General features: G+C 36.9%; 2 protein-coding genes, 1 long non-coding RNA gene and 1 pseudogene across 8 annotated transcripts in view; 1 reads left to right on the plus strand and 3 right to left on the minus strand.

Moving 5' to 3' along the window:
* POP1 (ribonuclease Ps) overlaps positions 1 to 9,564 on the minus strand; it is an 11,399-nt gene extending 1,835 nt beyond the window's left edge. The window contains exons 1-5 of one of the 2 annotated variants that reach the window (XR_015211227.1): positions 9,045 to 9,564; positions 8,755 to 8,959; positions 8,469 to 8,669; positions 270 to 895; positions 1 to 93 (exon numbers count right to left, since the gene is read on the minus strand). The exon at positions 1 to 93 is cut by the window's left edge and continues 16 nt beyond it. Coding sequence is in view for 1 of the 2 variants with exons in the window: in XM_086589345.1 (XP_086445471.1) it covers positions 1 to 93; positions 270 to 895; positions 8,469 to 8,669; positions 8,755 to 8,959; positions 9,045 to 9,508 (1,589 nt within the window). In the remaining variant the exon portion in view is untranslated. The remainder of the gene's footprint in view (positions 94 to 269; positions 896 to 8,468; positions 8,670 to 8,754; positions 8,960 to 9,044) is intronic. The other variant, XM_086589345.1, reaches the window with a different exon arrangement.
* Positions 1,868 to 2,671, minus strand: LOC147516877 (ADP-ribosylation factor 2 pseudogene; annotated as a pseudogene).
* A 25,112-nt stretch (positions 9,565 to 34,676) lies between the features above and the next one.
* LOC147516878 (uncharacterized) lies at positions 34,677 to 36,182 on the plus strand. Its single transcript, XM_086593410.1, has 2 exons — positions 34,677 to 35,136; positions 36,106 to 36,182. The coding sequence occupies exons 1-2, from the start codon at positions 34,677 to 34,679 to the stop codon at positions 36,180 to 36,182; spliced, it is 537 nt and encodes a 178-aa protein (XP_086449536.1).
* A 6,291-nt stretch (positions 36,183 to 42,473) lies between these two features.
* On the minus strand, positions 42,474 to 48,733 carry LOC147516879 (uncharacterized). Of its 5 annotated transcripts, none has more exons than XR_015211230.1 (6): positions 48,435 to 48,733; positions 48,228 to 48,340; positions 48,033 to 48,127; positions 47,779 to 47,892; positions 42,947 to 42,981; positions 42,474 to 42,761 (listed from the first exon to the last, which is right to left on the minus strand). It is a non-coding gene; the product is annotated as an uncharacterized LOC147516879 (long non-coding RNA). The 5 variants fall into 5 exon arrangements; XR_015211231.1 differs by having other exon boundaries at positions 48,078 to 48,127; positions 48,435 to 48,732; XR_015211228.1 differs by having other exon boundaries at positions 47,987 to 48,127; positions 48,435 to 48,732.
* Positions 48,734 to 72,089: the final 23,356 nt, after the last annotated feature.

A 72,089-nucleotide genomic window follows, 5' to 3' on the forward strand; every position in this document is an offset into this window, starting at 1 on the left:
TGTTTCTCTCTCAAGCCAACTGGATGAGCTCCACGGTTAACAAAAGGAACCCAAAAAGCCTTGACCCAAGTTAACGGGAGAATGAGAGACCACCTGAAAGAGGATTGAAACTTACGCATTAATTTTTTTTTGTGAGGATCCATTGTCTTCAACTCAGATTTCAGATACTTAAAGTATTGAATACAGAAACAAGTTACAGTTATTTTGGACGCAGATTGTACTTTTTATCAAGAAACATTGACGAAGAAAGAAGGAAAATCGCAGCATACCCAACACATGATCCTCGTATGTTCCTATTCTTTAAGAGCAATATGGGGCATGAGCTCGAAGACTGTCCTTTCATTTCAGTCGCCGACACACCAGAGTTCATATCAAGGATATCAATGTTAAAAAAATCCATGCGCTTCTGATGCTTTTCCATGCAAAGAAGATTCTCCTCTACTGGAGGATTCACCGCATTACGAGCTTGCCACAAGTCTTTGCTGTCAGAGACTAAAACACTATTCGCTTTAGAGTTTGACCATAATGATGAAATAATTTCCTTTTCTTTGCCTTTAGATGCAGTCGAGGCAGAATGTTTGGTAGGCTCATCTTTTAATAAATCACCATCTAAACAAACAGAAGCTGCTTCCAAATTACTTTCTGGCTCCTTCTTAGGCAAATCCCGAGGATCTTTAACCAGTAGAGATAGAATCGCATGTGGAGGAAGGTGCACTGCGTGTTCAAGGATGAAAGAATTCTGAAGTTGAGAAGAAGTCCTATCCGCTAAAGAAGTCTCGGAAGTAGGATGTAATATCTTCTGAAGGATTTGAATGGCCTTTGAGCCCATTACTTCAAGTTTTGCAAGTTGACCCTCAAGAGAACAACAATTGACAGAGGCATCGGCTTCATCTCTCTGTAATATAAAGGAAAAGTTTTAGAAGAGGAAACAAATTCTGGCAAGAACCTTGCAACAAAGTAAAGAACACTAAAACTTAATAAAAAATTAGTATGCACTCTTCTAGAAGCAGGGCATTCGAGTACCATTTCAAACAAGCAGTGAACCCACACCCAAGCAAAAAACCCAACTCCTCATATAGCAATCGAGATCCAACTGAATACACAGCCATGGCACCCAACCCTCTTAACAATTCATTACCTATAACCTAACTAAACAGGACTTCTTTGACCTTAATGACAATGAGCTGCAATCATTAAGAATATTGTTGAAGACCCTTGTGTTACAATCTTTCCAACACAACACAGAAAATAGTATCACAAATGTATTGAACCAACCAACACACACACACACACACAGATATATATTTTCGACATAGCCGCCCCGATACATATATATATATATATATATATATATATATATATATATATATGTATCGGGGCGGCTATGTCGACATACTATTCTAACATACTATCTTGACATACCCAGCCAACCCTTAGATCAAACAAAATTTGACGTCCAGATATACTTCTAAAAAACCAAACAAATAATTAAAAAGAAATAAGGGCAAAAATGACATTTCATATTTTTCACAAAAATAACTGTTGTGGCTTTTCACATTCTTCTTCTTCCACATTTCTTCTTCTTTTTCACAAATAGCCTGCAAGTATAGTGACAACCAGAAAATATCAGTGCCCTCTCTTGAGTCCTGACGAATATTTTCGGCAGCTATGGCTATGAGTGGCGCTACTTTGTGAAACTGGTTATGAGCAAAAGGCGAATATTCAGAAAGCTCTTACGAGCCAAAGAAGAATATCATATGATTTCTTTGATGGGCTTTTGGAAATAGGAAGAAACACAAAGGGTGTTTTGGATGAGGCAAGCGCACAAAGTATACTTTTTTTTTTCCAATCAAATAATCCCCTATTAAAATATATCATCACCAAAACGTCATACATTTAAAACAAGAAAAAAATGAACAGAAAAAAAAAACAAATTCTAGAAAAGCCGCAACAGAAACCCCAGACCATCCTAACAAGTTCTACCGCTTGCCCCAAGCCCTGTTTGCAATATTGTTTGATAGCCAATCCAGACCCTCATAAAGACCTTCTCCAGAGGTCGCACATGTACTCTGTATGTACGGATGTACCAGTGGTGCTGACGGAGAGAGTGAAGTCCAAGCTTATCAGTAATCTCGGCAGCATTCATTGCATTTGGAAGATCTTGTTTGTTTGCAAAGACAAGCAACACTGCATCTCGCAACTTATCCTCATTCAACATTCTATGCAACTCATCCCTTGCCTCAACAACTCTGTCTTTATCATTGCTACCACCACAAATATGAGACCCTGCGTGTTTTGAAAGTAGTGCCTCCACAATGGACGGATCTTGTCCTGATCCCCAACATCCCAAACCGTGAAGCTGATGTTCTTGTATTCCACAGAGTCCATATTAAATCCAATGGTTGGAATTGTAGTCACAATCTCTCCAAGCTTGAGCTTGTACAAGATGGTGGTCTTACCAGCAGCATCAAGACCAACCACCAGAATACGCATCTCTTTCTTTGCAAAGAGCCGGCTAAAAAGCTTCGTGCAAGTCAGCCCCATGTTTTGTTTTTACTTTTTTACAGAGCTTTTGCTATCAGAATTTTAGGATCTCGAAATCACAAAGTATACTTTTGTACACTAGTATAATCCATCTTTCATGAAGTTATCGTATATTCTAGAAATATAATATGATCATCATGTTCAGGATTAAACTTTGCTTGTTATAATCATCGAAAATAAAATAAAAAATGAATACCAAGCAAAAGTTAAAAAAAATAAAAAAAAAACTTAAATTAGGTTCTTTGCACACAATTCAAGTGAGAGAGAAGTAGAGAACTAGAGCGAACTCTTTGTGTCTTGCTCTTGGTGGGAAAAAGAAACGTGGAAGAAGAAGAAGAATGTGAAAAGTCACGACAGTTATTTTTGTGAAAAATATGAAATGTCATTTTTGCCCTTATTTTTTTTAATTATTTGTTTGGTTTTTTAAAAATAGATCTGGACGTCAGATTTTGTTTGATCTAAGGGTTGGCTGGGTATGTCAAGATGGTATGTTAGAATAGTATGTCGACGTAGCCGCCCTGTATATATATATATATATAGTCCTTCTCTTAAAAGTAGCTATTTAAGCTAACTTTAAAATAAGTACGTAAATAAAACTTCACCTACAAAATGAATTTAAACCTATTTTTTTGTGGATATGATATACTCAATATTAAGATCATCTCTACAAAATTTCAGCTCATTTGGAAACCTCTAACATTGGCAAAAAACAATTACAAAAATTCAACATTTCTGGACCGTTAGATTTCTTTTTAAAGATGACAACAACTTTTATCTATATTAGAGGTTTCCAAATGAGTTGAAATTTTGGGAAGATAATCATTATAGTGAGTGCTTCATAACTACAAAAAATTAGGTTTGAATTTATTTTGTAGGTGAAGTTTTACGTACGGTACTTATTTTAAAATAACTTAAGTAGCTATTTTTTTTAGAGAATTCTTATATATATATATATATATATATATATATATATATATATATATATATATATATATATATATATATATCTGACTGGTGCTTAAGCGGACGTCCGTTCTGATTCCTTAAATAGTTGAGCCCCCTCGCGTGTTGACAAAAACTCTCTCGATCGAATATGCAATTTCTAACCGCAAATCGTGGTTCGGTCCTACCAGATGTGTAAATACTAAATAGAAGATATAAATAATAAAAAACAAAACATGTTCGAAAGAGTATTTGACAGAGAAACAAGTTTATCTTTTTCGCTTAAGAGGAGAGAGAGAAATGGTGCTAGCAGTATTTTCAATGGAGTTCTTTCTATGAGTGAAAATTTCAGAGAGAGAATGACTTCTCCCTTCTCAAGAGAATGACCTAGTATCAATCCTAAACAACAATCTCATATTTTAAGAGTGCAAAGTGAATATACACTACATAATTTATTACTACATGGTTCGGATTAATTGAGGGGATTGAATGAACTTGGAAGAAAACAGAAGGAAAGTTAATAAGAAGAGGGGGAAGAAGACACCTATGTGCCCATTCTCTCTCTCCTCTTTATGCCTCTCCGTTTTTTTTTGTTTATATCCTTTATTTATGGTGGGACCAACTACCCGCTATTTATGGTTAGGATAAAGATTTAGAGAGGATACTCTTTTTTGACACGTGAAAGAGTCCTTTTTTTGGCAATCCGTTTACAATTTATTTACGGGCGTCCATCTAAGAGGCTACCTATATATATATATATATATATGTTGCCCAAAACTATCCTAAGTGTCCCAGAAGTGTTGAGGGAGTATCCCGTTAAAAAAGCAATAAGGACACAAATTTTGAAGAGTCCAATATGTGTTCGACTAGAGTTCTATAGTCCAACACAGGCACGCAACCACCACTGAAGTGTCACTATTTTGCATTACACATTATGCAACTCCCGCAAAGAGCATTACAAAAGTTTAAAGGCGTGACATATCTTCCGTTTGCAATATACACAAACACACATATACTTCACAGCTAATTGTGCATTCTTTATGCTCAAGCACGTTAAACAAAGTAATACTAACCTCTTTCAGAGATTTATTTCCCAACTAAAGATCTTCTCAAAACAAAATATCATTACCAACTCCAAGTTTACACCTAATACTTCCTTTAATAATGGACAACACCTTCATGATCCCCCTCTAAACACCACAACCATAGGGACAGAGAACAAGACAACTCACTAAGTTGAGATTCACCAAACATCGACAAAACTACACTTATCCACAAGCTCTCCCTCTCTAAACCAAACCTCCAAAGTCATTTCCCAAAAAGCGCCAAACCAAAGGTGCGGCATTTGAATACGATGAATTTTGCAATCTTGTGGGGTGTTTGGATGGAATGCAATAGATGCATCTTTGAATGCCCAAGTATGGAGATTCAGGTTGTGTTAACCATCAAATGGCTTCTTTGTTATTGCCTCAAAGTCTTTGTGAACCTTATAAATATTCATTTTGAACAATTTGTAGCGAGATCGGAAGATATTGTACACAGATATTCTTGACTTGGAATGCAAGTCCTTTCCTTTTGGGTTGTCCTATTACTTAGCGTTGATTTCTACTTGTAGGTTATCTCGACCAACTTTCTTTGATCCAATTAGATTTATCTCTTCACAGAAAAAGAAAAATAAAGGAAAGAGAATAAAAGGTGGCTAAAGAAATGGTATCCAACGCGATTATCATCATAAATATTTGAAGAAAACCCTATTGGTAACTATGCAGTTAAATCGCTACTCGGTCGCTACTCGCTTGAAGAGCGAGTAGCGAGTAGGTGTAATCGGTCAGGAATTAATTGGACGATTTTTCATAACACTATATTTCTTTACAAATAATTATTAAATATATTTAACTTTGAAATACCAACATAATAAAGCCAATTAAAAACCCAACAATCAATAAACAATTAAAATACTCAATCAACTAAAATAAATATGATTAAAGTGTAGAACTTTACAAAATCGAGGGTTGGTCGAATCAGCGAAATGTCGAGTTCAATGTTTAACATTGAAATAGTGGAAATAGTGAACACAATTACTCGGCTAATCGGGCCTAATCGGCCGAGTACTCGGGGAGTTTTTGAGCCCGATTGTGATCAGGGATTAAATTGTTAGTCGGGTCGACTAAGCAGTGAGTAGCGAGTACTCGCCGAGTAAAACGATTTAATAGCCTAGATTGGTAAAACATGAAAATCAAAATTCACACTACCAGAAAATAAAAAAACAATAAGGACACAAATTTTGAAGAGTCCAACATGTGTACGACTAGAGTCCTATAGTCCGACATAGGCACACAACCACCATTGGAGTGTCACTATTTTGCATTACACATTGTGCAACTCTCGCAAAGAGCATTACAAAAGTCTAAACGTGTGACATAACTTCCGTTTGCAATATACACAAACACACATATAGCTAATTGTGCGATCTTTATGCTCAGGCACATTGAACAAAGTAATATAAACCTCTTTCAGAGATCTATTTCCCAACTAAAGATCTTCTCAAAACAAAATATCATTACCAACTCCAAGTTTACACCTAATACTTCCTTTAATAATGTACAACATCTTCATGATTCCCCTCTAAACACCACACCCATAGGGGGCAGAGAACAAGACAACTCACTAACTAAGGTGAGATTCTCCAAACATTGACAAAACTACACTTATCCACAAGCTCTCCCTCTCTATACCAAACCTCCAAAGTCATTTCCCCAAAAGCGCCAAACCAAAGGTGCGGCATTTGAATACGATGAATTTTGCAATCTTGTGGGGTGTTTGGATGGAATGCAATAGATGCATCTTTGAATGCCCAAGTATGGAGATTCAGGTTGTGTTAACCATCAAATGGCTTCTTTGTTATTGCCTCAAAGTCTTTGTGGACCTTAGAAATATTCATTTTGAACAATTTGTAGCGAGATCGGAAGATATTGTGCACAGATATTCTTGACTTGGAATGCAAGTCCTTTCCTTTTGCGTTGTGTTGTTACTTAGCGTTGATTTCTACTTGTAGGTTATCTCGGCCAACTTTCTTTGATCCAATTAGATTTATCTCTTCACAGAAAAAGAAAAAAAAGGAAAGAGAATAAAAGGTGGCTAAAGAAATGGTATCCAACGCGATAATCATCATAAATATTTGAAGAAAACCCTATTGGTAAAACATGAAAATCAAAATTCACACTACCAGAAAATGAAAAAACAATAAGGACACACATTTTGAAGAGTACAACATGTGTATGACTAGAGTCCTATAGTCCGACACAGGCACGCAACCACCACTGGAGTGTCACTATTTTGCATTACACATTGTGCAACTCTCGCAAAGAGCATTACAAAAGTCTAAACGTGTGACATAACTTCCGTTTGCAATATACACAAACACACATATAGCTAATTGTGCGATCTTTATGCTCAGGCACGTTCAACAAAGTAATATTAACCTCTTTCAGAGATCTATTTCCCAACTAAAGATCTTCTCAAAACAAAATATCATTACCAACTCCAAGTTTACACCTAATACTTCCTTTAATAATGTACAACACCTTCATGATCCCCCTCTAAACACCACAACCATAGGGGGCAGAGAACAAGACAACTCACTAACTAAGGTGAGATTCACCAAACATTGACAAAACTACACTTATCCACAAGCTCTCCCTCTCTAAACCAAACCTCCATAGTCATTTCCCCAAAAGCGCCAAACCAAAGGTGCGGCATTTGAATACGATGAATTTTGCAATCTTCTGGGGTGTTTGGTTGGAATGCAATAGATGCATCTTTGAATGCCCAAGTATGGAGATTCAGGTCGTGCTAACCATCAAATGGCTTCTTTGTTATTGGCTCAAAGTCTTTGTGGACCTTAGAAATATTCAATTTGAACAATTTGTAGCGAGATCGGAGGATATTGTGCACATATATTCTTGACTAGGAACACATGTCCTTTCCTTTTGAGTTGTCCTGTTACTTAGTGTTGATTTATACTTGTAGGTTATCTCGACCAACTTTCTTTGATACAATTAGATTTATCTGTTCACAGAAAAAGAAAAAAAGGACAGAGAAGAAAAGGTGGCTAAAGAAATGGTATCCAACGCGATAATCATCATAAATATTTGAAAAAAACTATTGATAAAACATGAAAATAAAAATTCACACTACCAGAAAATAAAGTTATTCTAGTGGATTCTGATATAAAAAAATTCAAAAAATGATTTCTAGGAAGATGAAAATGTAGGTCGAATTACATTTTTCAGACATTCAAAATGCCTAGGGCCCTAGAAACAATAAGGATATCAAGCACATGGTGTATTGAAGACATCTCCAACAGTTTTTAGTTCATAACATATTAGAGGAGGATGGTATGCCTCACATGTTGGAGAGGCAATGATAAAACGCTCAATATTTAATTTAAATAGGCTAATATCTATATATATATATATATATGCTAATCTTCTGCTTCGTACACAGACACACGATGATGTTGCCATACCGGGTACCGGGTTACTGTAGCAAGGATTGGCCGTGTATTTAAGTCAAACTAGGTAATTGAGAATTTTAAGTTTAAGCATTCTATGACTCCTAGTTGAAGAGCTTCAAAATAAGTTGTATTAAAATTTAGCAACTAGCTTTTACTACAATATAACTTTCTGAGTGGTTGACAAAAGTAAAGTAAGAATTTTATCTTTGTTATCCTAATTATCGTACTGCCCACTAGTTTTGCACATACACTCTAACATTATTGAACGTTTCGTTCAAAATATCAAACCATAGTCTAATAGAGAAACAGAACATTTGTTTCTAAATAGTTTGAAACAATTGACAATGATCACCATTGTTCCTCTTAAATGGAATCTCAGGAGCCAACAATATTTTAAACTCTCATGGAGCAATGTTCTATCATTAACACATAAGATAAGATATAATAGTTTGTTAAAATGTATCACCTGTTTTTGACAAGCAAGTCTAAGAGCCCCAAGTCCTTCATCCAAAGCTCCAGCATGTATCCAAACCCAAAGCTGGCGATCTGAGCCAGAAACAATTGGACTACTCCCTGCCTCAGTATCCACATCATGCCTAACATGAGGTCTCCACATATACTTCACTGGGCAAATCAGTTGAGAAAAAGGCGCTCCCACATGATGAAGCTGCAAACATAAATAGTTAAATACAAATCCCCTATTAAACTTTTTATTTGACTAATATATAAACACAAATGGTAAAAAAACATACCATGGCACAACCATAACTCATTCCAGAAAGGACAGAAGCCGACAATTTATCAACATCAACTGACGGCATTGGCACAAAAACCATTCTCAATATCGACAACAAAGCATCCTCTGGGCCCTCCAACTGGACAGCAGTATAATAACTAGCATCATGTAAAACTGCACCATTCCTAAACCACTTCAAAACTGCTCTTGACCCTTTTCCTCTACAATCATAATAACCAACAAATATGATGACATTGCAATAATAATACTAAAACAGTAAAAATAAATAAATAAATAAAAAATTACCTGCCATGTAGACCAAGAGGAATAAAGAAGCCCCATTTCTTAACTAACGTAAACCTCTTAGCATACCAAAGATGAGTACGTAACCTTTTAGTCCCATCAACCGAAGTAACAAAACCAGAATCTAGTAAATTTTTTCTGAGTTGAATTCTCCTACGTATTCTTCTAGGTAATAATAATAACCCATCCTCACTCTCATTCTTGTTTTTATTCTGAATTTGGTCATCAAATAGTTTGCGGCGTTTTTTCCAACGGTTTTTAGTAGAGCGGTTATCGAAACCGGTAGTACGGCGGCGTTTATTGTTTTGGGATTTGAAGTTGTTGTTTTGACGCGTGGAGATTATTGTGTGGAGTGATTCTAGTTCGCGTGATCGTGATTCTGCGAATCTATTCACGATGAGCATACGTGGCGGTAAAGTTGGAGTTGGAGTTTGAGTTTTTGGTCTTTGCTTTGCCATAGACTCCATAGTGAGTGAGTGTTTAGACAAAGTTTAGAGATTGAGAGAGAGTGGGGAAGAGGAGTGGGAGTTGAAAACGGGCCTCGGAACTAAGCCCGGCCCTGGAGTTACGGGTCAAAACCGTAGAAAGTCAGTATCTATGTTCTGACGCAGTCTTGGGCGAGAATCATTGGCAATTTGGAAATTAGAGGACATGGTAAGAAATTACACGTTCGTGGTTCGTGGTTCGTGGTTCGTGGTACTAATAGGCGAGAAAAAAAGTACGTGTACCAGTTAGAAAAAAATTATAAAGTTTATGGTACAAAATAGTTAGGATGCAACTGATATTATGTATTTGAGAATTTAAGAAGTATAGGGTTTTTTTTTTAAAAAGCAACTAGGGGTTAAGGTATACCCCAACCTTTATTAATTAACAATGAATTCTCTCATACATTATTCCAGACGCATCCCGCTTTAGAATATTACAAAGTTTTGTATCATATGGAGCTATGAAAAAACTCAGATGATCATTGACTTCCTTACTGCATGATAAACACCAAAAATTGTAGGTTAAACTCTTTAATAGTATTACATTTAGGCCAATTATGTTTATAATAAATAAGAGTTAGTATTGTTTACTTGTTTTTATATATTTCAAGTCTTGAAACCTGTTTATGTGCTTAAAGACGCCATTTTATATGAGAAACGAGTCAAGATGATTGCTAGAAAAGTTTTATGTTTAAAGCCCAAGAATCAAGAAGAAACAACTTTTTCAAGCCCATTCAAAGTCAATTCGAGTAGAAAAAGAATAGAAAAGTCAACAGAACTTCAAATGGGCGTATTTTTGGACTTGGGCCTCGGAATTGGGCCTATTTTATGTCAAAATGACCAGTTCAGAATAAGTTTTCCAATGGAACCGGCCTTATCCCCCCAATCAGAGCTGTAAAAGTGGACGCATGCAAAAAGTACTGAAGTAATTTTCAGCAGCTGTGACCTCTTTAAACTTAACCTAATGGACTTTAGGCTCACATTAGAGGCCCAAAGTCCTCCTTTTTAGCTTATGCATGAAAATGTAAAGAAGGTTAAGGCTAAACAAAACTTGGCTACTCTCTCATTAGTATAGTTTAGTTTTAATTAGGCATCTCTCTCTCTCCATTTTCTTTAGTTTAGTTTAGGTTTAGTTAAATAATTAGGGGTTTTATAGTTGTAGCCTCCAAACCTCAATTCAATTCAAGTTCTTTCTTATTAATGTCTTTTTATTATTATTTTAGTTTAATTAATCCAATAATACAAGGCTAAAACCTCAATTAGAGGGGGTTAATGAAGCCACGGGGGGATAATTTGTTAGTAGTTTAGTTATTATTTTGCATAAGAACTTCAAGTTCTTCGTTGTGAGTGTCTAGAGATAGAGCTCATAACGGAGAACTAGAGTTTAGAGCCACCATCAAAGAGATTTGTGGTGGAGCTAAACTCTCATGCTAGTGATGCCTTGATCCGAGACGACTTGGTGTTCACTAGGGATTAAACAAGCGATTCGATAACTAACTAATAGTCAATCGAATCGCGTGGTGAAATTTCCCCTCTCTAATCCTTTTTATCATCATTATATCTACTATTTTAGCATTTATTTTTTACTATTTTCATAGCATATTATTACTCTCTCATTAGTGCAATAGTTTGATTAGTCTAAATTCGTGTCAAGTACGTGCAAGCAAGAGTGGATCGAAAACGATTGCTCCTCTATATCAACATGTTTAGAAAGTATTATAATAACTTGATATGCATGATTTAGTATTAGTCTAAATTCGTGTCAAGTACGTGCAAGCAAGAGTGGATCGAAAACGATTGCTCCTCTATATCAACATGTTTAGAAAGTATTATAATAACTTGATATGCATGATTTAGTATTAGTCTAAATTCGTGTCAAGTACGTGCAAGCAAGAGTGGATCGAAAACGATTGCTCCTCTATATCAACATGTTTAGAAAGTATTATAATAACTTGATATGCATGATTTAGTACTGTAGAAACACTATTTTTACCTTATCAAAGCTTAGTTATCAAATGGCGCCGCTTGCCATCTTGCTTTGTTACGTATTGCCATCTTGCCACTATTGATGAGTAGTAAACTTTGGAGTACTCTAATGGGGGCCTTGAGTAGGAGAATAGGAGTAACATAACCTTACTATATCTCCATGATCGAGTGCACCTCAGTATTTCCTTTTTTAGCATTTAAATCTAGGAGCAACAATCTTATCTCCTTTTTTTCCCTCCCTTTCCTTCATTTTTAGGAAACTCTACAGCCCTTTCGATCTTAACTACCCCTTCAGCTCTAGTTATGGCTTCAGTATCATCACCTCTTCCTCCACAACCCTTTTCTCCCCAACCTTTCTTATGGAGCTCTCTTTTTCAGTTTTCAACTAACCGCCACTTATTCTTCAACCAATACTGGTTTAAGCAGCTGCTCTCCCATTATTGATGATGGGGCTGCAATAGTTCCTCAAGATTTGATTGAAGAAGGTATATCTGAATGGCAAGATGTTTTGATAGGATACTTTGTTGATAAACGGCTGAGTTACCCTTATGTCAAGAGCACCTTGGAAAAAACATGGAAACTCAAAGGCACTATGGATATCACAACTGATAGAGATTTATTTTTTATAAGGATGTCTACTCTGGAAGACAAGCAGATGGTCCTTGAAGGTGGCCCCATCTTCATTGCAGGTAAGATCTTTGTTATAAGACCTTGGTTTCCGGAGGCTGAAAATCACAGAAGCAAAGCCACGACTGTTCCAATATGGGCAAAGCTATCCAAAGTTTCCAAAGAGCTTTGGACTAAAAATGGATTATATCCTTCCTTGCAAGTCTTATTGGAGGACCTCTCTGTATGGATGGTGCTACTTCTATGAAGAAAAAACTGGACTTTGCTAAGGTCTGTGTTACCATTCCGTTAGATTTTGATTTCCCAAACTCTATTAAACTTAAAATTCGAGGTAAACATGTATATGTTGATGTGGAATATCCTTGGATACCCCCTTCATGCACTAAATGTTGCTGCTTTGGACATTTAACTGCCAAATGTCCAAGTGCCCCAACTCCTGTTTGGGTTCCAAGAACTAGTAATATATCTGTACAGAATGCTGCAGCTGTTGTTAGGGTCCCAAGAGCTAGTAATGTAGCTACACAGAATGTTGTGGCTACTGTGACTAACTCACATGTTATCTCTTCTGATGCTTCTACTAGTGTAACTTTGTTGGTACATAACTCTTATACCCTCGTTATAACTCCGATTATTGCCTCAGGAACCTACAAATGGGGCCTCTCATAGCAACCCCTGCTGCCTATCTTCAAGAAAGGAATTCTCCCCCTTCTGACAGGTCTACTCTTCACTTTATTCTAGGCAGTTCTCCTTTCTCTTTGAGAGCTTCTGGAAGTCCTTTGACCTTCATCAGAGACAGATCGAATGCCCTCAGACCAAACACCTCTATCACAGGCTGATGCAATGAAGTAGTGGTTTTTTCTGCACCACAAGTGCAACAGGCCCCGATTACTCAAGACGACAACATTCTTACTGAGGAGGAACTCTATAATTTTCAGGTAGAGTCCAACACTTACGCAGCTTTAGCGCTTGATGAGGATGGGATTGAATATGACATCTCTTAGCAACATGAGGAGCCCTTTGATGATCAGTGTGTGAATACCTCACTTATCTCTAGACTCTCTATGCCTTTTTAGGTCACTACTAGAGCTCAACTCCAGCGGCAGCAACAAAGCTCAGCTAAGAGAGGTAAAGGAAGGCCTAAGGGCATGGGAAACAAAAATAAATCGAAAAGATAATCATCATGAAGATATGTACATATAATGTTAGAGGATTAAATGATCGGACTAAAGCTAAAGATCTAAATAAGTTTAGGATAAAGAATAAACTTTCTTGTTTTTGTTTCCTGGAGACTAAAGTTAGAAGGGACAAGTTTTCTAGTATTAGCTCTATTTGTTGTCCTTCTTGGAATTTTGTACACAATTATTCTAGTGCATGCTCTAGCCATATTTGGGTCTCTTGGGACTCTTCTCTGCTGTCTATGCATAAGATTTTGGAGAGTGACCAATTTATACATTCTCAAGTAACAGTCTTGGCTACCTCTCAAGTTTTTTATCTCACAAGTGTGTATGCCAGCAATAGAAGATATGAAAAGATGGTACTATGGCAAGATCTTATTACCCTTCATGGGTCATCTTTCACTGGTCCTTGGTGTGTTGTGGGAGATTTCAACAATGTCATGTTCTCTCATGAAAGGATTAATTCTGATTTGGTGCATTCTAGGGAAACCATTCCCTTTGCCAATTGTCTAAACACTGTAAGTCTTTTTTATCACATTTTTAGTGGTTGTTTCTATACCTGGACTAACAATGGTGATGATAGACTCAAAAAATGGTCTCAGATTGACAGGTGTCTAATAAACCCTTCATGGGCATCTTTCTTTCCTTCCTCTAGAGTTGAGTTTCTACCATAGGGCCTCTCAGATCACACCCCAACGGTGATAACTTATAAGAACCCAAAACTGTAGTTTTAATCTCTTAATATCATTACAATTAGACCAATTATGTGTATAATAAATATGAGTTAGTACTGTTTACGTGCGTTTATGTATTTCAGGCATTGGAGTCAAATATATGAAGAAACATGTTACTTTTGCGAGATAAAGGAGCAAAGATTGGTTCCTAAGAAGTTCTATGATTAAAGGCCAAGATTCAAGGAGAAAAAGCCTTTTAAAGCCCGGTCAAAGCTGAAAAGTCAAAGTCAATGTGGGCAGAAATAGAGTAGAAAAGTCAACAGAACTTCTGCAGGCCGTATCTTTGGACTCAGACCTCAGAATTGGGCCTATTATATGTCAAAATGACCAACTCGGAAAGAGCTTTCTAACAGTCTAGACTTTGACCCAATCAGATGAGTAAAAATAGACAAAAAGATTGTTGTAGTAATTTCCAACAGAAAAGCCTTTTTTGGACTTATGTAATTAGGTTTTGGGCTTGATTTAAAGGCCCAAAACATGACTCCAAAGCCCATGCACAAAAATGTAGACCTAGCCTCTCTTATATAAAGAGGACTAAGGCAAAACTCTAAATATACTTAGACTTAGATAGATATAATTAATTAGAGCTAGATAGTTAGGATTTAGACTTAGTTATTAGTTTAAACCTTAGTTAATTATTGTTCTTCAGTATTCATTAGATTAATAAAAGTTCATTATTTATTCTTCATTATGTCTTCTTCTTATATATATGTTTATAATAGTCTAATGACATCTAGCTAAACCTCCATTAGAGGGGTTTGATGAAGCTTGATGAAGACTTGATATGTTAGTTATAATTATTGCTTGTAAAGAGTTTCACTCTAGAAGGATAGTTGATTCGCCATGAGATGGGTTGAACTTCCTCACATGCTAATTATTAGTTGACAGAGATTGCCATGAGTAATTAGGGATCAACACTTAATCTTATTTGATTAGGACTGCAATAATCGACACTAGCATATTAGGAATACATCAAGTGGATTCGAATCTCCCTAATCCCTTCTCCATATTCACATTTCAATATTCTATTATCATAGTATAAGTTAAACATCTTATTTAATTCAATTGCCATATTAGTGTAATTCAATTCATTACTCTCAACTGTTTTGTTAGTAGCAATTAAACTAGCAGAAACTTACGTTTAAAGGACTAGGAGTGGAACGAATTCTCTACTCCATTTATTGCATGATTCAAGAGAGTAGATAACTTTGATAGTCTAGAGTAAAATTACTATAGCTTTACTTATGTTTAAGTTTAATTAGTCAAGTAGGAGTAAAACAATAGTTTTTACATTTATCAAATGGCGCCGCTGCCATCTTAGTTCTGTTTAAATTCTTTTCCTTTAGAATTTTCGTCCTTACCAAAATCCCATTAAAACCCACCCACCCTTGTTTGGTTCTGACTGTGTTTGTTTGGCTCAGAAAATATTTTTTTCAGAAATCTACATGGAGCGCGCCCGCGCCCATAGTAGGCTATCGCGAGAGCGCGCGCCCTAAAAACACTGGACATTGGTTCAGGCAAGAGCGCGCACGCACCCTTCTACGCCTAGTTCCAAGCGCGCCCGCGCCCATTTTTGAATTTGCCTGATTTTCACAAGTTAGTTTCCAACTCATTTCATTTAAGTTAGTTATTCAGTGTTTCTAACTTCGTAAATACACTGTGATCGTGTATACAAGACGCTATTCAAACGCGTAGCAAAGAGGCATTCAGGTACTCCTTCTTCCGCTCCTCCCATCTCCTATTAGAGGATTTTTTTTCTAGCATATCAGGGTTGTTGGATTGTTTGTTTGTAGTTTGCTTTATATTGGCCTTAGCCTTCTATGAGACTAAGGTCTAGTACTAGTAAACCATCTTCTGTTATTTATCGCAAACGTTAACGCACACACCTATCTAGAATACCACACACTATACTTGCACCAATGGTTGACGAAATAGAGACTCCTCTCTCTGATTTTTATAAAGCCCTTAACGATAGCCCTAAGTCGTGCATCGTTCTTGCAGACCCAGTAGGGGATTTTTGAATCCCCCCGAATATATTTAATTTGTTACCAGTTTTTCATGGGTTAGACCATGAGAAGCCTTATTAGCATATGCGTAGGATAAAACAAGTTCTTACTACATTTCATCATCTTACTGTTGGTTCAAAGCAAATTAAATTGAGTGTGTTTCCTTTCACCCTCGCCGATAAGGCGGCATCTTGGTTAACTGCCTAAGCGCCTAATTCTGTGGACTCATGGGCCAAACTGGTTCAATTATTCATGGAACATTTTTATCGACCGCTAAAGACAGATGAAATGCTTCAAAAGATTCATTTCTTCCGCCAGAATCCTCATGAATCCTTTTCAGAGGTCTGGAATCGGTTCACTGATCTTCTCATTGAGTGTCCACATCATAACCTTACGAAAGACATGCTTGTTCGTGCCTTTTTCAAAGGGCTTTTACATCACCATAAAAGGGTTCTTGACATAATGAATGGGGGTAGTTTCCTTAGTAAAGGTGTCTCTGAGGCTTATAGGTTTTTGGAAGATCACTCTAAACGTCAAAATAAGCGGGGGTAATGACATCCCCTCTCCAGTAATTCTTCTTCCATAGTTAAGACTGCCAGTATGTTTGAGGTTAAATTTGATCCTGAGCTTAAAACTTTAATCGAATCTCTCAGTAAAATGGTAGAAGCCATTTTTGTCCAACAACAATCTACTCCTGTCATGAACGCCAACACTCCTCCATGTAATTTCTGTTACAACCTTGAGCATCCCGACTCCTATTGTCCTCTAGTCTATGAACAATCATCCACTTAACCAGACAATGTTTTTTCCATTAATAGCGAACCTAACGCGCCTTGGAGACAACATCCCAAATTCGGTTGGAAAAATAATCATCACGTTACACCTCCAGGGTTTAATAATCAAATGTTAGGCAAGTGCCAAATTACAATCAAGCTCTACTGAGACAAGGACAAGGACAAGGTAATTATAATAATTATAATGCTAATAAAAGTATCGTTCTGGTTACTAATAACTATCGCAACCCACCCGTTAATAATCAACGTGAGATAGTTCTAATCACACCACCTATGACCACTACACCTTCACAACCGGACCATCTCGACGCCTTCATACAGGTTAGCCAATAGCTTATACAATCCATGAATCAATCTAACCAACAAGTTTTATCTTTCCATCCAACAGTTAGCCCAAGAGAAAGCCCCACCAAAAGGTGTGTTTCCAGGTCAAGTCTTACCTAATCCTAAAATGCCAAACACAGCCTTTGAAGTAACCGGTAATCCTAGTACTAAAAATATAAATATAGGTGAGAAAAATGCCATCACCACTCTCTATTATGGCAGAGTGGTTGATAACGCCGTAACGATGCCTGTTATTACCCCACCAGTGGTCCATACACCTGATATTTTACTAGATACCGAAGTAGTAAGTGATGATCCTACTCCTGTAGAGGTACCAGTTAAACCTCAACCCAAGAGGAAAATGGCCAAGGTTAAAACTCATATTGATCCTTATGCTAAATATAGAGAGAGCCTATAGTTTCTCCAGAGACTAGCCATGTTACACAAGGATACTAACTTTGATAAGATTAGGGAAGTTTTTAAAAATCTAACAATTAACCTACCTTTTCTTGACGCTATTAAAAAGTTACCACAACATGTTAAGTTTCTAAAAGAGCTGTGCACTACTAGCCGGAAGACCAATATACCAAAAGACGCCTTTTTAACTAAACAGTTTTCAACTCTATATGAACATAATGGAATCGTTAAGTACAAAGACCCTGGTCGTCCTATTGTACAATGTACCTTGGGGGATACCCATACGATGACTGTGCTATTAGACATGGGGGCAAGTGTTAACTTACTCCCTTATTATTTATATAAGCAAATAGGTCTATAGGAGATGCAACCTACTAAAATGACGTTGCAATTAGTGGATCAGTCTATTAAGTATCCTAAGGGTGTTGTTGAAAACATGCTGGTTAAGGTTCAAGATATTTACTACCCAGCAGACTTCGTTATCCTAGACACAGAAGTCGCTAATGACTCTGTTCCTATCATTTTAGGGCGTCCTTTCTTGGCAATTGCCAACATGCTCATAAACTGCCGCGATGGTTTGATGCCCATGCCTTTTGATAATCTTTCTATTGAGGTAAATGTTTTCAAGATGATGAAATAGTTACCAGATTCGTCTATAGATGGGGAAGTTAGCATGATCGAGAGCCTAGCTCATGATTATTTCAATAATACGTTTCCAAAAAATTAGATGCACCAATTCCTTTCCTTCAGTAGCTCCGACTTCGATGATGACTCTTACTTAGAGGAAGTCAGCGCCCTTTTTGAGTCTACCCTTGTTTTAGATCCTTCTGATGCTCTACCTTCCAAGTTTGAAGACCTCTTACCTAAACAGGTCTTCACTACTCAAGACGAGGATCCTACGGAATCCTTTTTGCCAATTCCTCCCACCCCTGTGCTCAAACCTTTTCTTGGTGAGTTGAAATATATCCATCTTGATCCGGATGGTAGTCATCTGGTGATCATATCTTCTCAGTTATCTACTGATGAAGAAGCATGTTTGATTAGGGTGATTAGGGAATATCGTTCCGCGATCAGTTGGTCCCTAGACAACATTAAAGGGATTGACCCTAATGTTTGCATGCATCGCATCCATTTGGAGGATAATGTGAAGACTTCACGCGAACCTCAGCGTCACTTGAACCCTGCCATGAAAGAGGTGGTCAGGGAGGAAGTCTTATGGTTACTCGATGCGGGGATCATATATCCCATTTTCGATTGTGAATGGGTAAGTCCTATTCATGTAATCCCTAAGAAATTGGGGGTTACCATTATTCGTAATGCTACAGGTGAATATGTTTCCACGCGTGTTCCTATGAAATGGAGGATCTGTATTGATTACAGACGCTTAAACGCCATGACACGAAAGGATCACTTTCTTTTATCCTTTATAGATCAGATGCTCAAACGTCTAGCTGATCATGCTTATTATTGTTTTTTAGATGGCTATTATGGCTATTTTCATATCATTATTGATCTTGATGACCAAGACAAGACTACCTTCACATGTCCTTTTGGAACATATGCGTATAAACTGATGCCTTTTGGTATCTGTAATGCTCTTGGTACCTTCCAGCTGTGTATGTTTCATATCTTTAGTGACATGGATGATTTTTCTATCTATGGAGACTCTTTTAGTGAGTGCCTGTCTAACCTTTCCCAGGTGTTGACACGATGTGAGAAGAAAATTTTGGTTTTAAATTGGGAGAAGTGTCATTTTATGATAAAGAAATGGATAGTGCTAGGTCATATTGTATCTAGTGACAGCATAGAAGTAGATAAGGCTAAATTGGATAAGATAACGTCTTTACCTATACCACGGACTGTCCATGACATTAGATCCTTTTTAGGCCATGCAAGTTTCTATAGGCGTTTTATCAAGGATTTTTCGAAAATAGCTAGGCCTTTAACTAATCTACTTTTAAAGGATGCCATCTTTGATTTTAATTTTGACTGCAAGCAGGCTTTTGCAACTTTAAAAGACGCTTTACATTTGCACCGATTATACAACCTCCCGATTGGTCTAAATCTTTCGAGCTTATATGCAACGATAGCGATTATGCTATTGGTACTGTGTTAGGACAAAAACTAGATGATAAGTCGACTGTAATTTATTATGCTAGTAAAACTTTAAATGATGCTCAACGAAATTACACTACTACTGAAAAGGAATTTTTAGCTGTGGTTTATGCTTTAGATAAATTTCGCCCTTATTTGGTTGGTTCTATGACCTTAGTTTACACCGACCATGCAGCTCTTAGGTACCTTTTTGCCAAGAAGGATGCTAAATAGAGATTGATCCGATGGATTCTTCTCCTGCAAGAGTTTACCCTAGAAATTAAGGATAAACGAGGGGTAGAAAATGTGGTTGCAGATCACTTATCTAGAATTACCAATGACAGTGATAGTGATTCCGAGTCCATACCTGATTCTTTTCCTGATAAGCATCTTTATGCAATTTTTTTCTGCACCATGGTATGCCGACATTGTGAACTCTTTAGCTTATGATATTATTCCTGATATTTGGTCCAGAAATGAATGTAAGAGGTTTTTGACCAGAGTTAAGCTATACTACTGGGATGAGCCCTACCTTTTTAAGTATTGTGCGGATCAGATTATTCGTTGTTGTATTCCCCAGTGGGAATATAATGAGGTTTTATCCTTCTGCCATGACAAAGAGTGTGGTGGCCATTTTAGTGGTATGAAAACGGCAGCTAAAGTTCTTCAATGTGGTTTTTATTGGCCCACCCTGTTTAAAGATGCCCAAGTTCATTGCAAGACGTGTGTTCGTTGCCAACAACTTGGGCGTATTACTAAACGTAATATGATGTCATTAAATCCCATTTTGGTGGAAGAAATTTTTGATGTCTGGGGCATTGATTTCATGGGTCTTTTTCCTATTTCCCATGGTTTTGTTTATATTCTTGTTGCCGTGGACACGTTTCTAAATGGATAGAGGTCATGGCTTGCCGTAGCAATGACCATAAGACAGTTATGCATTTTGTTAAGGAATACATTTTCTGTCCGTTTGGCATTCCTAAAGCCATCATCAGTGATGGTGGAACGCATTTTTGCAACAAATTTGTTGCTTCTTTAGTTAAAAAGTACGGAGTTACCCACAAGGTGGCAACTCCTTATCATCCACAAACTAGTGGCCAGGTAGAAGTCTCTAATAGGGAAATAAAGAAAATTTTAGAAACAACAGTCAATCCTGATAGGAAAGATTGGTCTAAGTGTCTTACTGATGCCTTATGGGTATATCAGTCTGCTTTTAAAACTCCTATAGGTATGTCTCCCTTTAGACTTGTGTTTGGAAAACCTTGTCACTTGCCCGTTGAATTAGAGCACTGTGCTATGTGGGCTATAAAAAGCCTCAACTTCAATTATGATGAAGCAGGTGTCGAACGCAAATTACAATTAAATGAGCTTGAAGAAATCCGTAGTGATTCTTATGATCTCACAAAAGATTATAAAGTTAATATGAAACGTGTTCATGATAAACAAATTTTACGTAAGGAGTTTGTGGTTAGTCAAAAGGTTTTGCTTTACAACTCCCGTTTGCACATTTTCCCTGGAAAATTAAAAACCCGTTGGTCTGGTCCTTTTATGGTCACTGAAGTCACCCCTTACGGGGCAATCACCTTGTTAATATAAATCCAAAGGACAACAGTACCTTTAAGGTTAATGGCCAATGATTAAAACATTTTCACGAGTTAATGTCCCCAGATGTGGAGGATGTTCTTTTACAGGGCCCTGTCTATGAGGACTGACCTCTGTTGTTGGTGTACTTCCTTTTAATTCCATATTTTGGTTAGTGCACCATTCAGGTAACCAGGCCCTCCCTTTGGAGTGTGTGGCTGTAAGTACCGGATCCTAAGTCCACGTTTAACATAATTCACGTTTTCCACTCTTGCATATTTTCTCGGTTTTTGAGTCATGTTTTTCTATGGTGTGAATTATGCCTTTATTGCTTATTATTTTCCTTTATTTTAAAACTTATTCATATAAAATGGAAATGTTAAAACCATAAAAAATGTAATCTAGCAAGTCTCGAGAATCTGACTTTAAAAGACCCACGTGTTTAAACAAATTTTCTAAACCCTATTTTCAAAAATTGTTTGGGGGTGGGGTGTTGGTTTTTCCATTCTTGTTCGCTCAACTTTCTATTCTTGTTGTTTATGCCGTTTAGTCATATTTTGATTCGGGTTTACAATATCTATGAATTTATATTCCTTTTGCTCACATAACTTATGTCATGCACGTATTTTGAGGTGTTTTCCATTTTCTTATATGTCAACCATGGTTAGATTTGAGTTTTTTTTTTATAGATCATTGAATTGTACTCTCTTTGATGATCGTTTTCATAGCTCATTCGCAAAAATCGGACCGTTAACGAATCGAGAATTTTAGTTTTAATTTCAAGCAGCATAAGACGGAATGGGTATTTCAAAATTTGTTATGGGCTTGGGCCCAACAGGTTAAACCCACACATTTAAACCTCTTCGCATTCTCCATCTTCTCCCCGCCTCCAAGAACAGCATTGAACCATAAAAAAAAAAAGAGAGAGAAATCCAAAAAGCCACGCGACCCACTCCAAATTATTTCAAATAGAGCTCAATTAGAACTTCTCCCCACCTTGCATTCCACCCAAATTCGAATTCCAAACCCCAATGGCGACCCAAAACTGAAAAATTCTTCCAGAACAAGCTTTTGTTTCTAAACAATTTTCACCCTTCTATGATACTGAGATGATTAGTAGGAGGTGGAGAGGGTTGTGGTATTTGGTGAATGATTTTTATCACACCGATTTGGTGTTGAATTTCTATAAGAAGAGGGAGTTTGAGGGTAGGAAGATTTTTGTGAAGGTGAATGGTACGAGGAGAGAAGTGTGTACGACTTTGTTGTCTAGGATTCTGGGCATTGAGGGTAATCACAACCTCGTAATCACAATGTAGGAATTGCAGTGGGGTGGGATCGAGGCATTAATGAAAGAGACTGTATTAGAAGGACAATACAATGTGAAATTGCATTGTATTCGACAGTCGTCTCTAAGAACCAACCAGCTGGCTGTAGCCCAGTGGCTTGGTAAGAACATCATTGGCACCTCGAAAGTCAGTGACATCGGCTCGTCTTGTCTGCACGTTCTTTGGGTCCTTCAGGAGAAGAGGTATGAGTTTTGCATCCTCAACTTTTTGATTGCTGAGCTTAGAAGCGTTGGAATATATACTGCACCCTTCCCTGTTTTGATTACTAAGATCATGCTGCATTTTGGAGCTGTTTCGAAAACTCAGCGGATTATGTTGAAGTTGCATGCAAATGCAAAGATTTATAAAGACTGTATTCAGAGGAAGTGGAAATTGCCTGAGGATAGGGGTGTTGAGACTGAATCGAGTGATGATGATGAGGAAGACATAGCATATTTTGAGGCCGATGCCTTGGAAAAGGTTACTTCTGATATAGAATGCATGGCATTGCTTCATCATGGCATGCGTTCTCTTAATACCATTTGTGAGGATCTGCGGACTAGGTAGGTTAACATCCATCAAAATTTTGAGGACCTCAGGCTAACATGGAGACCCTAGTCTAGCAAGATAAGGAGTGTGAGGAATCCATGAACGTATATATAAAAGGACAGAGGAAGTTCCAAGTCGAAGTTCTACGACGCTTGCCACCTGATGGGGGTTCTTCTTTGGATACCTCTGTGAGGCATGAACGTCGTCGGCGTAGGACGGATGACTCTGGCCTATCCTCGTTGCGTGGCTAGTAGTTTTTGTTTGTATTTTTGTTGTGTTAAGACTTGTTTTCTTGTTTTTCATAGATTTTGTTTCTGAATTGTTAGTTAAGTAGTTAATATTTGGATTATGTAATTGTTATTTCATTTTAATTTAATTTGAAGTTGTTTTTAGTTTTTGGCATATGCTATGTGTTGTATCGTGAATCCCACCCTTTCAACTTGTTTGGGGGTGGAATTATTTCTTTAGTAGTGCCTCTAATCATATCCACGTATTTTGTTGTTAAATTTATTGTCTACTTGATAATGATTGAATTATGTGAGAATGTTGCTATTTTAGTGTCGCTAGAATTAGAAAGTGTTGTTTGATGTAACCTCAAGGAGTCATAACTAGAAGATTTCTATTTTAATTCCAGCCAAAAAGCTATTGGTTTGGTTTTGGAGCATGCCTCTTGTCTAGTTCTATTTTGGTTTTAGAAATATCTTATTCCATCATGTTGCCATAACTAGTTGGGAAACTTGTGGAACTTAGAAACTAGTTCTCTATAAATCTTTGGTGCACTCTCAACTTCACATCACACCTCTTACTTTGCATCTTTCACTTTGCCTTGAATTTTGCACTTCATAGCACTCATCATACTCGGAGCGCGCACGCCCTCTGTTTTGCCTATACTCAGAGCGCGCGCACTAAAATCATTGGACATCGAGCAAGGCAAGAGCGCACCCACACCCTTTCATAAACAAAGTTGAGTGCGCTCGCGCCCTTCACCTCAGCAACCACTTTCAGTTCTGATTTTTTGTAGGTTCTTCCAAGGTTGTTTCCAACAGTTCTAGAGTGTGTTGTGTGATATGAAGCCTCCTCAGATCATATCGGAGATGTCATGCGAAGATTTGTTCGTAAGTGACACGGATGGATCTTGGTTCCGCAACGTAATTATACAGGCAGGATGGCAACCTCTAATGGATGCCAAGGAACCTTAATTCTTTATTGAGGAGGAAGAAGACGAGTAAATGCCGGATATGAGGTGTTCTTCAATTTTCACTTGTTTTCATGGTATTTCCTACCCTTTTTATTTTAATTCTTGTTTGGGGGTGGCATAGAAACACGCGTAAATTAAGGGACTTATTAGGATAATATATGTATAATATGCACTTGTTTTATAGTAAAAAAATAAAAAAAATTCATAAATATAAATAAAAGGTTTATGCTATACACTTAGGAATATTGGTACCGTTTCTTTCTCCATGATGATATTAGTCTAGATATTTCACATTAGCACTTATACAAAAATAGTTTTTAGAAATTTAGGTTAATATGTAGGTAATAATCATTGCATCTTTCTATAAATATATTGCATGAGTATCTATGATTGTTTGGCAGTAAGTTTCTGAAATCTAGCGGCTAGAGTACCTTTTTTTTTTTGAAACAGCTAGGGGTTAGGCAGACCCCAACCTGTATAAGCTTAAACTCTTTGATACATCATACCTCTTGCATCCTCCTCCACTATTACAAAAAGCTCATAGACAAGTGGAGGAGTGTTAAAACAATTACCTAGCCTCACACCGGGATATATACAATCCTTTCTTGTACTAGACTTGGCACCAATCGGCTACTCTATTCATCTCCCTGTATACATGGGTTACCACCACTGTCTCAAAGAGGCGATGCTTTTCCTAATGGACTCTACTAGGTCCCAACAATACCAAGGACAGTCCTCCTTTTGATTAATCACATTTATCTTTCGCAAAGAGTCCGACTCAAAGATGATCCTTTTTACAGTTCATGTAGCAAAAGCCGCTAGCAGCCTCGCCTTCGATCCCTTTTAACTCCTATATAATCACGACTGAGGTTGGTATTTCCCATGAACACGATCAAAGGTGCTCCCTCATGGTTTCTCGGACTCCCCCATATCCCGCTCCGGCATTCACGACTCCATCCGAGTTAATCTTTGTCGTGCCGGTGGTGGCTTTTACTTAATGTCCTTGTATCGGCTTTTTCTACTTAACCGAGAGTCCAATCCCAAGAGCACTCATCATGTTTTAGTTTCCGCAGAATCGTCGACTTCTTTTATCACCCTTTGTAAGTAAATTCTCATCCTGTTTTACTATATCTCTGGCGATCGCTTCATCCGTGTGGGTCTTGCTTTTAAACTTTCGGCAGGTTTCTTTCATTCCGGATCCCATAAACCGAAGCGCATGGTCGATTGTCCGAATTATCTCATCGGCGGTAGAGTTTGATCGAGTAATTCTCGAGGAGGCGATACCATTTAAGATTTGACTCTTACCTTCAAATAACTTAGCCTAGTCCCGGCCTTGTTTTCACAGCAGCCCATACCTTTTGGGAGAATTAGCGATCAAAGAACGGGTGCTTTGAGTTTTCAGCTTGGTTTCCACAGAGGCAGCACCTATATTGAGTGATAATCTTCCCGTGGATTAACCGATCTTGTGTAGCCAAGCACCTCAGTAAAGAGTTGCCCACGCAATGAAGGAGTGCTTGATGCGTATACTTCCCCGGACCGGTTTGTACCCACGCAACTCTTTGTCTCATATGTTTTAGAGCCACATACACGCAGATTTGGTGGAGAACTTACCATTGTTAAATTTGGGCTCCGGACTACCACATCCTTTTCAAGATTTACATTGATAGAGGTCAAAGTATACTTCGTCTTTAGTTCCTTTGCGTCTTGAAGGAGACTAACCAGCCCATTCCATTCGCCATTTGTAATAAGGAGGCTCACCTTTGCATCATCAGGCACCTGGAGCATATTTCTAGCTTGAGAATTATGGATCAGTAGCTTAGACGAAATCCACGGATCATGCCACAGACTTGTATCTTCACCATTTGTGATCAAGCACTTTATATATTTCCGTGCAATCTTTCTGTGCTTGAGGATACTACGCCAGACCCACGAGCAGTCCTGTGGAATCTTCATAGACCAGAAATGTTTGTTTCCAATGTGATATTCCCACATCCATTTTGTCCACAAAGTCTCTTCTTTACTCACCACCTTGAACACAAGCCCACAGTAAGCTGCTCTATTCCACACTCTAGGGTCAATGATGCTCAACCCACCCTCTTTTTTATGCAACCTCAGAGTTGCATGACTTGCTTTATGCATTTTTGCTTGCATCGAGACTCCACTCCATAAAAACCTGTTACATATCTTAGCCACTTTGTCAAGCACACTCACTGGGAGAATGAACGTCTTAGCCCAATAGATGTGAAAAGACGAAAGTATTGACTGTATGAGCTGCAATCTGCCTGCATAGGACAAGGCTCTATTCTTCCAATTTGACATTCTAACAGTGAGTCTTTCAATCAGTGGAAGACAATCCTTTGCATTGATTTTTGAGTTTTTGTGAGGCAGGCCTAAGTACTTGATAGGGGGAGCAACTAACTGAATACCCAGTAACCCTGCTAGAGATACTCCATCATCTTTTGACATGCTTCCAGTAAGGATAGATGTTTTCATGATGTTAATCTGGAGCCCTGAAAGAGCTGAAAATTGATCAATATAGTCTTTGACCGCTAGGATAGACTGCGCTTCCCCTTTATAGAAGAGGAGAACATCATCTGCAAAACTCAAATGAGTTATAGCAAGCCTTTTGCATCTTGAATGAGGGCTGAAAGATTTGGAGGAGAGGCCTTGCTTTAACAGACCACCCAGAAGTTCCATGATCAGCACAAAGAGATAGGGGGACAGAGGGTCACCTTGCCTTAACCCTCTTTTTCCTTCAAAGAATCCATATGGGCTTCCATTGATCAAGATAGAGAAAAGAGGGGACGTGAAGCTCATAGAAAGCCAAGTTATAAACTTTGGAGGAAACTTGAACTTTTTAAGTACAAGGAGCATGGATTCCCAACTAACAGTATCGTAAGCTTTCTGGATATCTACTTTGATAGTACATCTCTTTGGTCCATGCTTTCTTGCATATCCTCTGAGGAGCTCATCTTGGCGAAGAAGAAGGTTATCTTGTATCTTCGCGCCAGGGGACAAAGGCCGAATGATTAAGCTCAATCCACTGATCCATATGAGGCTTCATCCTGTTACTAAGAACCTTGGCAATACACTTGTAAGTGACATTACAACATGTTATAGGCCTATATTCATCAACCTTGGATACAATAGGTTTCTTTGGAATTAAACAAAGGAAAGTGGCATTTGTACCTTTATGTACTCTGTTGATCCCCGAAAATGGGTATGGCATTTAAGAAGTCACCTCCCACTATATCCCATGAATGCTTGAAGAAAAAAGTTGTATACCCATCTGGCCCCGGAGCTTTTGAATCCTCCATAGAGAAAAGAGCTTTCTTGATCTCCTCATCAGTTATGTCTTCAGAGAGTATCTCAGCAATCCTTTGATCAATAACTTCCCTCTTTGGTATCCCATCCAACATCTCTTGAGAGCAAACGGCTTGAGAAGAGACTCCATCAACTCTTTATAAAAGGATATGAAAGCATTTGAGACTTGAGCAACTCCTTCATGCTTTACCCCATTCATGTCCTAAAGCTTGATCCGGATGTTGTTTCTATTCTTCCTTTCTTTGATAGCGATGAAAGAATGCATTTCCTTTATGCGCATAGTCGAGCCGGTCATTTGCGCGCCCGGCTTTCAATTCCATATACTCCATCTCAATAAGATTACATAAGCATTCTCTGGCTCCCTTTTCCTTTACACATAGCTGGTCATCCAGTGGGTTCAACTGCAGCTCTTTTTGTATACAATGCAAATCAGCCCTTGCCGCCTCTGTTTTGATGTGTATATCAGACATGTACTTCCTTGCCCATCCACGCAATCTATTTTTGAGTAACTTCAGCTTTGACACTAATATATACATCGGGCTTCCGACTACCTCAGTACCCCACACTTCCTGCACCTCCGCCTTGAAATCCTTGTGAAGAGCCCAGTAATTACAGAATCTGAATGGAATTCTGCCCCTTTCCAAGTCCACAAGATGCACCAACATGGGAGAGTGATCAGAGATACCTGGAGAGAGGAATTCAGCAGTCGCCTGAGCAAAAGCACAAGTTCACTCAATATTTACAAGCACCCTATCAATCTCTGACCACTTTCTATTAGCTCCAGTACCATAATTTGTCCATGTATAATAACAACCGGAAGCTTTCAGATCAAACAGCCCTGAGTCGGTTAGACAATCCCCAAAAGGTTCTGTTTCCCGAGCCTGCACTACTGCCCCAATCCTTTCATGAGAGTATAACACATTATTAAAATCACCAAGCACACACCAAGGAGTAGTGATACTTACGCGGAAGCTGTTTTATATCCATCCATAGCCCTAACTCGTCCGACTACCATTACTTGCATAGATAGCGGTGGAGAAGAACCGGGCTTGATTGCTAAGCAACGTCACCTTAACATGTATAAACCGAGAAGTTTCATGTAGCTTGTTCATCGACACTAAGCTTGGATCCCATAATATCCAAATTCTTCCATTCGGATTGCACCCATAATTGTTTTCAAATCTCCAAATTTGGGTGCACACACTCTCTTGATCCCTACACTCTTTGGCTCCTTTACCTTTGTTTCCAATAGACCAAAAGGCAAATCTTATTCTTCAAAATAAACTTGTTTATTTCTGCCGCTTTTTTGAGGTCATTAACACCTCTTATGTTCCAAGTGCAGAGCTTTACCATTGCTAACTTTATCGTTTTTTGTTTCCTGACCCCTTATGTTCCAAGTGCGGCTAGAGTACTTATTCTACAAATCCTGTGAGAATATAGCCTAAAGCCTTATATGAGTGAAATATTTGAGAAATGACACAAGGGAGAAGTAAATTCCGAATAGAGAAATCAAACGTCCACTTGCTTGATCACTATACCATATCCTAAGCGAGAATTTAGGCCCTTTTTGGATCGATATAACCAGAAATTCAAACCTATATGTAATAATTTTCCACTAGTCGCCCCTCTGAGCATTTCTTTAGCCTTTCATAAACCGCAAATCCTTTACCCTTTTATACAAAACAAAATAAAAATAAAAATCAGCCTACCCATTTTTGAATGAGTCTGAGAATAGAGATGAAATGAAGAATAAGAAAGAGAAAGACCTTTGAAACCAAGAATTTGTTAGTTGCTTCAAATAAGAAAAGAAAGTTTCCATCCAAAGAAAAAATAATAATAATAATAAAATAAAAAGTTAGAACTCCAAAAATAGAATCAAAGGAGTCAAAAGCCAAAAGAAAAAGAAAAAGAAAATGGCTAAGGATGGAAACAAAGTGAAGAAGCAAAGTAAAGAACAAGGTTTTCTCTAGTTACATAATATGAAGACTCTATTATCTCAGACTGATTCTTTTTGAATATCCATTTCTTTAATTCTTAAACTATCACCTAATCCCCGCAACACCTAATAAAGACCTCTAGCTTAATTAGGAATATGTTAGTGTGATAGTAAGTGGCAGATGTGTTTGATCGACTTTGGCTTCCTTGTGTGTCATTGAGATTGTAAGGTAAAGTGTGCCCACTACACACTGGAGTGAGCAAAACTTAAGTGGAAAAATCAGAGTGGTTTTTGTCTTGACATATATGTGAGGACCTACTTAAGGACGTTATTCCAAAGTTTCAGAAACGGACCTGTTATTGCATTTCATAGCATAGTTCATTGTATATATGTTTATTTGTAGATGATTGATTATTATGCACGTATTAGCTTAGATTTTGACTTAATTATTCTGTATTCGTTGCTAGTGAGATGTATAGATATCTGAGGATAAAGTAGGAAACAATATTTTTATTTCTTAGTCGTTGTAGTATAGATGAAGTTTGTGAGTACCTTCTCTGGAAAACTCTCATGAGGCTATAACTCGTCCACTAGGGAATTCATAATAGTTTAATACCTTATTGCATATGGTCAATGCAATCGGACTCGTCGAAAAGAGATTAGTTAGAACTCCATTTTTGGTCACTTATATTAATTTCTCATATTTGCTTGAGGACAAGCAAAATGTTGTTTGGAGGTGGGTTGATAAGAGCCCAAAACTGTAGTTTTAACCCCTTAATATCATTACAATTAGACCAATTATGTGTATAATAAATATGAGTTAGTACTGTTTATGTGCGTTTTTGTATTTCAGGTATTGGAGTTAAATATGTGAAGAAACATGTCACTTTTGCAAGATAAAGAAGCCAAGGTTATTTGCTAAAAAGTTCTATGATTAAAGACCAAGATTCAAGGAGAAAAAGCCTTTTTAAAGCTCGGTCAAAACTGAAAAGTCAAAGTCAATGCGGGCAGAAATAGAGCAGAAAAGTCAACAAAACTTCCGCAGGCGGTATCTTTGGACTCAGACCTCATAATTAGGCCTATTATATGTCAAAACAACCGGCTCGAAAAGAGATTTCTAACGGTCTAGACCTTGACCCAATCAAATGAGCAGAAGTGGACAAAAAAGCTATTGCAGTAATTTCGAGCAGAGAAACCCTTTTTGGACTTATGTAATTAGGTTTTAGGCTTGATTTAAAGGGCCAAAACATGGCTCCAAAGCCCATGCACGAAAATGTAGACCTAGCCTCTCTTATATAAAGAGGACTAAGGCAAAACTCTAAATATACTTAGACTTAGATAGATATAATTAATTAGAGCTAGATAGTTAGGATTTAGACTTAGTTATTAGTTTAAACCTTAGTTAATTATTGTTCTTCAATATTCATTAGATTAATAAAAGTTCATTATTGATTCTTCATTATGTCTTCTTCTTATATATCTGTTTATGATAGTCTAATGACATCTAGCTAAACCTCCATTAAAGGGGTTTGATGGAGCTTGATGAAGACTTGATATGTTAGTTAGAATTATTGCTTGTAAAGAGTTTCACTCTAGAAGGATAGTTGATTCGCCATGAGAATGGGTTGGACTTCCTCACATGCTAATTATTAGTTGGCAGAGATTGCCATGAGTAATTAGGGATCAACACTTAATCTTATTTGATTAGGATTGCAATAATCGACACTAGCATATTAGGAATACATCAAGTGGATTCGAATCTCCCTAATCCCTTCTCCATATTCACATTTCAATATTCTATTATCGTAGTATAAGTTAAACATCTTATTTAAATTCAATTGCCATATTAGTGTAATTCAATTCATTACTCTCAACTGTTTTGTTAGTAGCGATTAAACTAGCGGAAACTTACGTTTAAAGGACTAGGAGTGGAACGAATTCTCTACTCCATTTATTGCATGATTCAAGAGAGTAGATAACTTTGATAGTCTAGAGTAAAATTACTATAGCTTTACTTCTATTTAAGTTTAATTAGTTAAGTAGGAGTAAAACAATAGTTTTTACATTTATCAATAACCCTCTCTAATAAAAGTAAGTGCAGACCTCCCTTTAGGTTTTGCAATTACTGGCCTGCCCTAGCTTCTTTTAAGGATACTCTCATCAGTTGCTGAACTATCCCTAACCAAGGCAATCCACCTTACATGCTCTCCAAGAAACTTAGAATCTTAAAGCAGGCTCTTAAGGGATAGCCTAAGCTCAGCTCTACGGATCTTCAAAAATTGGTGGAAGTTACAAAAGCTAGTCTAGAAGACATCCAGAGACTATTGCAGTCAAGTTCTTTGGATATTCATCTGTGTAATCTTGAAAGAATAAGGAAAGCTGAACTTTGTAACTTCATGCTCATGGAAGAATATGATCTGATGCAGAAAACTCACATTGATTGGTTCTCCTTTGGTGACAAGTGTAATGCTTTCTTCCATAATGCTATCAAAGAAAAGAAGTCCAGAAGTAATATTTGGTCAATCTTGGACTCTCAGGGTGTTTTGTAGGAAGGATAAGAGAATGTGGCCAAGGCTTTCACCTCCTTCTACAAAGAGCTACTGGGAAAAGAAACCCCTTCCTTTTGCTCTTTACAGTTCCTGGACCATCTCAATCTCCAAAATATCTCTCCTCAGATGGCAGATAGTTTGATTATAGATATCAATGATCTTGAAATCAAGGAAGCTGTTTTCTCTATGCCTGACAATAAAACCCCTGGCCCAGATGGTTTTAATTCTTTCTTCTTCAAGAAATCTTAGGATATTGTAGGTGAAGACTTCACCCTGGCAGTTAAGCATATGTTTGCTCATACTTTTATTCAGAGAGGTACAAACTCTACCTTTTATGCTTAATTCCCAAAAATACTTCTCCTTCAAAGGTAGAAGAATTTAGACCTATAGCTTGTTGTAATACCATTTACAAATGTGTTGCCAAGATACTAACAAGCAGGATGAAGGATTGCATCTCTTTTTTGATCTCTGGGGCCCAATCTGCCTTTGTACTAGGCAGGAATATTCAAGACAACCTTATTCTTGCTCATGAACTTCTAAGGGGATATTTAAGGAAACATGACACTAGGAATTGTGCCATCAAGATTGATATTAAAAAAGCTTTTGATCCAGTCAATTGGCACCTTATGGATTTGATCCTGCAGAGATATGGGTTTCCACCTCTCTTTATAGACTGGCTCAAAATGTGCTTTTGCTCTCCATCTTATTCCATTATTAATGGCACAGCTGAAAGCTATTTTGAAGGAGAAAAAGGGCTGAGGCAGGGTGATCCTTTCTCCCCTTACCTATTTGTTCTAGTGATGGAAATTCTCTCTGGACTTCTAAATCATGCTCTTTCCACAGGACAGATTAAACCTTACTCCAAATGCAATAAAATGGGTATTTCTCATTTGTTTTTTGCAAATGATGCACTCCTTTTTTGCAAAGGTGATATTGATTCAATTCTGGCTATTAAAGATATTCTATTGAAATTCTCTCAAGCTATAGGACTGAATATCAACCCTGCCAAATCTACTATTCTAGCTGGGTGTATGTCTAAGGAAGCAGGATTGGATCTAGCAAATGTCATGGGGATTTCTCTCATTTCTCCACCTATTGTCTATCTTGGTCTCCCTCTCACCTCATCAAGACTAGGTATAAAGGATTGTTTTCCCTTGGTGGAAAGATTGACTTATAGAATCTCAAACTAGAAGAATATAAGTTTGTCAAGAGCAGGAAGATTATAACTCATTCAGTCAATGCTATCCTCCTTCCAAGTTTATTGGTCTAAAACATTTATGCTCCCAAAAAAGGTTCTTGACAAGGTTTCTAAGACATGCAATCGTTTTCTCTGGTCTGGGCCTAACATGACATCCAAAATGCACCATGCAAGTCATGAAACCTTGAGGTATTCTAAAGAACATGGAGGACTAGGCATGACAGATGCTAGAACTTGGAACAGTGCTGCCTATTGTGGACTGGTATATAGGATTTCTAGCAAAGAGGATTCTCTATGGGTTGATTGGACATGGAGCTAGCAGATTAAGAAGCACCACTTCTGGACTATGAAAATTCCCTCGAGTTGCTCTTGGGTATGGAGGGGGATACTCAAACAGAGAAGCACAACAAGAAGACATATCAAGTATGTCATTGCTAAAGGTTCAGAGACTCTTTTCTGGCATGATCCCTAGTGCTTTAACATTCCTCTATGGGAATTGCCTGAAGCAAGAAATCTCATTAACCTTCAAGATGATGCAAAGGTTAGTGATATTCTAGAGCATGGAGAATGGTCTTCTTTAATTACCACCCTTCCGGATGGTAACATCAAGAAATTAATTATGGATACAGAAGTGAATAGTTATCTAGATAAAGATGAGGTTGTCTTGTCTCCAAGTAGCTCTGGTAGTTTCTCGGTTAAGTCTGCCTATGCAGTCCTCAAGAGAGTTTGTTCTAAGGTCAAATGGTACAGAGTTGTATGGGGTAAGTTGTCCATTCCTAAACACTCCTTCACTCTATGGCAACTTCTTGCTAACTGTCTGCCCACTCAAGATAGATTTATCCAAAAGAAAGTTTTGCGCCATTCTCTGTGTAGCTTTTGCAATTCTTTTGCAGAACACTCTAAACATCTTTTCTTCGATTGTCAGTACTCGAAAAAAGTTTGGGAAATGGTCAAAAGCAACATTGGTATATCTAGTATTGTAAAGAACTCTTCGGAAGAATGGTACAACATCTTTAGGATTTGTAAGCATACTTCTTCAATTGTGGAGATATACAAAGGTTTTGTTGGAGCCACGGTGCATGAGTTATGGTGCAAAAGAAATAGAAGGAAGAAAAAGAACCTGAAGCTCACGGAACAACAACTTAGTTTTAAGATCATGTCCTATATGAAGATCTATCTTCACCGAAACCTGTCAGAAGTGAATGACTCACCAGCAAATCGAGCTCTGTCTTCCAGACTGGGACTAGAACTTAACTACACTGTTCACGAGCAAATCAGATGCACTTAGAGGAGCCCAGAGGAAGATTATTATATGTTTAACATAGATGGTTAAATGCAGCAATCATGTAATGGGTATGGAGGTATTACCAGAGACTCTCAGGGGAATGTCCTTATGGGATTTGCGGGAAGTTCTTCAAAGCCTTCTGTCATCTTCCAAGAACTCTTTGCTATTACTGTGGGCCTTAAACAAGCCCAATTATTAAGTATAGCAAAACTGGAAATAAATTTTGACTCTCTAGGTGCTATCAACATCATCAATGACCGTGCTCGAAGTCCGTGGTACTGCACCAATATAGTGGCCCAGATAATATCCCTTAAAAATTCTTTTGTGGATTGTATTTTTAAGCATGTGTATAGAGAGGGTAATCAGGCAGCTGATTACCTTTCGAAGTTGTATAGATCATCAGCTGATCAAGTTATTTCCTTCTCCCCTCCTCTGGACTTTAAGTTACACTCTATTGTAGAAGAGGACATGAAAGGAACTATGTACTTCAGAGATTATCTTAATACAGGTTAAGGTCGGCCATAACCTCTAAACTTTTTTTAAAAAAAGAACACAAAAATTGTTTTCACTATTCACTAAAAATAACATTGAAAACAATGTTCACAATTTCTTTGAATCTTTCTGCTACTGTCTGAAGTTGTGAAACTAACTCCCTGCCCTCCTGAAGCTGATGTAGAGTGATGAGTCTTCAAAAGTTTGTAAGAAGTGAGGTTCATCCTAGATTGTTTGGACTTGAATGATGGGAGTTTGAAGAAAGGAAGGTAGAGTTCTTATCTTAGGACTTGTGTTTTTTTTTAAGTTAGGCTTAAATACAGAAATATGCAACGTACTTAAGTCCATTTAACACTTGTATCAACATACAATTTTTTTTAACAAACGTATCAATGATACACGATTTAACAAAAATAGCAATCCGTTAGGATCCGTCAGTTAAGTGATGATGTGCCTATTTTTTTTTCAATTTCATTTTTTTGCATTTTCCACTCGGCATACTACCTAAGCAAGGCTCGAAACTGACCCATATAACCCGTTTTCATCATCATTTTCACCCATTTTCGAACCCATTTACATATAGACCATATCACACTCTAAAACAATCATAATCAAACCAAACAAATCGATACTAACCAAATCAAACAAACATAATTCCCATCCATATTCTAAACCCCATGTCAACAAGATCTGAAATGGGTCAAAACCAACCCGTTTCACCATCTTCTTCACCCAAGAAACTAAAACAGTACTAAAAATATCCGACCATACCACCACTACCAAATTGACGCCTCCAACAACAACTTATTCCTTAGAGACGACCAACATATATGAAATGGTATTGTTGTCTTGTTTATGTATTACTCTCTAGGCTCCATTGCTGGGTCACACAATTTTGTTTAACAATAACTCCAGACGTGTTATCTTGGAACTAGTGTCTAACTAGTGTCCAGACGTATAATTATTTTGTTGATTTGTTTTTCAGATGAAAATGGAAGTGGTTGGTGGGACTATGACCTGGAAGGGGTTGATAGTGAAGAAGTTGGTTGTAGTGATGCATAGGAGGGTATGGGAGCCACAACGAATTTGGGTGGATTGGAGTGGCACTGATTATGAATTAACATGACTTCTCCCCCACCCACAGAAAGTGAAAAAGAGAAAAATTTGTTGACCACTTTTTGTATTGAGAAACTATTATAACTTAAAATCTAACGAAACAGGTGCTGATCAAACTCGAGACTTTTAAGATTTGTGTGATGTTCACCAGTGTTTTAAGATTTGGTTACAATTTATCGAAACTACACTACAAAATGCTTTAATTTCACAATTTTGCATCACTTGCACCTAAGTCATTGACAGCACTATGTGTTTCAAGCATTTGTTGAAGTAACCACTTGTACTGAGATCACCTTGAGCGTGGTTGTGTTTGTAATTCATACTAATATTGAAAAGCTTATTTTTGGCTTTATTTCATTTTATTTGTACAAATTTGATTTTGAACCCTAATTTGAGATAAATAGAGAGAAATGGGTTAAAAAATGGGTGAAAGAGATGATGAAAACGGGTTATATGGGTCAGTTTCGGGCCCCGCTGAGGTTGTATGCCGAGTGAAAAATGCAAAAAAACAAAATTGATAAAAAAATGGACACATCATCACTTAACTGACGGATGCTAATAGATTGCTATTTTTGTGAAATCGGGCAAAGTACATTGATATGTTTGTGAAACAAAATTCTATGTTGATACAAGTGTTAGGACCTAAGTACGTTGCATATTTCTGTATTTAAGCCTTTAAGTTATGAAGAACATTGAAAGAAAAGTTTAAGTTGTTAAATGATTTGAAAGAAACATAACTTGGAAACAAGAAAAGGAGATTGATTGCTTGAACAATAACAATAAAAGAAGATTGATTGATTGAAATAAAGCAAAATAACAAGATTGGAATGAAATAAATGAAGAACAATAAAGTAAATGACTTGAATTGAAAAACAATAAAAATAAATCCTAATGACACTAGATTAAGTCTAGGTCATTCTTTACTCCTACAAACCAATTGGTTTGGACCCTAAATGCAATGGATGCCTTCTCTCTCTTTCACTTTTAGATTATATACCCCTACTTTTGTCTTTTACTGATTTGCCCTTCTCCATTACATTTGAGACACCTCACACCTTACACTTCACTTTATGCTTTCTTCTTGACCAAGATAGGTTTTGGAGAATGTCATATTTTAAGATAAGGGCCTCCATCTCTTTTCTTCACTCATCCTATTTCTCAGACTCATTCAAGATGGGTAGGCTTATTTTTATTTTTATTGGTTTTAAAGATGGGTAAAGGATTTGTGGTTGTGAAAAGGCTAATGAAAAGACTCAGTGGGGGAGACTAGCGGATAATTACTTATAGGTACGAATTTTTAGCTATATCGATCCAAAGAGGGCCTAAATTCTCTCTTAGGATATGGTATGGTGATCAAGCAAGTGGATGTATGATTTCTCTACTCGGAATTTACTTCTCCCTTGTGTCATCACTCAGATATTTCACTCTTATGAGACTTTTAGGCTAGATGCTCATAGGGATATGTATTAAGTACTCTAACCTAGGTCTCAGAAAAATACTGCCAAGTACAATCAAAGATGCTCATGCAAGATGTTCATGAAAAGATGGAATGATTATTACCTATATATTAATCTAAGTTTCAAAAATTAAATCCTAATTCAAGTACTACGTGAGATTTCTAGACTAATATCATCATTGAGAAGGGAACAATACCATTATCACTGCATAGTATAAACTATATTTATGATTTTTAACATTTTTGTACAACAAATGATACATAATATACAGCCTAATATGTGCTTAAGCATTTACAACATGTTTCTATACCACCGCCAAACAGAATCTTGCTTTGTCCCTAAAGTATGGAATAAAAATAAAGGATAAAGAGTACCATGCATAGAACCGTGTTTGTAAATGGGAGCACTTGAAAAAGAAGGTTAATCTATACTAATACAAATAAATAAAAACATACGCAACTACTATATGAGTTCCTTCCGTTATGGGATAACATGAAATAATAAATAACGCTTGGGACATAAGCGAACTCTAACATAAATAAAATAATAATACCATACGTTCACAAATCAAGCATGCACATATCATGGCTCCTATAGGATTAGCTTCCGAAATTCAACAAAATAGTGAAATTTCACGAAATTAAGGTACTTAATTACATTATGCATCAATATTTCGATATTTATACATGCAATTTTAATACATGAATGAACAATGTGGTAAAATATACCACCCCCAAACAATTTTGGAGATGGGGGTTCATGAAATAAATCAAAAGCACAGTTAAATTACTTAACTAACTAACCTAGACTCTATTGGAGTAAACATGACAAGCAAAAGGTGGCAAAACGTTTTGAAATGAAAGACCAAAATATGCAACCCCCAAACAAAATTTGAAAACACTTAACGAACTAACCTAGACTCTATTGGAGTAAACATGACAAGCAAAAGGTGGCAAAATGTTTTGAAATGAAAGACTAAAATACGCCACCCCCAAACAAAATTTGAAAACACTTTTTGAGTTTGAAAATTTTGTTTGGCCTATACTCCATTAAGGTGGTATGTTACAAAAACTTGAATCTTTTAAAGTCAGATTCCCTAGACTTACTAATATATATTTATGTTTTTAATTTTTTAATTTTTTTAGGTTTTATTTTTGGAAAACAAAATTACGATGAAATAAAAATGAAACTCACTCCATAGAGAAACACTACTCAAACAACGAGAAAAGTGTAAGAGATGAATGTGTGAGTTACATGAAAGGTGCATTCCCATAAAATATGAAATGAAATGGAGTACACCAGAGAACACAATGAGTCTTTTATAGTCAGATACTCAAGACTTATTCTAAAATATATGTATTAACATGCAGTTTACCATATATCAACAACCGAAATAGTTATGGATTTTTCCATAAATAGTTAACACAGAATGCACCCCCAAACAGAATCAAGCATCAAGATGTTGTATGACGTGTCTTAGCGGGATGAGAGAGAAGTCTAATGGAACTAGAACCTAATCGAGTATGCAGTTTCTTTTTTTTCCTCTAACGAAAGGGTCTTTTAGTGAATGATCATGAGAAAATGGATAGTTATAGAAGATACGTGGAATATGGATAAGTTTTAGAAGGAAGGAATGGAAAAAATGAGAAAGTGTCAGGTGGTTTGTCTTTGGGTATTACTTCTTCACCAGATGAGTTTAGAAAGTCATGAATCACAGGAGAAATAAAAAGATCAAGTGCAAACTCAGGTTTCGATTGAAAAGGTGGATGGAGGGGAATCGAGGTGGTGGTAAATGATTTGTATTTATTAGGGATTAGCTCAGGTGGATAATGGTCGGGTGGTGCTCTAGGTAGTTCTTGAGAAGGTGGATCATCACAGGCTCTTAAAAACTCATCGAATTCCTCATCTAGGTTGTTGACATCCACATAATTGTGGTATTCATCTACATTTTTGAGAATTCATCTATTTCGTCCACTGTGAGATTTACTCCATCTCTCATAGGGTCGGAAGGCAGGGTAGAAAATTCTTCCTCTATTTCAGTTATGTTCAGGGAGTAAAAATTGTGATCTTTGTCTTCTTCCCTAATAGGGGTATCTACTATTGTGGGGATAAAAGGGTCGGAAGCACTAATGTGATATACAAAACTCTCAATAGACTTCACTTCTCCTTCTATAGGCAAACATAGTTGTCCATGCTTGAGTCTAAACATGTTAACCTCCACGGACAGATTTCCAGAGGAAACAATCATTGATCCATCCCGACAATTGATTTGGGCATTGGCAGTTTCCAAGAAAGGACGCCTTAAGATGATGGGAATATAATCATGAGCAACTTCGGTGTCAAGAATAACGAAATCAACTGGATAGTAAAAATCCTGAACTTTAACTAGAATATTTTCAACTACGCCTTTGGTATACTTAATAGAACGATCGGCTAACTGCAAAGTCATTTTGGTTGATTTAAGTTGATGGAGACCTAATTGTTTATATAAATAAAAAGGGAGCAAGCTAACACTCACCCCTAGGTCTAATAGTGCAATTGTTATGAAGTTATCGCATAAGGTGCATTGTACATTAGGACGACTAGGGTCCTTGTACTTAACAATTCCATTATGTTCAGATAAGGAAGAATACTGTTCAGTTAAGAAGGCTTCTTGGGGTATGTTGGTTTTCCTCTTTGTGGTGCATAACTCTTTTAGAAACTTAGCGTGTCCAAGTAGACTTTTATAGCATCTAGAAAAGGTAGGTTTATAGTCAGATTTTTAAACACTTCCCTAATATCATCAAAATTCTCGTCCTTTTTAGACATAAGTAGTCTCTGGGGAAGCACTTGTTTTTCTCTATACTTAGCATATGGGTCAACATAAGTATTAACTTTATTTTTATCTTTTGTCGTTTTCCAAGTAGGTTTCCATATTAGAACCTTTACAGGTATAGGATCATCAATTTCTATTATGGGGTCTTGTAAGGTTTTCCTTTTTGGTTGTGGTTTAAATGGTACTTCTACAGTTGTAGGGTCTTCAGTTTCTATGACAGTATTTGGTATGGTTTCATTCTTAGTTTGCGGGCGATCTTTAGGCATAGTCACTTGGTTATCAACTACTTTACGCGAACGAAGGGTAGTGACTACATGTAGGTCCCCTTGGTTTATATTACCATTATATTGGATACTGTTTACTTCGAAGGCAGTGTTTGTTGACTTAGGATTAGGCACAACTTGACCTAAAAAATGCCTTGTTGGTTATTATTTTGGTTAGAAGACATATCAATAACCTTTTGGCACAAAGACTGCATAATTTGTATCCTTTGTTGTAGCATGTTAGTGTTTTGGTCATGCTGATCTTTCATCAAGTTGGAGTTTTGTTGCATAATTTGATTTTTTTTTTCAAGTAAGGTCACTACTACGTCCTCTGTAGATGGTTTAACTGGTGAAGTGGTCATAGGAGGAGTGACTAGAACTAAGGCCTGTTGAGCGTTAATGTTTGGATGTTGATAGTTCTGGGTCATGGGCACTAAACTTCTATTCTGGTCACCTAATTCAGATTGTCCTAGATGTTGGTTAAATTGGTGGAAGTTTGTAGTGGGCCTAATGTTTTGATAATTAATATCTGGGGGTGTAGGTTGTTGTTGTTGATTATAATTAGTGTTTTGTATCCATTGTGTGTTAGGGTTGGTGAAAGCGTAATTATCTACGGGTTGTGGTGGCAGTGAACTATAGAGTAAAGGACTAAAGGAATTGGTATGGCTGGGATTAAAACATACATTACATAGAGGGGAGTTGATGTTCATGACTAGAGTGGGTATCGCTTCTTGTTTATGCACAAAGAGGGCATCAACCTTTTTAGTGAGGGATTCAATTAAAGTTCTAAGTTTAGGATCTTGTTTTACCTCAAACATATTGTCTGCCTTGTTTGCCTTAACTATTGAAAAAGAAGTATTGGAGTGGGAGTAATTGTTACCTCCCAGTTGTTACTTTTCTTGGATTGATTATCTAAGAAGTTATAAGCATCTGTGGCTCCTTTACTTTAGAAATTACCTCTGTTCATGATATCTAAAGTCTCCTTATGGTGTTGGGATAAGCCTTTGAAGAAGGCATGAACTAGTGTGTCTTTACCAAGATTATGATGGGGACATTCTACTAGAAGATCAGTGAATCGATTCCAAGCCTCAGAAAAGGATTCTTGAGGCTTTTGGCGAAAGAAATGAATATGTGATAGCATATCATCAGTCTTCTATGGTGGGTAAAATTTTTCCATAAATAATTCAACTAGTTTTTTCCATGTGTCGACAGAGTTTGGCTTTTGTGCTGCTAGCAAGCTGCTGCTTTGTCAGCTAGGGTGAAAGGAAGCACCCTTAGCTTTATTTGTTCAAGTCTTATGTTAGGATGATGAAATTTAGTAATTACTTGTTGCATCCTACGTAAGTGTTGATAAGGTTTCTCATGGTCTAAGCCATGGAAAACACACTACAAGAAAAAAGGCTTTATATCACTGTTAATAGCAGTGACAAAAAGTCTTTTGTCACTGTTTTTTTTCCCAAAACCGTGACGGAGTGAGAGTCATTTATTTTTTTCCCAAAACCGTCACAAATATTTGTTTCGGACTAGCCTCTCTTAACTATAAAAAACGGTAACAACTGGTCAAAAACCGTCACAAAAAAACATATCTTTTGTGACAGTTTTGACAAAACCGTGATAAATATTATAATTTTTTTCAAAAAAAAAAAAAACTGTATATATTTGAAAACAGACATTTCACATTGAATTGGACCTACAACAAATATACACCTAAAATATAATCCATTAAAATTCAAATAGCATTCATAAATGCTAACTCCATTGAACATTCCAATAGCAAAAATAAACATAAGACTTACATAATCAATAGGTACTTAATAATATACAAATGAATAGATTAAGAAAGAATTGTGACCAAATCACATTCACGTCAAACACTCGTGATTAGTCTTCATCATAGTTCGAAAAACATTCTTAGAAACACCGAACAAACTACGAGCTTTGACATCTATCTGAGGTGGAAGTCTTCTTGCTGGCCAAAAAATTTCTTGATCTGCAAAAGATAAAAATATAATAAATAAAAACTAAAAACTAAGGAACTAAAAGATCAAATTAAGGTTTGGGTAGCTACCACACTACAGTACTAGGCCATCTTCATCGAATACCTAGCGACCATTGTTGATCCCACCAAATCTTATAAATTCTAAAGATAAAGTGAATCACAAAAAAATCATTTACCTGGCCGGTTTTAATGATTATTCCAGTAAAGAGAACTGCAAAACAAATAAAATCCATATAACAAGTGTTTCCAAGCTTTAGTGAATAAGAAAATAGGGTTGTACAAAGCCAGATAGCAACATTTGTAAAAGTTGGACATGGGGGGATGTAACGCCCCAAAACTCAAACCTATGACACGTGGCTTATCTGGAAAATTTTCGGCAGAGTCTTCTCTATATTTTTGACATTTCATAAATATAAAACATGTCATAACCTGAAAATTTAATAAGAATACATCCAAATTAAATATAAAACCTCATACCTTAATCGTAAACCCAACTACTAAAAGATATATTGGTTTGTAGAACCAGCTACTTAACCATCTCGACCAATACCAGTTAAGTCAAGTAACCAATCCTCGAATAATAAGAAAACTATAAATATACAAACAACATCCAAAAAACCCTAATATAAAACTTATACAATGCAACTAACATACATATATCTCCACGTTACCAAAACAACCTCAACAAAACCATATAACCCTACATATTCCAAATACACCCATAAACGAAAGATTGGCAAATGGCAGATCACTTGAGTACCAAACTAATATCGACTAAACAAACTAAACAAATAAAGACATCTCCAATATGGCAATTGGGTGGATACAAACACGACTAGAAATAATGACACTCATAGCAATAAATATTTAAGTTATAGTAAAATTTACTCATTGCAATTCCCACATCTGCCTATTTGTAACCAAATGACATACGTAAAACATTAAACCTAAATCACTTAATTTTAGTTCTTCCAAGCAAAAATACGTAATGATCCAATATTAAACATATCACATTAACTATACATATATGGTAGAACTAGGACAGTTATTGTATGAGGTCTACCCCTACGCTTTTTAGAGTTCTTTTTTATATTCTAATAAGACATCGAGCAATGGGCTTCCTCGATAGAAGCCCGAATGGTACCACATTCGATCATCTATTCTTGGAGTGAGGAAACATAGTCATAGCAATCCCCCCAAAGCCCTAAAAAGCGTAGGGGGGAGAGCATACGACGAAGTGACCGAATGACTCAATGTGTAGTTCCTCCATAACTAGAAGACCTTAAAGAGCTAAGAGTTAAGGAAGGTTGCTAGCTTCTCGTTTCTTTTTCCTATTCCCTTCATCCACTATTAAAGGTACCGTTCGTGCTCCTCACCCGGGAGCACTCACTCTCTTTCAATTGTTTCTTCAAGCAATGATTCTTTAAGCAAGTGCAAAAGCCGTTGTTTGTTGGGTCAGATGCTGATGGAAAAGGGAATGGCTAGCGAGAGCACAGAGGCTTTGAAGCCTATGTTCAAGGCTGGGAGAAGTAGAGATTGGCGACCCGGGGATTGCTTCTTCTTTGAGCCTCGGTTAAGCGTGTAGTTAAGATTCACGAATGGGCCTATGCCTAGGTTTCTTCCACCCTTTGCATGGGCTAGTACGGCAACATCTTCCATTTTTCTTTCTTCATATAGATTGGCTTGGTCTTCCGGTGGTGGAGGTGGGCTAGGTGTTGAATGGAGTGTTCCTTCACCGTTCCTAGAAAGCTCTGGAAGAAAGCAGCAAGAAGGCTCTCTCTCAGAAGGTGACTTAATAAAAGGCGGGCTAAGGCTCGCACCCATGTCTCTTCCGTCATGTTACGTTTTGCAAGTTACGTTTCCTAAATGCTTGTTCGAGTTGAGGAGGGTGATAAGGAAAGGATGCTACTTCAAATGGGGAGCGAATCCCTAGCTAGCTACTAGCCCTTTTGTTTGGAAGCCGCGTAGATGCCATTTTTCTTTAGGCCGAATGCCTGTTGTTAAGGTGCCATAAGGTAGCAGACGAGAGGCTCCCCCACGGGCCTTAAATTGCCCCATTTTCCTTACCAGATCTCCGATATGCCCACAAGCCTTAGTAGACTTCTTCCTGATAGCAACTCGACCGATAATCCCTAACCCGATTGGAATTCCTATCCTTAAACTACCCCATTCGTGCCCCATCTCTCATAAGGTACGATTTGTTCCCACCGGTGACCATTAACGTAGTTCACTTTTCGTGTCCCCCTATGCCGGCACTTGGCTTGAGTGATTGATGTCACAAGGGCGAGAGCGGGTTTGCCAGCTTCACCAACCCTATACTACAAGAGTGAAGGTCTTTTTCCCATGGTAGTTCCCTTGATGCGATACTAGAATAAGGCATACGCTTGGTTAGCTCCTATTTGAAGCGATACGATCTCTTCTATGGCCTATTTGATCTCAAAATAATCCCTTGAAATCCCTCTCTAATAGAGATCTTAACAAAGCAAAACAATTCACTTGGTCTACCGGCCCGAGGAAGGGTCGCTATCGCTACGGCAAACACGAGGGAGATGCACATTAAAAAAAGAAAATGATATCAATAATCTCACGAACAGACAACCCCTTTTTGCATCGGTTTCTAGATATCTACTTGCTAACCCGAAAGGTGCTTTTATGAAAGGTTGGTCCCCGATAGCCTAATATCCTTTCTGACTTGGACAGGAGATGCAACATCAACTTCCAAGCAAGGGATGGGAGTTAACAATGAAAGAGAGCCAAGTGAAGCAAAGAGACATCCTGATTGTCGAAATGGCTAGTCTGGCCCTTCTATTTTCTTCCGTGTCGTTTGATGGTCAGCCGTTCTTGGTTTAAAAAGAGTGAAATCTTATATTATCTTAGAAGAGGAAGTTTTATGTTTTCACTAGGAAGCTTTATTATGTTTGTTTGAACAATATGGAAGGGAAATTACTTATAAAAATTTCCCCACCGTGGTTGAATTAGCTTTTTTCGGGTCTTAAGCATCTCTTTGATTGGGTCATTCAATCACTACCTATATGGGAGAATTATGTATTGATTAAGGCTCCCTTTTGAGCATCGGTTCTTTATTTATCATGGCCATATTCGGTGCCTCGCCTTTGAGACTTCCTCTTTGGCTTTGATGGTAACTCGTTACCTTACCATCTATCCTTTTACAGAAGCTTTGCTAAAGTAATAGTATCGTTCTTGCATCTCTTCATTGGCATCTTCTTCCCTTCACTAGCTTTCAGTCCTTGGCCTGACCTGATAGTAGCCAGAGAAGATAGCTCGTGAAGTGCGCATTCCGTCTTAAGTTTGCTGGATGGGTCAGCTCCTGAGCGATGACACTTGGAGACAGGGACAGGGGCAACTGGTTTCACTAACTGATGTAGATGAAACAGATTTGCATCTACTATGCTCTTTCCTTTTTATGTGTTATTTTCTGGTTGTTTGTTGTTCAAGAGCGAAAGAAATCTGATACAAAAGTGATTAACCGGCGGTAACCTGCGGCTCAATCCTCTGCAGAATCTTCATTTCTGCACCCCATGGCTGATTTATTTGGCTCTCAAGTAGCTTATGAGAATGGGTGAAGCGCTCTTTCCTTCTTCTAAGAATCTCCATTCAGTAGCGGTCGAACCCTCCCCCCCCCCCTTTTTAATCACCCATTGAATTAGCCATTGGCATCCACTCTGAGATGGAGTGCTGGACTTATTTATGTGCTCTAGTGGTGAATCAGTTGTGGCAAGGAGTGATAGCCCAAAGAAAAGACAAGAATCCCTACATTCTCGCTTAACTAATCCTCTAATAAAAGAGTAGAGGCAACTACATAAAAAACTCCTTGTCAAGAGGTAGATCTTTCTTTGCCATCCCTGCGTACAAAGAATAGTTAGTGTGTCTAGTGGCACCGGCCTGGTTGATATCTTGTAGGGTTGTCGAGTCAGCTTTGCGTCATGCCCTTATTCTATAATATAATTAGAATAGTTAGGCAAAGGAATGTACCAAAAAGAACTGCTTTTAGGTCACAGACCTACCCGTGAATAGTACCAAGTGTCACATCCTAGTCAGCTTTTGACTTAACATGTCCAAGTCTACCCCCCACATAGCACCAAAATCTTAGTGGGCTCTGTCTCCGGTAAGGCTATAGGCAAAGGTACCCCCTCATTCCTCAAATCCCTGAAGTTGGGAAGTTCAGCCTAAACATTCCTGAACTTAAGAAGTACATGTCTTGGGAAAGAGACTAAAACTTCATGTACATACCTACTTCTATGCCGGTCCTTTATTCTTTTATGCAATAATGATCAAACATCAGAAACAAAGAACTCTACGGGGTGGGTATCTACCTATGGAAACGGTTGTGCCAGGTGGCTGCCTACGTACCCTTTCGGGGATCAAGCCATACATAGTTCTTCCTTTAGAGCTCGATAGTTCAATAGTACGTAGAACTCAATAGTTCATCACTTCATCACTAGAACTCGAAAGTTCAATACTAGAACATGACAGTTCAACACTAGAACTCAACAATTCAATAGTACTAGTCACATACAATGGCTTGTACGTGTGTGGCCTAAAATGAGTTGGCATTTGAATGGAAGATGCACATCTACACAAATTGGAGGTGGAAAAAAATAACAGTAAACTATCAGAACCACAATATAACCTGTTTTTAGAAGTGACGTAGACTGAACTCAAGCAACTAAGAATCCTACAGGCTAGAGTCCAATCCTGATCAAAACGTAAATAATTAAAATGTGTATTATAAAACTTCAATTCTATCAAGTGTAATGGATCAATAACATCAACAAATAAGCGAAATGTAATTCCATTTTCTACTATACATCAAGAGAACACTTTGACTATTTGGTAAACTTATAAGAGCAAAAAGACAAATATTCTATAACAAATCATACGAAGCCGGTCCTATTATTGTAAAAGATAATCTGTTTAACGAAATGGTTGCAATTAAATAATTTAGAGCATGTCAAATAAACATAAGAAGCAATGTTAAAAATCAGACCAGATGCATGTTTTGTCGTTTAGTTATGGGCATGTTGCTTCTGAGTAGCATGAGCTTGGTATTCTTGTGCAGCAGCACGTGCCATAGGAACTTGACTTAAAGCCCTCATAGTACCTGAGAAGTTCCAAACTTTAGCATAGAAGACCAAAAATGTTCTCACAGCTAACACAAAAATAATTTTAGACTAACCATTTACCCATTTACTTACAGACAATGATTATAATTATAGATAACATCAACACTGTAAGACTGACTGTGAATATCTACGTATGATTCTTGAGAGTGGACACTTTACACACCAAGATCAGCAACTACTGAGGAATACTGATGTTTATAATCAACTTTTTTCCTGGAAATTAAATTCAACAATTAAATTAACATACTAGAAAAATTGTCAACAAGTGGAGTGACTAATATACATCTACTGAGAACCAAAGGACAAGGAATACCGATCAAGCCCCAAAACTCCAGGTCAACATCTTCGTGCTTCTGTAGACGGCTTATGCTGAGTTGTATCAGTGTAAGTTTCACCCCTTAGTTTCTTTTAACTCTTTTTCAGCCTCTATTATTCAATCACAACAGATAAGAATGCAATTATTTGACATGTACAACTAACGGATAACAACAATCTGACTACAAAACAAAGGAAAACTTACTGTCTTGCGTTACAAAAGCCCCAAAGAATTCCTCTGGGTCTTTCAATTCATACCTTCTCCATCCAAATATAAAATTCTAGAGAGAAATATGTTTATGACGATAAAATTCTAGAGAGAAAGTGAAGAAATGGAAACCTTTGCGCAAACAATATTAATTGAGAGGGGAATTGAAGTTCTGAGAAGAGAATGAGGAACCTGAAATGGCGACAAATCGGCTGTCTTAGTGGTTAAACCGTGAGAGTCATGAGTGAAAATGAATGAGAGGATGAAGTGTAGTTTAAGAACAAACTGATTATCTTTGTGGGCTTATGGGCCATAGTGTTGTGTTCCGAATTAGTTTTTTTAGTGGAGTTGTGGGCGTGCGCTGGACCAAAACTAGTTGGGTCAAATAGATGGTCAAACGGTCACTTGAGTGTCGGATAATATGTAACTATTTTAGTGAAATAGTGACAAATAGTTCTCCACACATATACGCCTTCTTTAGAAAAAAAAAACCATTTGTGACCGTTTTGAAAATGCACGTCACAAAAAACTTTTTAAAACAGTCACAAAAACCATTTTCTGCCATTTGTGACCGTTCCGAACAGAACAGTCACAAATAACATTTTAAAATAGTCACAAAAAACCTTTTTTCTACTAGTGAAAGATAGTAAATTAAATATATTGAGGGGAGGGGGGGGGGGGATTCTAAAATCTCTTGTAGTATCTGCAAGAATTATACAGGACTCAGGTCTATCGTTTAAAGCCTTATAAAAATCAGAGAGGGGCCTCTATGCTATTTCCTCACCCATTGTTACAAATGTAGTTTTGGGGTGGGTGTAGGTGGCGTGTGTGTGGGGATGTGTGAATTTCTAGATAGGCGATTATTTTTGCTTATACAATAAACTAATATGGTAGGTTTATGCATACCAGATCTTAATCTCATGCAAGTTTTAAGTCTAATATGCAATTCCGAATGAGCATGCAAAAATAGCCTGATTATTACTAGAAATAGAATCTTCTTACAGTAGATTCGAGGATATAGAGAGGTGTTATCTGGAACGTCCTTGCTACGCATATAAATAGTGTCTTCAACAACCTTGAAGCATGTCTAATGTTACTTGAACAATTATACGAGTACTGGTCCGGATACACGGTGTGGATTGTGAAGTCATGTTAAAAAGATTAACCTTATTAGTTTTAAAAAATTTAAGAATTAGGAAAAGGCTTTTTACTATGGGCTTTGTGTTGGGCCTGGATATCAGGCTTGTGAAATGGGCTTGGTAGTGGGTGAGTTTACTAATTTAACTATGATTAATTAATTAATTTTTTGGTATTTTTCTATCAAACCAATGGCTAGGTCACTTAGGAATTTGAGGGAGGTTGTCCGTGCGTGCACGTTCCTTAATTAAAGAACCCCAAATTCTGTCAGTTTTCTAGACACCGTTTAGAATGAAGAAAAATAATTTTTAAAATTTTGTAATTTTTAGCATACAAGTACTGTACTGTACTCTTGAGATAATTTTGGAAATAATATTAAAAATATTGAATTACTGTATTTAACCTAGGGCGCGTGCGCGCTTAGCAACAAGGTAATGTGGGCTCGTGGCGCGTTTGATATGTGGAAGGCGGGTTGCGCTCAGTGTAGGCAATTTTAGGGTGCGCTGATAACCATAAAAAGATAGTCCTACTCACAAATAGAGCGATAAAACTCTAAATAAAAGTAAAACTATAAACAGTTTCTTATACTAGACTTATCAAAGATATTTATTTTCTACTCTCGAATCTATTGACGTAGAGTTGGAATAGAAGATTCGTTCCACTCCTAGTCCTTTAGCATTAAAGTTTTCTACAATTGATGATCTATCCAAGGTCAATGAGAGATTTACGAAGGGAATTTATACTACGCTGTGAATTCAAATAACAAGAGACAAATAACGGAATGACAGAATGCTAAGAGTTGAATCTAGATAAAGAATTAGGGGAATTTGATTCTACCTTGAATCCAACTTAATAAACTAGCATAGATTTGTTGTAAACCAATTCTTACGTTCTTACGGTAAGAATTAGTCGTTCTAATCCCTAATTATACATGACATTTCTACCAATTCATAACTAGCATGTGAAGTCGTTCACCCATTCTCATGGCGAATCAACGACCTTCTAGAGTGGAATAGATTCTTACAACGATTCTATACTACACAATCAAGTTTTCATCAAACCCCTTTAATGGAGGTTTAGCCTTGATTCATCAAACTATCATTTCCAATTGAATTAAAACTAGACATAATATAAAGATTTGAACTTTACTAATTTAACTACTCAATAATTCAATTCGAAATTAAACAACTAAGGAATGAATAACAACTAAGAATTGAAATGAGATCTAAACAAATGTAAATGACAAAATCGAAATGATCAAGAATAAACTATTTTATTTATCTAATGAAGGATAATGATTCAAATAATTAATCTAAAACAAGGAATGAAACCAATTAATTAACTAATTCTAATTCAAAAACTAGATCTACAAGCTATTCTAATGGCCACTTTCTATTCTAAGCTATCTAACTATATCTTTCTTAAGAGCTAAGTCTTGTTTTATGTAAATGAGGAGACCAGATCCACAATTTCGTGCATGGGCTGAGGAGCCATGTTTTGGGCCGGAAAATCGATCCCAAAGCTCAATTTCTTTAGTCCACAGAGCCCGTTTCAGTTGGCTTTGACTTCAGTAGACTTTTTGTCCACTTTTGCTCCTCTGATTGGGTCAAGGCTTGGACCATTGGAAAGCTTTTTCCGAGCTGGTCGTTTTGATGTAAGGTAGGCCTAACTCTGAGGCCTGATTCCAAAGATATGGTCTTCGGAAGTTCTGCTGACTTGTGCACTGTTTCTGCCCATGTTGACTTTTCAGCACTGGGCTTTATAAATGCTTTGTCTCCTTAAATCTTGGCCTTTATCACAGAACTTCTTAGCAATCATCCTTTTGCTCCTTTATATCGCCAAAGTGGCACATTTTTGCACATAATTGAGTTCCATGCCTGAAATACATAAAAGCACGTAATTAGCATTAACTCTTATTTATTACTCGCATAATTGGTCTAAAAGTAGTATTATTAAGGGGTTAAAACTACAGTTTTGAGCTCTTATCAAACCACCCCCAAACAGCATTTTGCTTGTCCTCAAGCAAATATGAGAAATTAGCATAAGTGACCAAAAATGGAATTCTAACTAATCTCGTGTCGCCGAGTGCGATTGCATTGACCATATGCAACAAGACCTTAAACCACTAGGAATTCCCTAATGGACGAGTTATAGCCTCGTGAGAGTTTTCCAGTGAAGGTACTCACAAACTTCATCTATACTACAATGACTCAGAAATAACTATTGTTTCCTTATCTATGTCTCAATTATCTATACATCTCACTAGTAATGAATACAGAATAATCAAGTCGAAACCTAAGCTAATATATGCATAATAATCTATCATCTACAAATAAACATATATACAATGAGTAATATTATGAGATGAACTAGCAGGTCCGTTTATGAAAACTCGGAATAGCGTCCTTAAGTAGGTCCTCACATAAATGTTAAGACAAAAACCACTTTCGATTTTCAGCTCAAGTTTAGCTACTCGATTGTGCGCCAGTTGGCACACTTTACCTTACAATCTCTATGACACACAAGGATGCCGAAGTCGATCAAACACATCTGCCACTTACTATCACACTAACCTATTCCTAATTGAGCTAGAGGTTTTTATTAGGTGTTGCGGGGATTAGGAGATGGTTTAAGAAGGAATGAAATAGATATTCAAAAAGGAGAAGTCTGAGATAATAGAGTCTTCATTTTATGTAACTAGAGAAGACCTTGTTCCTTACTTTTGCTTCTACACTTTGTTTCCATCCTTAGCCATATTTTTCTTTTATTTGGGTTTTGACTCCTTTGATTATATTTTTTTTTGGAGTTCTAACTCTTTATTTTATTTTATTTTCTTTATTTATTTATTTGTATGGAAACTTCCTTTTCTTATCTGAAGCAACTAACGAATTCTTGATTTCAAAGGTTCTTCTCTTTTCTATTCTTCATCTGTATTCTCAGATTTATTCAAAGAATTGGGTAGGTTGATTTTTTATTTTGTTTTGTCTTGTAACAGGGTCAAGGATTTGCGGTTTATGAAAGGCTCAAAAAAGGCTGAGAGGGGTGACTAGCGGAAAATAATTCATAGGTTTGAATTTCTGGCTATATCGATCCAAAGAGGGCCTAAATTCTCGCTTAGGATATGGTATAGTAATCAAACAAGTGGACGTGTGATTTCTCTATCCGGATTTTATTTCTCCCTTGTGTCATTTCTCAAATGTTCACTCATATAAGGCTTTAAGCTATATTCTCATAGGATTTGTAGAATAAGTACTCTAGCCTAGATTTCAGAAACTTACTGCCAACAATCATAGATACTCATATAACATATTTATATATATATGCAAAGATTATTACCTACATATTAACCTAAGTTTCTAAAAACTATTATAATGCAAAAGCTACGTGAGACTTCTAGATTATTGAGAGCATAGAGAAAGAAAACAATACCAATATTCCTAAGTGTATAACATACTTTTTATTTATATTTTTAAATTTTTTGAATTTTTTAGCTAGAAAACAAGTGCATTTTATACATATCTATATCCTAATAGATGCCTTAATTACACGTGTTTCTATGCCCCCCAAAACAAGAAGCATGCTTTGTCCTCAAAGTATTTTAAATAAAGAGGGTAGGAAAATACCATTGAAACGAGTGAAATTCCATAACATCTGCAAAACAAGGTTATAACATACTAATATAGAAAAGAAAACTGATGCAACTCTATAAGAGTTCCACCCGTAATGGGGTTAATGAGAAACAAATTTGCTTGGGACATAAGCAGACACTAACTGAAACTAACACTTACCTGCACTCTCGTTTAATCATTTTCGTCCTCATCCTTAATGAAGAAATGAGGTTCCTTCGCATCCTGCCATGCCATGGTGATTTGCCAGGCTTCATGCCACTTATCGTCTATTATAGCTAACCTGTCAAGCGCCACTTGGTCGGATGGGGTGTAAGGCGCAACCTGATGAGGTTGTATCCTCCACCCTTGCCAAGTCATTGCACGGAACGATCGTATAATACAATTGGTGGGTCTCACAATGTCGACCCCAACCCAATCCATGAAACGGCACAAAAAATAGGAAAGAAACATAGCATTATACGACAAATTAAACAGGCATAAGAAGGTACTCATGCCTCTTGGCATGGGCACGGGCTAAACTAGACATTAAGGTGTGGAGAATATCATAGAGTGTACGTCCCCCAGCTAAAGCAAGGAAAATATCACAAGTTTCATCATTCACAGAAGAATAACGCCATTCCCCTCTAATGTTTAACATAATCCAAAACATAACAGTGCCCACGTTCATAGACAGGCTACCAAGGGTGACATTATAATCCCCTTGGTCCTATATCCTAAAGATTCCTACCCCGTAATGCTCATGCAAATCATCATAGTTATACATGTACATATTATCTACCAAATAGGCCCATGAATCTTGTATTTCGGCTGGCATAGCAAGTCCAAGCACAAAAGCTATCAAGAACTTGGAAATTTCCATTGGTTCATCCCCGATGGTGATGGAGAACACTTGTTCTCCATCTGGTCTATCAAAGAACTTACAATTATCATAAAAATAAGATGTAAGTACGGGAGAATAAAGTTCATCAGAACTTACTAATAGTGGCTCCCATCCTGCTAGAATGATTACTTCGCGAAACCACGCACCATAGGTGTCACTTTGGAATAAGTCTTCAAAAGACTGTTCCGGTATGATACGAGGGAAAGTCATCCCCAATAAACTTGCTAGAATAGCTGTGAAGGATCCTGGAACAATCCTCGGAAAACTGGAAATTTTTGGTGCCCACAGCCTGGGATGGGCGCGGGTTGCGCTCTGTTGAATTTCGAGTTCGTGCACTTGGGGTCGCGAGGGCGCTCACACTTTTAGCTGGGATGGGCACGGGTTCGCTCGGATGAAAACTGGAATTCAGTGTTTTGAATTTGGTGGCTCAAGTTTGGGCTGGAGAGGGCGCAGGTCGCGTTCAGGGTAGAATTTCTCTGACATGGCTTAGAGGTAGGTGGCGGCATTTCCATTGGGCCCAGAATTCGCTTCGGGGAGCTGTTAGGCCGAAGTGCGAAGGAAAAATAAGGTAAAGTGGGAATGAAACATGAGAGATGAATGTGAGATGTAGTTGGGGTTGTGAGTGTAGAATAAATGCAATTTTTATAGGATTTAAGTTGCTAAAACGAATCAGGAAGTTACCAAAAAGTTTTAAGGCAATTGCCGGAAACAAAAAATTTTCAAAATCGAAAACGGAAACAACCCATATTCTCTATTTCAAAACAAACCTAATATCTTTTAAGTTGAATTTAGGATAGAAACTGCCTAACTCATCGAGATTTCATCCTACCACAATATCTATTTATAGCAATATTCTCAACCCTCACTCCAAAACAACTTCTTAAAATAGATGATCATATAATGAATTATGCTAGGCTAAATAATACCACCCCCAAACAATTCGGGAAGGTGGGATTAATGATAAAAACAACGCATAATTCGAAATGAACCAAAGTATATTAAAATTCAAATTCAAATACAATTAACTACCGAATTTAAATTTAACTACTGAATTTAACAGCTTAACATCCAATCTACTAAAAAATAATAATAATAATAATAATAATAAAAACAACATCAAACTAACAAACAACAAGAAATCTAGCTACGAGATGAGGAAGGGATAAGAATAGGAAGTTGAGTGATCAAGAATGGAAAAACCAAACACCCCTCCCCCAAACAAATTTTATAGAACAGAGTTTAGATTTTTTTTTTTTTTTTAAAACATGGGTCTTTTAAAATCAGATTCCCCTAAACTTAATATGGGGTCGTTTTAAGTCAGATTCCCCTAGACTGTGCACACCCCTAAACAAGCAAGAAACTGGGATGACACAAAATAGATGATGCGTGGTCAACTATAAACTAATAGTTGAAAGAGTTGGGGGTCTAGCCATAAAAACATGATACTAAATGCACCTCCAAACAGAATGAAATTGTATAATTGGAAGAAATCATGTAAAAGAATGAAAGAAAACTTATGCAATCCATCAAAGAACATATGCAAACCATCATGTTGTAGCTACATTAAAAAGTTGGAATGACCCAAAAGATGAATTAGCGATACTTTAGGTGAGAAAGTAATGAAGTATGGATCCTGATGTCTTTCATGAGGCTCAGATGAGGAAAAATAGGACAAAGTAGGTTTCTCACTACACTCGGTCAAAGCTTGGCTCTCAACTACATGAATGGTGTACTCATGGGATTGTGTGCTAGGCAAACACTCTTCGCCGTGAGGGTTGAAAAAATTATAGAGTGTCTCTGAGGCAATAGGCTCAAGTGCAAATTCGAGGTTCCTCTGAAATAGTGGGTGAATTGATGGTTTAGTTATGATAGATGGATGGATTTTAGGAGCTGGTAACTCAGGTGGATGGTGGGTGGTTGGTGGTTCATCAGTTGGTGGATCCTCACATGCTCTTAAGAAATCATTGAAGTCTTCATCTAGCTTAGTTGAATCCATAAAGTTGTGGTTCGTGGCTTTATCTGTAAGAATTTCATTTATGTTTTCCATTGTTATTTCCTCAGCTACCAAACTAAATTTAGATTCACATTGCTCTAAAGATGTTACTTCCTTTAATTCCTACACATTACCTTGTTCATGCCTTATATTAGAATTGTTGATTTCTATTTCCTCACTCTCGTCCTCTAAAACAATATAAGTTTCCTCAATAGCATCATGGTCATCCGAAACAAGTCCTATAGAGTCGTCTTCAAGAATTTTGTCATCCAGGTTGTGTGTGGAGTTAATATAATGGTTAATGGGAGGGTCATGGAAAGGTAATGGTTCATCTTGTGTGTCGATCTCTGGCAAGGTTGAAAGTTTTGTGTTAGGTGAGGGGATCATGGAAATCATTTTGGCTAGATTTTGAAGCATAATTTGGGATTCTCCATTTTGTTCTCTAAATGTTTTTCCATTGTTGGCTATTTGTTGGGAAATTTAGTCTGGGAAGGGTGGCGAGCTAGATGGGTGGGTGATTTCTGGCATGGTGGAAAGGTCTAGCGTAGGTGAAGTTAGCATCAATCTTGTCAGTTCTAGGTTCCGAAGTATTATTTTGTTTTGGGCCATTATTGTATCAAATGTTATTAGCAGAGGGGAAGCTTGGTGGTGCGGTTCTAGTTGGTACGGTGTTTGATAGTCATAGTTATTGGCGTTTGAGTAACTCTGGTTGATTTCATACTGTGCTGGGTTAGGTTGACTCCATGTATAGTTTGGATGACTAGAAAACTCTTGATTGTATTGGTTACTATGTAAATTTGAAAATTGAGGCTCATAATTATTAGTATATTCTATAGTAGGTCCAAACTCTTGGTATGATGGGCAATGAGAAGCCCAATGGTAAAGACTACCGCAGCATGAACATGGTGAAGGGTTTACATAATAATCACATGATTGTTCGTCTACATATTGATATGCCATATTGGTTTTAAAAATATATTCTAGGACAATTAATATGTATACGAAACTCTAACTATACATTTCTAGATAGGCATGTGTGTTGACGTTTACGAAAAAGAAGCCTGATTATACTAGAATTAAACTCCTCTAACGTATGAAGGAGGAGGTGGAAGAAGGAGTACTGAATGCCTCCTTGCTTCGCTTTGAATAACGTCTTTATATCGTGTTCGGTGTGTATAACAAGTTAGAACACGAAAACCTTGAAAGAAATGGAAGTTTGAAACAAACCCGTGGAAATTGGGCGGAGTTTCATTGAGATATTATGTATTTCGAGAATAAGGCCTAGGGGGCAGTCAGTCACGCTTTAAGTCAATTTGGAGTTCGGTATGGTAGCGAGGTTACAGACTCGTAAAAAGTGGAATTCAGTGTGAAGTGGTGCGCTTCGTGTTTTGCCTTGGCGGTAGTCAGTCGCTTCACCCAAAAGATGGAAATTCAGCGTTTGAAGCGCGAGGGTGTGCTCCAATTTGGCTTGCCCATGGAGCGGATTGCGCTCCGAGTAATTTTTTCGAGGAAAATTTCAGTGCTGAAATAGACAACCGCAGTGAGAATCAAACAAGGGTGGGTGGGTTATGGGACTTTGGAAAATTAACAATTCTAAAGAAAACAATGCTAAAGGCAACTAGATAGTCCTACTCACAAATAGAGCGATAAAACTCTAAACGAAAGTAAAACTATAAACTGTTTCTTATACTAGACTTATCAAAGATATTTGTTTTCTACTCTCGAATCTATTGACGTAGAGTTGGAATAGAAGATTTGTTCCACTCCTAGTCCTTTAGCATTAAAGTTTTCTACAATTGATGGTCTATCCAAGGTCAATGAGAGATTTATGAAGGGAATTTATACTACGATGTGAATTCAAATAACAAGATACAAATAACGGAATGACAGAATGCTAAGAGTTGAATCTAGATAAAGAATTAGGGGAATTTGATTCTACCTTGAATGCAACTTAATAAACTAGCGTAGATTTGTTGTAAACCAATTCTTACGTTCTTACGGTAAAAATTGGTCGTTCTAATCCCTAATTATACATGGCATTTATACCAATTCATAACTAGCATGTGAGGTCGTCCACCTATTCTCATGGCGAATCAGCGACCTTCTAGAGTGGAATAGATTCTTACAACGATTCTATACTACACAATCAAGTTTTCATCAAGGCTTCATCAAACCCCTCTAATGGAGGTTTAACCTTGATTCATCAAACTATCATTTCCAATTGAATTAAAACTAGACATAATATAAAGATTTGAACTTTACTAATTTAACTACTCAAGAATTCAATTCGAAATTAAACAACTAAGAAATGAATAACAACTAAGAATTGAAATGAGATCTAAACAAATGTAAATGACAAAATCGAAATGATCAAGAATAAACTATTTTATTTATCTAATGAAGGATAATAATTCAAATAATTAATCTAAAACAAGGAATGAAACCAATTAATTAACTAATTCCAATTCAAAAACTAGATCTGCAAGCTATTCTAATGGCTACTTTATATTCTAAGCTATCTAACTATATCTTTCTTTAGAACCAAGTCTTGTTTTATGTAAAGGAGGAGACCAGATCAACAATTTCGTGCATGGGCTGAGGAGCCATGTTTTGGGCCGGAAAATCGAGCCCAAAGCCCAATTTCTTTAGTCCACAGAGCCTGTTTCAGCTGGCTTTGACTTCAGCAGACTTTTTGTCCACTTTTGCTCTTCTGATTGGGTCAAGGCTTGGACCATTGGAAAGCTCTTTCCGAGCTAGTCGTTTTGATATAAGGTAGGCCCAACTCCTAGGCCTGAGTCAAAAGATATGGTCTTCGGAAGTTCTGCTGACTTGTGCACTGTTTCTGCCCGTGTTGACTTTTCAGCTTTTGACTGGGCTTTATAAAGGCTTTGTCTCCTTAAATCTTGGCCTTTATCACAGAACTTCTTAGCAACCATCCCTTTGCTCCTTTATATTGCCAAAGTGGCACATTTCTGCACATAATTGAGTTCCATGCCTGAAATACATAAAAGCACGTAATTAGCATTAACTCTTATTTATTACTCGCATAATTGGTCTAAAAGTAGTATTATTAAGGGGTTAAAACTACAGTTTTGGGCTCTTATCATGCGCGCGTTCATGAGTTGAAACTAGGGTTTCAAATTGTTAGGGTCAGGTCACGGGAGGGTAGAGAGTTGGTTGAACAACTCGTATGCTCTCGATCAGTAGCAGAAAAATTGTGAAAAAATAAGAACAATGTTTTTAGTGTTAGTTTTTGTGAATAGTGAAAACAATTTTGCTAATCTAAACACGCTATAAATAACAAAGCAAGATGGCAAGCGACGCCATTTGACAAGTTAATTAAATTAAAATAGACTATCAAATAGTGAATATAAGATGCGTGAACAATAACTTTATGAATGAGAAAAAGATAGGGAAGAGTTTTTAAATCCACTTTAAGCAAATGATTGATGTGTTTATTGTTCTAGCACAAATATCTAAGCTTTATGATCCTTATTTAATAACCTACATCTCTATAGTTATTGTTAAACTAGCATGAGAAAAAGCTTATTCACCTATCTCTAGCATGAACTCACAATTCCTAGTTCAAATTCAAACACTCCTATCTCTAGAAACAAGGAAGATTTGAACTTTAAGAACAAGCAATATAAATACATCAAATCCTCACTTTTGGCTTCATTATAACTCTCTTTCTAATGGAGGTTTTTCGAACACGACTACTCAAATGGCGCCGCCGTTGTCGGTTTTTAAAAGGGTACTCTAACCTTCCCCGGTAGCAGCGCCATTGATACTAAATATTTATTATTATATTGATGAACAGTAGATATATAATGTCGTGAACAGTAAATTATGGTGGAAAAACAGTAGATAAATACTCTCTAAATCATGTGAGATAAAGGGGAGTAGTCGTGTTCGCCAAACTCTAATTCTTACACTACTTGGATGTGAATATAGATTGCAAATATGCTTCACTAATAAGAGTCAAAATAGTGGATATGAGGTGAAAACAATGAATTTAAATGATGAATAAAGGTATTAGAAGGGGTTTAATCCGCCACGCGATTCGATTGACTATTACTTAGTATCGAATCGCTTGTATTGATTCCTAGTGAAGACCAAGTCCACTTGGATTGAGGTTTCACTAGCAAGAGAATGTAGCTCCACCATAAATCTCTTTGGTGGTGGCTCTATACTCTAGTTCTCCATTATGAGCTCTATCTCTAGTTACTCATAATGAAGAACTTGACGTTCTTTTATGCAACATAATAAAAACTACTAGCTACTCTTCCTCACATGGCTTCATAAACCTCTTCTAATGGACGTTTAACCTAGTGTCATAGAAATCATTATACTAAAACAATAAGAATAAGACATAATTGAAAAGACAATGATTGAAATTAAACTAAAGCTTTTAAATGATTGGGAATTAATGGTGGCTATAATTTCTAAACCTAAAAACTAAAGAAAGCATAAACCTAATTTAAACTAAGGGTTTGCTAGAAGAGGTAAAGAAAGAGATGTATAGTTTAGCCTTAACTCTCTTTATATAGGAGAGGGTTAGAGTTACATTTTCATGCATGGGCCAAAAAGGGGGACTTTAGGCCTCTAAAGTGAGCCCAAAGTCTATTAGGTCAAGTCTAAAAAGGCCTCAACTGCTGGAAATTACTTTCATGCCCTTTTCATCTACTTTTATAGTTCTGATTGGGGCAAAGTCATGTCTATTGGAAAGCTAATTCAGAGTCGGTCATTTTGACATAAAGTAAGCCCAATTTCGAGGCCTGAGTATAAAGATAAGGCCTGTTAATTGTTGACTTTTCTATCCTTTTTCTACCCGGATTGACTTTGATTTCCCAGCTTTGACTGGGCTTGAAAAATGTTTTTCTCCATGATTCTTGGGTTTTAAATGTAGAACTTCCTTGGCAATCATCTTGACTCATTTTCTATGCAAAAGTGGTGCTTTTAGTCACCTAATCAACTTCAAGTCCTGAAATGCACAAAAACACGTAAACAATACTAACTCTTATTTATTATAAACATAATTGGCCTAAATAGAGTACTATTAAGGGGTTTAAACTATACTTTTGGGTGCTTATCACACCACCCCTAAACAGTATTTTGCTTGTCCTCAAGCAAAGATGAGAAATAAAAACAGATAAGTGGCCAAAAATATAGTTTAAACCCCTTAATAGTACTCTATTTAGGCCAATTATGTTTATAATAAATAAGAGTTAGTACTGTTTACGTGTTTTTGTGCATTTCAGAACTTGAAGTTGATTAGGTGACTAAAAGCACCACTTATGCTAAAATTATAAAACCAATATAATAGGGTCCACTTATGACCCTATTATCCACATATGAGAGAGTAATACCCAATTTCAGAACTGTTTAGAGGGACCACTTATGACTAAAACCAATATAATTAAATTAAGATGTGAAAACAGTAGTTCTAACATGCTAAAATCATTCTAATCGATCAATAATAAGACTATTTAAAACAGTTGTTATAAAGAGGAGTAATCGTGTTCTCCACTCTTGCTTGTACGTACTTGTAACGAATTTAGACTAATCAAACTATTAACTAATAAGAGAGTAATATGAAACATGAAAACAGTAAATTTAAGATGCGAAACAGTGATTTATAAGATGATAAAAGAGAATAGAGAGGGGTAATCCACTACACGATTCGATTGACTATTAGTTTAGCCCCTCTAATGCTGGGAGAGTTATATGGGAGTAATTGTGTTCGAACCACTCTTGCTTGCACGTACTTATAACGAATTTAGTCTAATTAAACTAATCACTAATGAGAGAGCAATTTATAATATGAAAACAATAAATATAAGATTGAAAACAATAGATTTATAGGTGAGAAAGATAATTAGAGAAGACTTAATCCACCATGCAATTCGATTGACTATTAGTTAGTTATCGAATTGCCTTTCTTGATCCCTAGCAAACAACCTACATCTCTATAGTCATTGCCTGACTAGCAAGAGAGATTAGCACCCCCACAAATCTCTTTGATGGGGTTTCTAATCTCTAGCCCCTTGTTATGAATTCTATCTCTAGAAACTCTCAACAAAAAACTTGAAATTCTAATGTAAAATCAATAACAACTAATAACTAATCATCCTCACATGGCTTCATAAACCCCCTCTAATGGAGGTTTAACCTTGTTTCATAGGATTCATTAATCTAAAATAGTGAATTAAATACATATATAATAAAACAAGAATTGAATATGATGAACTAAAACTTTATTTGATAAGGTTTTAATGGAGGCTATAATGCTAACCTACTTAACCTAATTCTCCTAAACTAAATTACAACTATACTAAACTAATTAGAGACTAAGGGAAGAAAAGAGAGAATAAGTTTAGCCCTAACCCTCTTTATATAGGAGAGGGTTAAGGTTACATTTTTGTGCATGGGCTAAAAAGGGAGACTTTGGGCCTCTAAAGTGAGCCCAAAGTCTATTAGGTTAAGTATAAAAGGGCTAATTCTGCTGAAAAGTATTTTAGTACTCTTTTCGTCCATTTTTGCAGCTCCGATTTGGACAAGGCTAATTCCATTTGAAATCTTATCCTAAGCCAATCGTTTTGATATAAAGTAGGCCCAATTTTGAGGCTCGAGTCCAAAGATACATCCATTTGAAGTTCTGTTGACTTTTATGTTCTTTTTCTACTATACCCGAATTGACTTTGACTTCCCATTGACTAAGCTTGAAAAAGGCTTTTCTTCATGATTCTTGGGCTTTAAACGTATAACTTCCTCAGCAATTATCTTGACTCATTTTCCATGCAAAATGGCTTCTTTAAGCACATAAACAGCTTCAAGACCTAGAATACACAAAAACACGTAAACATAATTTGCCTAAATATAATACTATTAAGGGGTTTAAACTACAGTTCTGGGTGCTTATCATTCCCTTCTCCATGATGATATTAGTCTAGAAATCTCACGTAGTACTTGAATTATGATTTAATTTTTGAATCTTAGATTAATATGTAGGTAATAATCATTGCATCTTTTCATGAACATTTTATATGAGCATCTTTGATTGTACTTGGCAGTATTTTTCTAACAAGCAATCATCATCACGTAGCTTCATTAACCCCATGTAACTAAGGTTTTAACCTTGTGTCATTGGATTATCTATATTAAAACAGTAAAGTAATGACATTAAAGTAAAGATAATAATTGAATTGAAGAACTAAAGGCTTTTATTGAAATGTTTTAATGGTGGCTACAAACTAAACTAACCCTAATTTACTTAACTAAATCTAAGCTAAACTAATAATAAACTAAAGGGAGGAAGGAGAGAATAAGTTTAGCCTTAACCCTCTTTATATAGGAGAGGGTTAGGGTTACATTTTCGTGCATGGGCCAAAACGGGAGACTTTGGACCTCTAAAGTGAGCCCAAAGTCTATTAGGTTAAGTATAAAAGGGCCAATTCTGCTAAAAATTATTTTAGTACTCTTTTCGTCCACTTTTGCAGCTCTGATTTGGACAAGGTTGATTCCATTTGAAATCTTATCTCGAGCCGATCGTTTTGACATAAAGTAGACCCAATTCTGAGGCTCGAGTCTAGAGATACACCCATTTGAAGTTCTGTTGACGTTTTTGTTATTTTTCTACCCGAATTGACTTTGACTGAGTTTGAAAAAAGCTTTTCTTCATGATTCTTGGGCTTTAAATGTAGAACTTCCTTAACAATTATCTTGACTCGTTTTTCATGCAAAATGGCGTCTTTAAGCACATAAACAGCTTCAAGACCTAGAATACACAAAAACACGTAAACATAATTGACATAAATGTAATACTATTAAGGGGTTTAAACTACAGTTTTGGGTGCTTATCATTCCCTTCTCCATGATGATATTAGTCTAGAAATCTTATGTAGTACTTGAATTATGATTTAATTTATGAAACTTAGATTAATATGTAGGTAATAATTATTGCATCTTTTCATGAACATCTTAATTATATGAGCATCTTCGATTGTACTTGGCAGTATTTTTCTAACAAGCAATCATCCTCACGTGGCTTCATTAACCCCCTCTAATTGAGGTTTTAGCCTTGTGTCATTGGATTATCTATATTAAAATAGTAAAGTAATGACATTAAAGTAAAGAAAATAATTGAATTGAAGAACTAAAGGCTTTTACTGAAAGGTTTTAATGGTGGCTACAAACTAAACTAACCCTAATTTACTTAAGTAAATCTAAACTAAACTAAGCTAAACTAATAATAAACTAAAGGGAGGAAGGAGAGAATAAGTTTAACCTTAACCCTCTTTATATAGGAGAGGGTTAGGGTTATAGTTTCGTGCATGGGCCAAAAAGGGAGACTTTGGGCTCAAAAGTGAGCCAAAAGTCCAGTAGGTTAAGTCCAAAAAGGCTAATTATGTAGGAAATTACTTAAGTACCATTTTGTGCACTTTTATAGCTCTGATTTGGGGAAGGCTGGCTCTATTGGATAGCTTATCCCGAGCCGGTCATTTTAACATAAAGTAGGCCCAATTCCGATGCTCGAGTCCAAAGATACAACTATTTGAAGTTTTGTTGACTTTTCTATTCTTTTTCTACCCGAATTTTCTTTGACTTCCCAGCTTTGACTGGGCTTGAAAATGGGTTTTCTTCATGATTCTTGGGCTTTAAATGTAGAACTTTCTCAGAAATTATCTTGACTCGTTTTCGATGCAAAATAACGTCTTTAGGCGCATAAACAACTTTAAGACCTAGAATACACAAAAACAAGTAAACATAATTGGCATAAATGTAATACTATTAAGGGGTTTAAACTACAGTTTTGGGTGCTTATCATTCCCTTCTCTATGATGATATTAGTCTAGAAATCTCACATAATACTTGAATTATGATTTAATTTTTGAAACTTAGATTAATATTGATAAGCACATAAATACTACACATGTGTGCCCATATTTATGTTATATTGTCTAGTTAACTAATATAAGTTCCTTTGATTAGTCTATTTCCTTGGTTTTACAGAAATCAACGCAAATACTAAGAAACGGACTGAGACTGAGGCCTTTACAGAGTTGTGAGATTCTTACGTCTTCATTACAGAGAGACTACACAAAACGAGATATGAAATAACATGTGTATGACATTACAAAGATACTGCAAAAAGTTAAGGTACTATTGTCAAGAGGTCGAGCCAGCGCTGAAGAAGCCTATGTCGAGGCAGGCGCTCTTCTCTAATTCATGAGAATACTTGGTGTTTTCAGAACCTTCTCAGTTTCGCACTAACCACTTGGATTGTAATTTGGGAAGTTCTAAAAGGATTCAAACACGAAAGGAAAGGTTTCCAAAAGGGATTCCAATGCTTGTACGCCCTAGTGGACCTCTATATAAACAAAGGAAGGAGAGAGCTCTTTCTCGCTCGCCCCAACACACAGAATCACAAACCTGAAGACTGAAATTGCTGAAGAAGAAGAAGAAGACACTGCTGGAGAAGAGGCTACCATATAGAACGACGGTTTTGTCAATGACTCCTCTCCTTTATTGTCTTGCTTCTTTCATCATGTTTAAAAGTAGCTAAGTAACAAGCTAGGGCTTAGAGGAAGCCCTAGACTCGCGTAAGATTTTCTTGATTACTGTTTACTGTTCTCAACTTGATTTTAAATGATTAGCTTGATTAATTTCACTGATTATAGTAGCACTACTTTCATGGACTATATCTCTCTTGATAGTCTTCATGTATTGACTAGTCCATAATTAGATTAAGTGTTGTTATCATCAAAGCTTTGCCTATACTGTTATTATAAGCTTGTGAAGAGTTGTGCTGTCAGAAGATAGTTCTTGCTAGGAGTTTATACTTATGTGCTGAAAATTCAAGCAACCTCATACATAGATTTATATAAAATGTACACGATCACATCTTCGAGTAAGCTAGGGTTACCTTTCCCTCATGCTACTTGTACAATAAAAGAGAACTTTAAATTAGTGGATTAAGAGAACCTACAAGAGTCTAGGGTGGAATCAAACGCCTTAGTGTTTCCACCATTCATAGTTAATACAAGTTTCATAGTTTTCATAGTATAATTAAAATAGTTAGTAGTAAACAATCATCAAATCAACAAACATGATATTCGGATTAGGTTAAATAGTATTGTAGACTTCAGTTATTCCTAAATCACAATCCTTATGGGTTCGACCTTGTTCTCGCACACCTACTACAATAGACCTTGTGCGCTTGCAAGTAGTAATAGTAATATGAGTTAATTAACCTGTTTATTTAGGTTGGTTAAATATCTATCAAGTTTTTGGCGCCGCTGCTGGGGATTGTAGTGGCATAATTGAATGTTAAAAGAATGTTTCTCGTATTTTGTGATTTTTCGTAGTTAAAATTAGTCATAGTTATAATTTAAGTTTCTGTATCGTATTTCATGCATAAGACCATAGGAACAAGTTCTTGACCTCGGTGATAAGTTTCCTAAATTTTTTGAAAACCACCATCTTGCATCGTTCCCCCTGCAATCAATGCTAATCACTTTGAGTTGAAACCCAATCTGCTGGGGCTCCTTCCTAAGTTTAGGGGAACGGAGGAGGAAGATCCATATCTTCATGTAGGGGAATTTGAGGATATTTGTGGGACTATTAAGCTTCAACAATTTAGTGACGAAGCTATAAAATTAAAATTATTTCCATTTTCTCTTAAAGAAAAAGCCAAGAGTTGGTTTCACACTCTCCCATCGAATTCCATAACGGGATGGGAAAAGTTATGTATTGTGTTTTTAAAGAACTTTTTTCATAATCATAAGGCGACTGCTTTCAGAAAAGACTTGTCATCTTAATTTTTGCCAAACTGATGGAGAGTCATTATGGAAGTGTATGGAGGGGTTTAAGGACATGCTCTTGTAGTGTCCTAACCATGGCCTAGAGTAGGCTAGTGCAGATTCTCTATGAGGGTCTTGATTTTAATTCTAAGGCTATGATTGAGACCATGAGTACTGGAGATTTCTATGATAAGACTGTAGATAAAGCGTGAACCTTTTTAGAAGAAGTTTCTTAGAAGGTCCAGCAATGGGAAACTAGCCGTGAGCCTAAGAAGGTGGCTAGTAGTACACATAATGGTTTGTTTCGCGTTGACAAGGAATTTGACACGAACGCTAGGATGGCCGCTTTAATTAGAAGAGTTGAAGCTCTCGAGCTAGAAAATAGGCAAACTTTCTAGCTCTAGTTAACAATGTTGATGCCCCGAGTTGTCTTTTGTGTGATAGTCTTGATCACGTTATAGATAATTGCCCTGACGTAACTGCACAAGTCAATGCTTTTAATTCATACAAAAAGCCAGTCAATAATCCTTTTTTTAACACGTATAACCCTGGGTGGCATAACCACCCTAATTTGTCTTGATCTAAAGGTATACATCAGGGAGGTCCCGTGGGTAACTTCTAACCTGGTGCAGCAGTATACACCCCAACCATCGAAACCCTCACCTTTAGAGGAAACCCTTGCCCAGTTAGCATAATTGGTCCCCAAGTTGGAAGTTCAAATGGGTCAGATTGTTAGTAATTTAAATGAGAGAGAGAAGGGTAAGTTTCCTAGTCAACCAGTAGCTAACCCAAGGTCAGTTGGAAATTGGTTCTAACTTGAACCAAGCTCACCAGGAGCAAGCCAAGTCTATCACTGTTCTTAGGAGTCGTAAACTTATTGATAATAGGGTTGAGATGCCTAGGGACGCTGAGGTCAGATCTGATCCTATAGAGTGTGAGCAGGAGGAGAGTGATGTAAGTGAATCAGATGGTCATAATACTTCTAGGAAGGGTGTAGAACTTCCTACTTCTATGGAGACTAACCCTGTGCCATCTTATATACCTAAAGCTTCTTTTCCCCAACGTTTGATTCAGGCTAAGAAAGGTTCTAATCTTAACAAGATAATGGAGATGTTTAAACAGGTTCAAATTAATATTTCGTTACTTGATGCTATAAAACAAGTTCCTTCCTATGCCAAGTTTCTTAAAGATTTGTGTACACAAAATCGTAAGTTGAATGTGCACTACAAAGCTTTCCTTACTGAGCAAGGGAGTTCTATTATCCAAAACCAAACCTTGCCTAAGTTTAGAGATCCAGGATGCCCTAATATTTCCTGTGTTATTGGTAATCATATGATTAAGAAGGCTTTACTTGATCTAGGCGCTAGTGTTAATTTGTTTCCTTATTCGGTTTATTTATAGCTTGGTCTTGGTAAGTTGAAACCTACGCCAATTACTCTTCAATTGGCAGATAGGTCTATTAGGATTCCACGGGGTATTATTGAGGATGTTTTGATTCAGGTTGATAAATTTTATTTTCCTGTTGATTTTATTGTTTTAGATACACAACCTGTTCAAGATCCTAAATACCATATTCCGGTAATCTTAGGTCGGCCCTTTTTAGCCACTTATAATGCTATTATTAACTGTCGTAATGGAGTGTTAAAGCTTTCTTTTCATAACATGACTACAGAACTTAATGTGTTTAATGTGGGTCAAGAACCTCCTAAACCTGATGATTTTTGGGATGTTAATCTTATTGATAGTATAGTTCACGAGGCTTTCTTGGAGAGTTATTCTGATGACCCTCTTGGGTCATGCTTAATTAATTATGGTAGTGGTTGTGATGTAGATGATGTCATTTGTGAAGTTAATGTGTTGCTTGATGCAACCCCAATTTTAGAAACTTATATGTGGAGAGCCATAATAGAGCCTCTGACTCCATCTGAGTGTACCCCAACTTCTTCCATAGAGTGTCCTCCTAAGCTAGAGTTGAAACCATTACCTGATACTCTTAAGTATGTCTTTCTGGGACCTGATAATTCTTTACCGGTTATTATTGCTTCTAATCTTGATAGTGAACCAGAGGGTAAATTGATTAGGGTTCTTAAATAGCATAGAGCAGCTTTAAGGTGGAATATCGCTGAAATTAATGGTATAAGCCCAATTGATTGTATGAATCATATTCATCTTGAGAAGGATGCTAAACCAGCTCGTGAGTTTCAGAGACGACTTAATCCTAACATGAAAGAGGTAGTAAGAGCCGAGGTTCTTGATAAGCACCCAAAACTGTACTATAAAACCCCGTAGAGACATAACATTTCGGTTAATTTTGTGCTAAATAATCATAAAATAATCGTATTTTCGTGCTTTTGCAGGTTTGAGCAACTATCGTACAAATGATGATAAAGCCAACATATAAGCATGTAATAGGGAGTATACATAAGCTTTCTGATCAAGCCCATGTGAAGCCCAACAAATCCGGACTAAATCCTAAAGACTCAAGCAGTACATAATCCAGTCAGAAACGAGATTATGTGCACAGAAGCATCAAACTGTCGAAGCTCATATCTCTTAAACCAGGACTCCGAATGCGACAAGTGAGCTGCTCAGACGATCAATGCGACAAACTCTACGCATAGGCGGGAAGTTGCAAAAATGTCAAAAGACCAGACCGCCACTGGACACAACACATGGACCCACCATATGGGCCCGTAAGATTTGATGAGTCATCATGCAAGACAAAATAATTGGTGCAAATAATTGGTGCAAAAGTGACACCTTGCATGTAATTAATGAGATTAGGTGCTAATAATTAAAAGAAAGCAAGGTGTCAAATTTTTGGAGTGTGTGGGTAAGAAGGAAGTAAATGTGGTTTTGTGTTTCACGTGAAAAAAAATGAGATTTCTCTCAAATGGAGAAGAAAACAAAACAAGGGGGGATGCACTACATTTACTACATTGACTCTTGTTCCATTTCAATGACTAGTCTTTATGTTTTTAGTTTTTTAGTTTTTGGTTTTTAAGAAAAAAAGCTTGTAACATGTTAATGGTGGAAAACACTTGCTAGTTCTAATAAAAACTTCTTTCTTTCTTAGGTAATTAGGTTGTTTTACATTCCTTTCTTTCTCTCTATCTCTTATTACTTATCTAGCTATCTTGTAACTTGAAACAAATCCAAGGATCATGAGCTGAAATCCTCCAAGGTGGAGGATTAATTAATGAAGCTCATGAGAGGATTCGTTAAAATTTCTTAGAAGTAGGATTCACCGCCTGAACTTAATGACACATATAGCACATTACCCCAAAATGGTAGTGTCAGACCAAACTTGAGACCTGGAAATTTAGAAGGACTCGCGTGCACCTTCCTTTTTATGCCTGGGCTAGCCGCGCGCGCGAGTTTTCTCTAATCTCTTCTTTTAATAGTTAATAGGATTATGTTGTATGAGTTTAGGAGTTGAGATGGGATTTCAGAGATGAAACCCCAGTTCAACTTCTTAGAGATGAGTCCATTTTGCTAGGGATCGACGCTCAAGCCGGTTCGGGTTTGATAATGAACCCAAAACAGCTTAGAGATGGTGGTAATCCGATACGAAGATAGGATAATATGACCTTGCATGAGCAGCATGATTCTCCACCTTTTCTTTCCCTTTGAATATCTTAGGAAAAACACTAGGTTTTTACCTTTTTTGTTGTATTTCGCATGTTTAAGCATCCGTTAGGATTTAAATAATATAACTAATCTTAGCTAGTAAACCAAAATGAATCTTACTCACTAGTTTCTCTACTTAGAGCACAATAAAGTTGTACGCTGTCCTAGTATTTATGTTGGTTCAAATTCTTTCTCGAATTAGACGCACGAAGACGTGAGTAAGGACTTAAGTCTATGCCAAACGGAAACGAGGTTTTGTATCTTTAGACCGCAAAAGTGTAGAGATCAAATGGCATCGCTGCCATTCTAAAGAACCAAGGACCTGTGCTTGCAAACTGGAATTGCTCCAAGGGGAAACCCCCCACTCTCATCCTTTCAATCATTTCAATTTCCTGTTTTTCTACGTTTTTTTGTTTTGAACTTTTTCCAGCGTTTTGGACCTGACCACATATCGGATTTTTCGTGGTAGGAACCAAAAAGTTAGGACCTAGAAAATCATCTATACACTGCTGTAAGACTATTGTAAAAATTTGAGACTTTTGTACCGGATTACTGTGCGTGCGCGGTCCTGGACTCGTGTCCGCCATTATACCCTCGCGTGCGCGGGTGGTTGAAACCTTAACCTGCTCGATTTTCATTAGCAACACCTACTGATCTATTTCATTCTAGTAAAGGGTCTAAGTTTCTGATCTTGCCAAAGCTACTTCAAATTGACCTTTGGTGTTCGGGACGTCCACGTGTTGAAACGACAGTATCATTTCTTTGGCGGCTTTGCAAGACGCTGTAGGTTCCAAATTTTATAATATTTTTGCATGATTCACATGTACATAGTTATTATGTCGTAAAGAATGGACTATCTTTTGCGTATTAGATTAATAATATGTATGAATCATGTCAATACCCCTGTGAGGTATATATATATATATATATGCGGATAAATGGTTATGAATTGCATATTAATGTATATATCACTACAACAAATATGACATATGACGTCACTAATTTTAGATCACTTTCAGCTAAGTGATGTCATATGAAAACTATGACATCACTTTTCTCAGTATGTGATGTAATAATTATCACAATTTTTTTTTAACATCACTTATTTGAAAGACTGATATAGTAGAGTTATACAACATCATTTTAATAAGTGATGTCGTGATAGTGATATAGTAACATTTTTTTACGTCACTCGCCATGGCACTTAAAAAGTGATGTAATATCTATGTATTCAACATCAATTTAAAAGTGTTGTCACTCACCGTGTCACTTATAAAGTGATGTAATATCTATGTATTCAACATCACTTTAAAAGTGACTTTGTCAAGTTTTGGAAATCACTTCCAGAAGTGTTATTATTAATATACCTATTAATTATTAAGTTAATTAGTTAGAAAAAACTATCTAAAAATAAATTAGGTTAAATAGAAATAAAACAGGCGCGTGATTGGTTCGCCCATAAACGAGAAATAAAAAATAAAAGCCCGCGATTTTTTCTACTAAATATATTTTGGCTTCCCCAGTTAGAATCGAAAGATCATCAAAAAATTAGAAATAGAAATTAAACAGCCATTGGTTTGC

Source organism: Coptis chinensis, chromosome 2 (assembly GCF_015680905.1).
Source record: "Coptis chinensis isolate HL-2020 chromosome 2, ASM1568090v1, whole genome shotgun sequence".
NCBI classification, from domain to species: Eukaryota; Viridiplantae; Streptophyta; class Magnoliopsida; order Ranunculales; family Ranunculaceae; genus Coptis; species Coptis chinensis.

What these genes read in the sequence shown, in the direction of transcription:
- LOC147516878 (XM_086593410.1), top strand. Translation starts at nt 34,677, where the DNA reads ATGCAGCAATCATGTAATGGGTATGGAGGTATTACCAGAGACTCTCAG. An exon ending in CAGAGATTATCTTAATACAG is followed by an intron (nt 35,137 to 36,105) that starts GTTAAGGTCGGC and finishes TTTGTTTTTCAG; the next exon opens with ATGAAAATGGAAGTGGTTGG.